This window comes from Sander vitreus, chromosome 15 (genome assembly GCF_031162955.1).
Source record: "Sander vitreus isolate 19-12246 chromosome 15, sanVit1, whole genome shotgun sequence".
NCBI classification, from domain to species: Eukaryota; Metazoa; Chordata; class Actinopteri; order Perciformes; family Percidae; genus Sander; species Sander vitreus.
The window spans coordinates 5,177,839-5,249,927 of NC_135869.1; the positions used below are offsets into that span (position 1 = coordinate 5,177,839).

Consider the following 72,089-nt stretch of genomic DNA (forward strand, 5'->3'; position numbering starts at 1 on the left):
ATGTTGTTGCTCAAAGAGGAGGCTATAGTGGATTTTGATTGATTGATTCATTATTGGTTTGGGATATTTTTTATGGAATTTGTTGACGATGAGAAAAAAGTAGAAAATCATCAGAACTATCCAGCCATTAACCTTTATAACAATTCTCAGCACCTGCAGAAGGATTGTTTATTGAGTTACTATGTTGTATCACTGAGAGATAAATGTGTCATCACCTGATCATTAGGCTAATCAAGCAGTTCCTTTAAAGTCTGCCCCGAGTTTTCGCATATTGGAGCGCAGGGTGGAGTCGCCTGGTTGCCAACAGACTATTTTAATAATGTTAGGCCGAAAAAGGGTTTGTCATAGTGTTTGTTTGTATTAACGCCTGCATAGCTCTGTGTGTGAATGCAGAATGTGTATTCTATAGTTGTTTTAAACCTGAAGAGTGGGACACTCCTGTCATTGAGAGGCTGTTGCTGCACACGCCCTTCACCTGCCACAATAGTGGTGAAATAGCTACGAGAAACTTCCGCTTTATTGAAGGAATGCAAATGAAGTGCATTGTCTGTGAAGGCTCGGCAAATGTGAACATTTGCGACTTTGCAGATACGTTCATGGAAATGTTTTCCTAATGGTGAAAAAGGAAAACAACTCTGTGTGGCTGTTATTGGCTGTTGCAAATTGGTGGTACGAAAACATAGTTTCTCTGAGACAGGGTGGACCATGAATATCCACCACAAATGCCATTGCTTCATTAAAGGTCCAGTGTCCAGTGTGTTTAGTTGTTCATTATCAAAATCTGTGTTGCCCCTTCACAAACTTGTCCTTTTTTCATGAATATTTACCACCACCATCAATTCCAAGTATTCCTTTTGGCTTGACATTTTACATTTACTTTTGCATGAACTGGGGTAGACGCTCCATATTCATGCTCCATCTTGAACTACGTTAGCCGGTAAGGGACATACAGGACATACTGCTCCGCCTTTCGCGTTTTCGCTGTCACATGATAAACTCACAGGGTGCTGCTAATGCTGCTAATGGGTATCGTAGCTTCCCGGCCCCGGCAAGTTTGAAGAAGGAAACATGGAGGACCACACGTATTCAAAATCCAAATTTCAGGAACAGGAGTCTTCTTCTTCGCCCAGAAAAAGAAAAAGGATATTGAAAAGAGCAAGAGACCGGCTTTTTGAAGCGTGAAGGCTACCGTAGCTGTAATACGTACTTTGAACTGCGTGGTGCGAGAGAGTTGATTGCGATATATATGATCTCAACGCTAGATGGGAGAAATTCCTACACATTGGACCTTTAAATGATAAATGAATAAAAATATGTATAATTTAAGTAACAAGAATGCATTTTACTATTATCTTCTACTGATTATCAAATGACGACATCTGCACTGACTGCATCAGTGCATTTTCATTCTGCTGCTTTCTCTGTTTAGTCTGTGATAAAGAGTCGACTGTGTCTGTTTGCCACACCTGAGCTGCGATGTGATTCTGGAATGACATCCACACCCTGTGCAAATTGTTGTTTGTGTGCTTCCTCAAATGCGTGGTATTGACCCCGCAAACAGGCTGGTTTGACATAGTACCGTTGGATCATACAATGGTTTAATTTGGTCACTTGGTAGTCTCAATGGGCCTAATCTCCTCAACCCTGCGAGGTCACCCTCTGGGTCCATTATGACTTTTCGAGTCAAGATCGCACAGTTTCCAATGACATCAATATCACGTCAAGCTGAAGTACTGGAAAAAATCTTCTTTTGGTAGCCTGTATGGGTTGTTTAATATTTTTCTTTAACTTTAAAGCCACTCAAGGCGGTTGGTTAAAGGGAGAGTCAGAGTTCAAAAATGCAAGGTAAGGCCGAGCAATATAACTAGAACACACATATTGCAGGATCTCCAGGAGTAGCACCACCCTTGGCAACAATGTATCTAAATCTGCATGTGTCTGCATACTTGTCATACCAGCGGTGAACCCACCTCCTCCAGGTAATCAAACTCTGGTGACAGCCAGACACACCTTAAAGTCACCACGATCACACCCTCCTGGGGAATGTGGAGTACAAGCCTAACAAAGGCATGAATGCACTCCGTTTTCTCCGTGTCATACCTACAACACCTGTCCACATTTTCAGTGTGTCACTCACCTGGCCGGGTTGCTATGGACATAAAAGAACACCTACATGCTCACTTTCCTTTCCATGTTGGTTCACAACATGTATGTACATGTATGTGAGAGGTCAAATGTTCTACGTGAAAATAAAATCAATGAAACTATGTCAAAAACAAGCAATAGTATAGTGGCATGGGTAAACAGAACGGGGCAGAAAAAAGGTGCAGGCAGGCAGGTCCAGATAAAGGATTTAGGTAGAGGTTCCAGGATAAAGGGTTCAGGGTTCGCGTTAGAAAAAGACGAAGACGTGCCTTTATTTATCCCGCAAGGGGAAATTCACATTTTCTCCCCCCCCCCCCACATGTAGCCAGCGGCTGTCTGTACACATGTTTCCCATAAACATAAATATATTCAGATTTGATTACAGCAAAGACAACGTCGGCAGTATTGACGGCAAAATAGGCTACAGAATATTTCGTTCTGTATTGACAGGTGCAATATTTGAAAATCGATGATGACAATTAAGCATCTTTTCGTATTCTATTTTGCCTGGAAACGCTTCCAACACGCTTGCGTGTCGCGCTAAAAATAGGCGTCGGTCCTATTTCTAGCATGCACACGTTTTCAAGCCGCGCCTGACACACTCACCCCACGCAGCCAGTGTGCAGGAGGCCTTAGGGTTAGCTGGAAAGCAAGGACATAAAGCTAAGGTAAGGATTTTCCTATTTCTCTGATCGATCTCAATTTGTTAACGATAAATCCTCCAAGTACGCTAAAGTTAGCCATGGCGTTCCTCAAGGCTCAGTGCTTGGACCAATTCTTTTCTCCTTGTATATGCTTCCTCTAGGCAATATTATTAGGAAACACTCAATTAACTTTCACTGTTATGCGGATGACACCCAATTATACTTATCAATCAAGCCAGACGAAACCAGTCAGTTAGCCAAACTTCAAGTATGTATTAGAAATATCAAATCATGGATGACCTACAAAGTTATTGTGCTGGGCCCTAAACACCTCCGAACATCATTATCCCAAGATATAATTACTCTAGATGGCATTGCCATGGCCTCCAGCACTACTCTCAGAAATCTACATTGCCAAAATTAGGAACATCCTGTCTCAAAACGATGCTGAAAAACTAGTCCATGCATTTGTTACTTCCAAGCTGGACTATTGTAATTCCCTATTATCAGGATGCTCAAATAAAACTCTTAGGACACTCCAGCTGATCCAGAATGCTGCAGCGCGTGTTCTGACAGGAACTAAGGGGAGATCATATTTCTCCTGTGTTGGCTTCTCTGCTTTGGCTTCCTGTAAAATCCAGGATTTAATATAAAATCCTTCTCCTGACCTACAAAGCTCTAAATGGTCAAGCACCATCATATCTTGAAGAGCTCATAGTACCTTATTGTCCCACTAGAGCACTGCGCTCCCAGAATGCAGAGTTACTTGTGGTTCCTAGAGTCTCTAAAGGTAGCATTTAGCTATCAGGCTCCTCTCCTGTGGAACCAGCTCCCAGTCTGGGTTCGGGAGGCAGACACCGTCACCACCTTTAAGAGTAAACTTAAAACTCTCCTCTTCGATAAAGCTTATAGTTAGGGAGTGAGGAGTTGTAGAGGTGTGGAGGTGTGTAGCCACAGTCATGATGCACCGCCTCCCTATATCAGCTTCTCTTCATAGAAACTTACTATATTTAGGGTATGAGGAGTTGCAGCGTTCGCCTAGACCGGCGGGGCTGGGTGTGTAGCCACACTCATGGCGCACCCCCACCCTATCTCTGCTTCTCCCCATAAAAAGCTTACATATACTTAGGGAGTAATGAGTCGCAGCGTTAGCCTAGACCGGAGGGGGAAGGTGTGTAGCCACAATCACGGAACACAGCCTCCCTATCTCCCCTTCTCTGCAGCTCTTAGTTATGCGGTTATAGTTCTAGACTAGCAGGGTACCTCCTTGGACACACTGAGCTTCTCTCTCCTCTCTCTTTCCATCTGTGTGTATTCGTGTCACAGAAATGCTTGTTACTAACATAGCTCCGGGGAGCTTATTCCCCGGAGTCCTTATGTTCTTTTTCCGCCCAGCATCATCATCTTGGATCATGATGGCACCTACATCATGGTGGCAGCTGTCGCCGTGGTCCTGCCCTACGCCCTGCTGTGCCCTATTACACCCTGCTACGCCCTGCTGTGCCCTATTACACCCTGCTACGCACTGCAATGCCCGGCTTCGACTTGCTATGTCCGGCCAACGCCCTGCCACACCCTGTTATGCCCTGCTGTGCTCTACGACACCATGAACTATTATAACTATTACAATATCTTCATTGTGACTATTATTGCCATTGTTCATCATACCCCCAACCGGCACCGTCAGACACCGTCTACCAAGAGCCTGGGTCTGTCCGAGGTTTCTTCCTAAAAGGGAGTTTTTCCTCGCCACTGTCGCACTTACGCATTCATGCATGCTCTTGGGGAAATCACTGGAATTGTTGGGTCCTTGTAAATTATAGAGTGTGGTCTAGACCTACTCTATCTGTAAAGTGTCCTGAGATAATTCCTGTTATGATTTGACACTATAAATAAAATTGAAAATTGAATTGATATAAAGCAACATTTACAATCTGGCCTTTGCCTTTTGTCAAGTGTGTTCAAGGCTGATGTCAGTTGACAAAGAGCTACCAAAGTGTGCCTTCTATCTCCATATCGGAGCCCATGGTACTCAAAAAAGCGTTGCCTTTTCCTGTCAGGATGCGGTGTGGGGAAACTTTTTTTTCCCCTAACTTCTTCTATTTCTACAGGATATTTACTTTTACTTGTATTTCGACTCCTAATGCTACATCTACCTCTACTTCTAATGTTGCATCAAGATAAAACCAGTAGAATGCTGTCAGACCAGTTCAACAGTCCAGCCAAACATTCCAGTCATGGTGCAGTACCTAGATCAGCTTTCAGGACTACACCCTGTAAGAATGCTTTACCTTTTATCACAGAGACAGACCACCTCTGTTACATTAGCATTACCTGGAGAACCAAGGCAACTTTAAAGACAAAAAATCCCCATTAATTAAAAAGGTCACTCCAAAAATTTGAATTGAAGCTCAATTTACTTATTTATTTAGTTATGAGGAGTACTACTCAGCCTGTGAAAACTATTGTGTTATGTATTCTGTGGTGTTGAGAAAATAACCCTGATGATCTAGCATTAATGGTTCTAAAGAGGTTATCACATAGCCTGACAAGCCAGACCCACATCAAGATGTTGGGTCTGGGAACACACCATTGGCAGGGCTCAATCCGAGGGGCGGGATAAACGGTTGTCTTTCAAATTCCCTCTGCACGTTATAGGATAGCTCTACAACCAGGCAGAGCAACGAAGAAGGTAGCGGAGCTAGTTGATGGATTCAACTTTTGCCGTATCCGGTCGGCAAAACTCCGAACACATCTTCCTTTTTTAAGAATGACTTCAGTGCCGTTCTTTGTTCTTTTCTCAAAGAAAAGCTTAACTCCAAGTTTTCCGGAGTCGCAGTCAAAGTTGATTCGAAAGACCCCTGTTCGCCAGCAGCAGCAGCCATAAGCCCGCCCACTGATTCTATATACATGTGATTGGCCCGGGCCAGAGTTTGGTTTTTCCAGCTGAGAGTTGCTAGACCCCCTGGCTGCAAATTACATTTGCTGCCGCTAGGGTGCGTCTAGATTTCTAGGCTGGTTTTCACAGCCACTGACGTATTGATTTTTGACAATCATCATTAATACTATAATAGCATATAATAGTGTTTTCACTGGTTAAATGTCTTTGTCCTGATCCTAAAGAAGGCAATGTGCCAAATGTTGATATGTAGAACTTGTAGAGCTTGTTTATAAAAAAAAAAATAACCCTTTTTAATCCACCACCAACTGTAGTTTCAGGTTGCATTTTGAGCTGCAGGTATGTTTGCAGTGCGGGTTTGGCACGAGGTCAAGCAGTGAATGGTGTGTACCCTTCATGGATCCATCACATCCATTGACTCTCACCCTTGTATCAGTAGAGGAATGCAGTGATGATTGGTCAGCGGTGGCCCTGCAAGATATCACTGTCAGCTTCTGATGACATGACATGAGATAAGTTCAGCTTGGTTCGATATAGGCCTTAAAGGGGAATTTCTGTATTTTTCAACCTGGACCCTGTTTTTCCCATGCATTTGTGTGTAAGTGACTAATGTGAACATCAATCTTAGTCAGTGTCCTCGTTTAGAATCCTGGTGGATCTGAGGTTATAACAGTCTCTGCCTTGCCATTTTACAACTGGGTCAGTATAGAGAGCCCAGGTCAGACCTTCACTAATGTGGACACCAAGGTACTTGATATTAAGGGGGGGGGGCGTAGTTCCTTCCCTGCTTCTTTCCAAAGTCCTCTATGATCTCTTTAGTTCTGCTAATATTCCTGAGTAGGTTGATGTCCTGACACCAGCGAGTCAGGTCCTCTACTTCTTTAAGGTAGGCCCTTTCATTGTTGTCTGTGATCAAGTACATTAGCTAATAGCCTTAAAGGCCACCTCCAAGTGCAGTGAACTGCTTACTGTTGGCAGTGTCACTGCTTTTGAATTTGGCCTTTAGGGCCATTTTGTTCGGCCTAAACATAGCACTGACTGTCATGGCTAATGTTGAGTTTATTTTGATGTTCATTATGGTTGTTGTCGATAATGATTGATTTATAAAATAAAACCTGTAGCTATAACACTGTTATCATCTTTGCTCTTCCTCATCCCTACAACCCCACCTTTTATGAGAGAAGCTATAATATAATTTGCTAAACGTTTAGGTCACTATATTTACAATTAACATTGGCAACTGATAAGTGACAGCTTGTAAGAATGTGCTTTTACTCTAAAGGAAATTTGGTCTGATTTATTTTATATAACAAATGATTACCACTACACAAGCATCAGTTTTAACAAATTAAAGTCAAATCTGGCTTTCATGAAAACTCGGGGAGGGGGGGTTCCCCCCTAAAAACATGCTGTGTATTGTAAATAAAGTAATAATATATAATTCAAATAATTGCTAGTTAGTAAAACAATACAAACAGGGATAAAATTGCATTTTAAGTTTTAAAACATCTTAAGCCCCCCCCCTTCCTTGCCTCACAGTGGTTTGGTCCACTGACTGCTACACACACAAGTACGTTTGGCGGGAGCAGCATTCTGCATATATTCTGGCATTCCCCTGGGTGCTCTCAGGGTCACCTATAATGGGTGATGATGGTGCATGTACAAACAAAAAAACAACAGCTAAGACTCAGTAACACACACATATCCATATACTCAGAACATACACACAAAGAATATAGCACGAAGCCCTACAGTACACCAGTATATTCACCAATATATTTATTGCACATTCCCCTCCAATAAAAAGCTATAACGTTGAATAGATAGTTTGATCGATGATGGAACAAAAGAGTATCAGGTAGCTCATACCTGGTTGAAAAAGAAAATAAAACTTACAACTTGGTAACCTTTACCTCCTTTGTGAAGGACGTGTTAACACTTTAACACTTGCAGTACTGTTCCTATTTGACACCGGAAAGAAAGGTTTGCATCAGAAAGCCATGGAGGGGAAGGGGTGTCATGGGAATATATAGAACTAGGGCTGGGCGATATGGAGAAAATCAAATATCACAATATTTTTGACCAAATATCTCGATATCGATGTTGTAATGTTGACTATTGGTGCTTTCACAAAATATTTACACAATGAGATTTTAGAAAATAATAATCAGTAATGTGGATATAATGTCTAAGTGGGTAAAGGCAAATAATAGAACAGTTACAACAGTCTGGTAAGTTCAGAAAATGACATCACTTTACTGTAATGCCGCCTTTAAAACCCGGAAAAGACACTTGTGCTATATTACGATATCCAAAATCTAAGACGATATCTAGTCTCATATCGCGATATCAATATAATATTGATATATTGCCCAGCTCTATATAGAACTCAAATTATACTGTTGATTATCAAAACTAGATATGGGAACATGGAAACACACACAAACCATTGCTTGGGATTACACCCATGGCTGGCTGATAACAACCTTTCCTGCCATGGCTGAGAGGTCATGGCCAGCAGACCAGATGGTGCATTCCACCAGAGGGATGGGAGGAAGTATTCTGTATAACACATGGCTTGTTCAGACTGTCAATAGCCCTCTAGCAAAACAACCCAAGGAGCTGCAGATGTGGGATGTGTTGCTACAGGTTATGAGAAGATTAAACACAAACCTGGAAATTAAGTTTAAAGGATTATCAGACATGAAGACAGTGCACAGCGGTCTATAGTCTTTTAAAGCAGGATTTTATGATTTGCTGAAAGAGTTGAGCCAGAGTCTATGTTACTGCTTGATAAATCTCTTTTTTTTAGCCAGAGCTAAATGATCATCAGGTGCTTTTACATTTTGATCCTAGAGTACAGGAGATCCACAGGTCATAGTGTGAGATGTTGACCCTTTTATTCTGCTTCTCAAGGCTTTGTTGCAGGGATGCAGTATATAATTAGCATAGGAGTTGAAAGTTTAGACATTTTTACTTTTTGCGAATTAGGGCAAACTTAAATTGGAAGTCACTGGCGATTCACAAGTTCGAAAGAAGAATTAGAGATGCCGTAGAGGGCCAGAAGCATTAAAGGGACCTAGGGGTTAATAACACATTGTCACTACCCGATGTCGTGTGCAGATGTGAGTTGCGCGTGCGTCACTTTGCGACTACACGCAGATCTGTTTTTCTGTTAGCCACAGAATAATGAGATAGGTACATTACATAGCAGTCATTTCTTATTTCGCGTAAGGCATCACATTTTCACGGCATGATCCCTGATGTCAGTTCTAGATTAGAGGCTAAAGCAGCCTACAAGAACCTGCTAGCGAGAGACTTCTGTAATGTCAATACAATAAAAATGGACCTACGTAACGAAGTTCGTTCACTGCTGGCTACAAGTTAGCAATCAAACACAACAAAGGCTGTCACTTGAATGGCGTTTTGAGCTAACGTTAGCAATCAAACAAAGATAGCTAAAAAGACCGAGTCGACCGTTCTCTGGGATATGTTTTCATGCTAATCGAATGTGTCTCTAGCTTGAAAACAAGCTAGCGCAAACCGCTGATAGCTTATAAAGCTAGTCGTCGGGACACGGGTAAAGTAAAAAGAAATCGCTATTTCTACACCACTAACAATACTCAAAATATCACCACACTTCAACGGTAGCATAATGAGGGCCCCTACATGTAAACTGAAGCATTGAGAACTTTGTAAGTGTACAGACAGTTTATTAAAAAGATAGTTTATACAGACAGTAGCGTTCACGTATATAAGCAGGCACCATCTTGGGAATACAGTCATGATCAGTCGAACAACGAACGCCGCGTTTGAGCTATATGTTACTGGTCACTGGTTGCACGGCGTTCGTCGTTCGACTGGTCATGACTGTTTTCCCAAGATGGCGCCTGCTTCTATATGTGAACGCTACTGTCTTTATAATCTTTTTAATCATTAAAACACATTTCAACTTGTCATCTGATACCCGACCCCCCCACTGTTATTGTGAAAATGGTGTGGTCGAGTTGTCAGATGTGCAGTACACAAGGCTGTTGTCATGAACCATTCGTACACATAGCTATGAAAAGTAATGCACTGTAATTCATATGTATTCCATGTATTTTTTTGCTGTATGCACCACATTGACTGCTGCTGTATAAGATCGCTGTGGACCGTCTAGGGAGAAGGTCGGGGTGGATGGGTCAGTCATAAAACACAGAGCTATCAAGTCAGGGAGCAGAGTACAAAGACTTTTAACCAGCAAACGCGTGTTCGTTCCTCGGGAGTGTTTTCATCCAAACCACAGTCTTTTTACTAAACTTAACTTGTTTTGGTGCCTAAACTTAACTGTTGTCGCCGCAGGACGCTCCCTTTTTGTCTGCTAAACTCAACTGCCATGGCCCCTGAAAGGACCGTCATCTCACGGTGCCCTGTAGCCGGCTCACAGTCACCTTTTGTGGGCTAACTGCCGCTGATACGGGCGACAGCTCACAGAGCTCTGTAGCTGGCGTCATGTGACGTTTGTGTCGTCTAATTTTGTAGGATATCATATGAATTGGTGTGCGTACATTTTTGTACGATATCGTAGGAACCCGTTCACAAGAATGCGTTGAGTACAAACATGTACTGCTAATGTAAAGATGTAACTGCAACCAAAAATCAGGAGTTCTTAAAAAAAGAAAAGCCAGGGAACAGGGAGAAGAAGAAAATGAGAGGACCAAAGAGGCAATGTAAACATTTCTGGCCAAAGAAAAGTGTGAAGAAGCACCAGGAATGACAGGCGAAGCTGAACATGGCAGAGGTGAGGACCTAGGCAGAGTAGTAAATAAATGTTTTGAAGCTAGAGTGAAGATACTGGTAGTATATGACACTATAGGACCTAATGGTAACTTCCCACTACAGGACTGTGACTGAAAATGTATCCCCGACAAAAGCGCCATAGCGGGGGGAAATCGGCGTTGGCTCAGTGCTTGTGTGATGTGTGAACTGTTCAAAATCGCGAGATGAGAGGCTCGGTGGTGCCTGGCAGACGCATTCCAGTTATCTAGCAGGCTAAATATCTGGAGCTGTCAGGACTCTGATGGGGAGCTACAGCCAATGAGAGTGCAAGGTAAGCACAGGCTGAGGCGAAACCTGGGGAAGGGGTTGCATGTACTTTACTGTGTGTGTTGTATTTTAACACAGACCAGAGTTGGTGTTACATGTAGAGAAAACCAAGTGAGCTAGAGGTCGCCCCAATGCTTGCTAATGTTTAAAAGTGTTGACTTACCCGCTGTAACAAACAATAAGCTGGGCCGGCGTTGCGTGGGTAACTGGCAAAAAAATCCTTTTTTATCTTTTTTGACTTATAGGAGGTAAATATTTGAAGTCTGCAGCTCAGGATACAGATCTTTAAATCTTGATCTACGAGGAATGAACACTTGCATGTCTTTGATTGGTCAATGCAGTGTATTGCCAGATGACATTGGCTTATGTCAAGAGTTGAACAACTTTTTTGACAGAACAGCTCTACAAAAGAAAAGAAAAGAATGAGGGGCTGTGTTTTATTACTTAGCGCTAATGTCAGTCTGAACACAACATTATACTGGGATGGTGCGTTCAAAGAAAGAAACTAAAAAGCATTAAGACCAGAACATCCAGATTTCAAAACAGCACAGGTATCCTGAAGCTATCTGCGCCCTTAACACTACAAACTGCACTGCGGGGCACTCGGCAGGTTCAATAATTATGCAATAGGGCAGTTTTTTTTTTCCTTCATGTACTTAAAGCACTTTATCTAATCGGTCGTTTGATGTTGCTGCAAATTTCCCTTCAGGTGCTTGTGTTTTATCTATCTATGTTCTCATGTGTTGGATTCTATTTTCCCATTTGTGATTATGTGGTCTATGAGTGAGTAGCTGTACTATTTTTTCTTTGCCTGTCTTTGTTTGAGTGAGTCATGTTGAAATGGCAATAAAGTAAAGAATCTTGATTCAAACTAAGAATGTCACTGCGTTACAAGACAGCGATGGGCTGTGTTGGTGTTCTGGGAAAGTGATGAAATACAATCCAGAAAGGTCAGTCTGGTAATGGTTGTTTTATTGATGTTAAGATGTTTGTTTGGCTTGGTTTGAATTGACAAAATAAGGGTTGAACACGGGTCAGATAACAGATAACCCTGGTCTGACCCCGGTCATTGGAGTGAAAGAGGTAGGGCATGCCCTGATGATGTCATCAAGGTTAACTCAGGCTTGGGCAGATGGTTGGTTCCAGTTAAACGGGGAAGTCAGAAGTGCCCATTTCCCAGTCGGATGTCAACTGGAACACCCCCTGAAGTTTGGCCAGCGGGAGAAACACTACTGCGCATATCACAGAAGAAGACCCGGAAGTTTAGAAACTTTTTTGGCGTGTGCACCAAGAGGGTAAGTCTCTCTCCACAACGCGTACCTCCTGTGGTGCCATTTTGATGCTAACAAGCCATCAACCCCTGTTAGCATTCCAAATACTGCCATTCATTTTGATGTCACTTTGACAACGAATAACTTTACATCTGAAGCATTTTAAGGCTTTATTTGTCCATTGTTTATTTCTAAAGTAACACGACAATGTATAAAAGACTCCATTACCTTGTATCTCACGTTATGGCTCCGTAGAAGACGTTTTTGTAAAAATAGGCTAACGATTGTGTCATAACCATGCTACTTACTGTCGCATAGTAGAGGAATTACCGTACAGTACAGGAGAAGCTCGCAGGCAGTTTGGACTTACATTCACTGTTTGAGTTTAATTACTAATGTTAACTAGCATTTTAGTTAGCAATAATTAGCCTGTGTCCATGTTATCTCCTTACATATACCTACGCTCTCCGTCTCTGCAAGATTGGGAATGATTGAGATTTCTCTTGGCACAGCTACCAGAAGACTTCCAACTTTCAGACAGGTTGCTCACGTCACATTTACGTCTTCGAGCTCAGTTGGAGGCTGCGCAGTAACGCTCAGCCATCACTGGAAAAGTGCTTCTAAAGGCCTTCACTGGTCTCCGTCCAGAGCAATGGGATCTGTTGGTCCATTTCTTTTACTGTCTATGGTATGCACCAGTCAAGCAACTCCATTGAACTGAATAGGCGCTATTTTGGAATCCAGTATCCATTTATTATAATACATCCATGGTCCTGACCTCCGACTTCTGAGGTAAATGGAACGCAGCAGAAAGACACTGTTGAGTTGCATTATGGGAAATGTAGGATCCAGTGTTTTTGGAGCTTGACCCATAAAAGTGACTTACATAAAGTTGAGGTATTTCAGCCTCAGCTGCTTCAATTTTTCAAGATTTGTTTTTTAATCTTGTGAGTCCACCCACTTTATGGAAGTGCAAAACACATCTTTTTCTCTCAATTAAGTTCCATTTTCAGTTGTGAAAAAGGTTTGTATGGGCACATCATTGGTTTGAAAGTTAAAAGTATATGAAAATCAAAATGAATCAAAGTTAACTGGACCATGTCTTGCATTTCCAGACCTTCCTCCACAGCGCTAACGAGGAAGGTGTGGCTAGTCCACAAAGCATTCCTGGATGGGAGAAAAACATGCTCTGGTTCATTGGCATTTCTTTAAACCAATCACAATCGTCTTGGGCAGATGGAGCCACGGTGCCTCTGCAAAATAGCCTCTGGAAGGAACTTGTTTTGGTGGAACATGCGTACGTTCAAAAGTTGTTTTAGTCGTGCAACAGAAAACTCAGATTGGACAGATAGTCTAGCTAGCTGTCTGGATTTACCCTGCAGAGATCTGGAGAGATCAGAGACCCTGCAGTCCCAGAAGTGGAATGTCGTATATATAGACTAACTAAATGATCAAAGGCTGATCATAGGCCACAATAGTAGCACAATGACAGTATTAAGTCTCAGTGCACCGGAGCTGAGTCGTCAAGTCTTTGTTGATGTGTAATCTATTTAGATGTCCCCTAGTTCACTTAGGCAATAGTTCACCTGTCACACACCTTACAATGACTGAAACACACACACACACACACACACACACACACACACACACACACACACACACACACACACACACACACACACACACACACACACACACACACACACACACATGCAGACAACACTAGTAGGAGGACACAATGGAGTCTGACTGGTTCAGCTAGTCCAGTCCTTGCTGCCACACCCCCCAACTACATTAGAACTCACACACATACACACATACACACACACACACACACACACACACACACACACACGCCCCACACACACACACACACACACACACACACACACACACACACACACACACACACACACACACACACACACACACACACACACACACACACACACACACACACACACACACCTAATGGATTTCATAGGTAATTAAATAATATATGCAATCATGTCATACTTCTCTCCTACTCTGTAATGATACCTCCATTAAAGCTGTTACACTACAACACATTAACTGTACACAATACCGTGTAGTCACGCCCTGTTCTACATAGTTTTGTTTTGTACACACATCTGTTTGGTTTTTCTGTGCCATAAAAATGTGCAATACACTTTGTGACAGCAGTTACTGTTCTTTCTTTTTTTTTTTAAATCTTTTTCAGGACATGTTATTTAGTATTTAGTTCATAGGCTTACTTCTCATACGCAGTGGTTATTTTCATACTGTACATATTTGCATTAAGCGATATTAGCCTAGCTTACATATGTGTGTGTGGGTTTGGCTGTGAATAGCTGGGAGGCTAGCTGAGGGGCGGGGCCTGGCTGGCTGGCTGACAGGCTCCACAGGTTGGGTGTGAAAACTAATAGTGAATGGTCCAGGTTATAACTGCAGTGGTGCTACAGTGTGTTTGGGATTGGAAGCTCTGACATTGAGAAGGCTGTGTGGACATATCTGACACACACACACACACACACACACACACACACACACACACACACAGCGGGAGCAGCGGAACGAGCACAGGACTCACACACAGCCGAGATACACCTGTCCTGCTGGGACTGTTTTCTTGTCGGAAGCCGCTGACAGGTGACTTGTCAACATGTTCAAGAAAAAGTCCAAGTCCACCGCTATAACGCAACCAAAAACAAGGTAAGTACGAGGCTGCTTTTTCAACTAGCTATGGCGCCTTCTGGACACAATTTAGCTGTGTTTTGAAAACTACGGAACTGGTTTGTTGTACTTTATAGCTTATAAGCTCAAGTCAATGTAACGTTATCTTTAGACCTACTGCCAAACGTCATTAAAAAAAAAACTATTAAACTATTTAAAGTCACCTTGCTTTGCGCTAAAGTCACCCATCGTTACCTGTACTAACTTTATCTAATCCTTCAGTCTGTCTTCATTATGGGAGTAACATTCTGTAATAGGCCTAAATAAGACTTGCGTAAATATAATAAATGTATCGTTAATTACACACCTGCCGAATTAAACATCACATCGCATTCAATCACAGAATACCTCAGGTTTTGTATATATACCATTGTTTATTTAGAGTGCAGATGTCGTCATTGTTATTTATTACATTTTTTCAACGGAGTATGGTCAGGACCATATGCTGAACATGGACTAACTTGCTTCATACAAACTGATAAAGGTTGACTGTTTGCCAAGTAGAAGATGTCCTTTTCTGGTGCACGACTTATTGTCCTTTGAAACCCGTTATCTCAGTGAGCTGGTGTCCTTGTCCTGGTGGTCCCCAGTATGCTCTGCATGTAAAAATTCGAGCTGGTACATTGGATTGCATAATGTGTGCTTTAACTCCAGTGAGGGTGTGGTTGATTAGGTCGTGCAGTAAAGTTGTAGTAACTGGTTAGATAAGTATTCCGCTGTCCTCCAGGAAGACAATGTGTGAGGAATTGCTTGCAGCCTCTCCCATCATATACTGCACCAAGCCCAGTCCCTATCACGGTTACTCTTTGTCACTGTGTTTGAGTAGTGAAGGTGAAATCCGTCTAGTTTTCCACCCATGGAAATTATGAAAGTGAATATTCAGGCTGGGTCATTATCTCTATAGGCTGCTCATTTTCATCTCAACCAAATGTCCCACTTTGAACGGGCTCTCCGGAGGGAGGAATGCCTTTAAAGACAGTAGAGAGCATATAATGCTCCCTGTCACTCACTCACTCAGCTATAGGTCTATTAGGGGGACCAGGGGCCTCAAAAATAACACCCTCTGGTGTCGAGTACCAAAAGATTGACTAATCTGTTTTTCAGTAATTCTCCAGGGTAAGCTGTGTTCCTCCCACTGTCATATAGAGATAGAGATAGAGATACTTTATTTATCCAGAAGGAAATTAAGGCGTCCAATAGCTTGTACACATCATACATACACATCAGGCACACAGACATATGACATCCACGCACACATATATACTACAAAAACACAAAGGAAGATATCAATAGTGTGCCCTTACAGTAAAGATTGTATTAGATTGTAGCATGTTTAAATGAGCGGTGTGGAAAAAATGCAGAAAGGTGCAATGATATCATAGTGCAAAAGGATTGCTCTTATCTTCCGCCATAGGACTCCTATACTGTGCTATGAACTGGCATCTCATTTATTTAAACAATCAGAAACACTTACATAATCAGAAGCGTTTACACGACAAAGACAAATTCCTTGTGTACAAGGTTCAGGAATTTGTCTTGGGGTTTTGGTGCATAGTAATAAATACAGTGCAAAAGTCAAGAGGCATAACATAAAATAGAAAAAAATAGAAGAAATACATAACAATATATGCGGGAGGCACTTGCTAATTATCAGTTATCAGTTAATAAAGTCCATACCAAAGCTTTGATTGATTAGCATTTTGTAGCTATTGTTTTTTTACTCATCAGGCAGTAAGACAACGAGGATGCCATAGTTAAGATAAGTCATTATTGTAATCACTGCTGAACAACTTCTGTACTGTGATAATCAATAACAGGGGGTGGTGGAATCCTAAACATGCAGCTCCACCCTCTTTATTCTCATGCTGCTCTTCCTGTTCAGTTTTGAGTTGGTGCACGAGCACCGTGATCTCAGATAGGCCGATCTGGCAAGCTGTCAGTGAGCTGGGGATTAGTGCGTACATCGGCACCCAAAACAATAATAGGGTGAAATGCTAGTTTAGGCCTGTTACAAGGTTTCTCTTCATAGGAAGTCGGGTAAGAGAAAGTACAAGACAGGCAGCAAGGAGGCACTGTATGTTTTGGACGATATTTCATTTCCTCTCCTTAGACATGGATGCAACAGGCCTACTGCGGCACAGGCTCAGGGACCAATCAGCCAGGGGGGCCCTCTGGGCCACATAGAGATGTCATATGACCACAAAGAAATGTAAAACAACCACAAAGAGACGCAAAACAAACACAAAGAGACGCGAAACAAACACAAAGTGATGCAAAACAACCACAAAGACATGCAAATAGATTCCCAAAGAGGTGCAAAACAACTAGATAGAGAGGCAAAATCACTACAAAAATACCTAAAAACACAGTGAGACATAAAACTACCACAATATGCGGCCCAGGGGCCCATTGTCTCATAATCGGCTCATGTATGTGGACTTGGATTGAGAGCAGGACTCATGTTATGCTGTGACGCTCACTGACAGCAGCAGCCTCCCACACCCTGGATGACTTGCTGGAGCTTTCTGGTACTAATTTCACCCTCTCCCTGTGGAACATCTGAGTTGTGTTTCTCAAACTAACGCTCCAGTGCCAGTTCCTTCCCAGAATCAACATGACCACGCTCAAAACATTGAATTAGAGCCAGTGAGCCGCCCTGGAAACGATCGACAACATGTTTGGAGAACAGAAAACACAATAGAGCAGGTAGAATTATTGTAGCGTTGTTTTCAGACGCTTGAATTATAATTAAAAAGCAGTATTCTGGGAATCAAGAAAACTGTTTGTAGTTATGTAATATAAGGCTGTTTACTTTAAACACAGTCAGTGGGGCTGCTAAACACTTAGAAGACAAGGCAGGGTTGGATCTCATCTGTTGTGAATTTTATAACAAAAATATCTACTTTGAAAACCCTGACTTTTCCTACTCATGCTCTGTACAAACCAGTGGTTTTAAACTTTTAAAAATGCAAGGAAATAGTATTGGGAACTGTGTTTATGCCTTACATTTAATAACCAGCTGATGTTCCCTTTGTCAATATGTATTGAGGTTTGAAGTAGCAATCCAAAAACATGTAATTTAGGAGACATGAGGTCTGTTGGTTTGAAGGTTTGAGTGAGAGAAGTGAAGTGTATGTGTTTGTTATCATGAGCTTGTGTTCTAACGTGACAGAAACCCCCTCAGGGTGTGTGCTCCATTTGGATGGGCCTCGACAGACAAACTGCCAGCTTCTTCTGCGGAACTCTACAGTATATACCAGTTCAAACCTGTTCTGATAGTATTTCTTTTGAAAATCAGCATGGGATTTGACATTAAAGTCAGTGTGTCCAGTGTGCATTTAGAAGATGTTGTGTAACTTCTGTACAAATGGCGAATGGGTGTGTGTGTGTGTGTGTGTGTGTGTGTGTGTGTGTGTGTGTGTGTGTGTGTGTGTGTGTGTGCGTGAGGCAATGGATGGTGGGTTTGAATTGACAGACATGAAGGTTTTTTTTGCTCTGTGTTTGTCACAGGCACACAGACACACACACACACACACACACACACACACACACACACACACACACACACACACACCGAAGACTGACTAGGACTGTATTTGATTATGTTGTAGTTCATCTGTAACATTACTGTCCTTACTAGTATCAGTGTAAAACGTGGTTACAGTGTAAACTTGTCAGTGCTCTCTGGTGGACAAACTATGAAGTGGAGAAACTGTTTCTGAATCCCCTCAAACATATTTTTTTATATTTCCAACTTGCAATCTCTTGTTACGTATCAGTCGACGTAAATGTAGACACTTTATATTTTTGTTCAAATCAGCCAATGGGGGTGAGATCTCCAACTATCTAGAGAGAGGAAAATTTTTTAGAAAAAAACTCCAAAAAAAAAAATCAAAAAAGGCGACAAAAACTTGGAAAACAACAACAAAAACTTCAGAAAAGCCCAGAATAGATTATTAGGGGGGGTTGTAACAATTCTGGCACAGGTGTGTCCGTATTATGATGAAAAGCTATGAGTCATATTCATGGTATGGAGATCTCATAGGCAATAAAGTTGTGAATAGAAGTAGTCTAATTAGGGCTCATCAAGTCATTAATAGCTAAAAAAAACTAGCTCATAGCTGTACGGGGGTGTGTTCGTTTATGATTTACAGTAGTACAGTATCAGTGTACACTGGGACAGACTCAGGTTTGTCATTGTGAACAAATCCAAACCACGTACGGTGTTATTCTTTTTTTCTGAAACAGATCTAATGTGCAGAGTATGTAGATAGTTTTAGAAGAAGAAGACGACATACTTTTAATGATCCCCGAAGGGAAATGACATGTTTACACTCCGTTGTTACATTACACACAGACAGTGGTGGAAGAAGTATTCAGATCCTTTACTGCATTGAGAATGTTACTTCAGTAAAAGTCTGCAAGTATCATCAGGAAAATGTAGTTAAAGTATTAAAAGTAAAGAACTCTCCTCCCGTTGTAGAAAGTGTAAAGGATCCAAACAGTTGTGAGTTTAATGGTCTAATCATTTCAGCTGGACTTGTAGGCCGTTATATTGTTGGCTAGTTTCATTTAGAATAAAATATCAGATTTTATAAACTACATGTGTTTTGTGTGCAGACATCTTAATGTGTAAAGTAACTAGTAACTAAAGCTGTCAGATGAATGTAGTGGAGTAAAAAAGTACAATATTTCTCTCTGAAATGTAGTGGAGTAGAAGTAGAAAGTGGCATGAAAAGAAAAGACTCAAGTAAAGTACAAGTACCTCAACATTTGATCTGCACACAGATCAGTAAAGGCATTTTAGCCCACCTGCAGCAAGGTCTAACATTTGCAAAGTACAGTATTTCAGTTTGGCTTGTCCATGCAACATCTTTCAAACTACTGTCCAGATCGCCATGCAGTTAGCTAGGAATATTACAGTAAGGATGCCCTGACCCCAACCCTGATCAGAGTCTTTTAACGTCAGGTATCTGATCTGATACTTACTGTATATTTACATAAACATTGATTAAATATGTATCTGACACATTGCAGACTGATCTCATGAAGTGGCTTATGTATGACACGCCAATTCGTACGCCATTATAAAGACGCATACTTGATTTTTAGCGTGTTTATCAACGCCGTTTGGCCTCCATTGACTAATATTACTTGTTTTCTTCCACCAAAAATCCAAAAACGTAATGATTTAATTCACAATGATATTAAACGGAGAACATCCTCACACTTGAGAAGCTGGGACCAGACAGTGTTTTGCATTTTTTGCTCACATTTTCTTTTTTTAGGCTTATGGAGGCTTTAAAGAATTTGCTACATTAGGTATTCAGTGTTAATGCTGACATTTTGATTGACACGTTCACTTCATTTCAATCAGGAGAGACTTCATTTAAGAGTGAAATAAGTTCAATGAACATAGTGCATGATAGGTTGATATGTTAGAGTCTTTGGCGATTATTATAAGGGGTGTAGAGGCTGTGGATATATAGAAAAATCCCCCTGATGGAGTCTAGACGCTGGTGGAGGTGATGAATGGATAAAGTAAGCCTAAAGATCTAGATGAATGTGATGTGAAGCGGGGCTTCTGATGGAGGAACCCTGGGCGCTGGGAATGATGAAAACTGGAGGTGAATGGGGTGGAGGAGGGTTGCATCGCTTCGGACAGAGCAACAGGTGCCTCTGCAAAATAGCCTCGGGAAGGAACTTGTGTTGGTGGAACATGCGTACGTTCAAAAGCAGTTTTAGTCGTGCGACAGAAATCTCAGATTGGACAGATAGTCTACAGCTAGCTGTCTGGATTTACCCTGCAGAGATCTGAGGAACAGTTAACCATAGGGCTCATACATCCACCGAATCGAATCCGCCGAAAAGAGTGACATCCGGAGGAATTTCCGGCAGCGCCGGAGCAATCCCAGAAGTGGAACGTTGTGGATATAGACTGATACAGTAATGGTTTCTCTGACACAGTGGCCCAATCCCAAAGTCCGGACTCACAGACTCACAGACTTTGGTGCGCGTTCTCGCGAAATTCGTAAGGGCTTAGGGTTGTCCCAATGTTGAATTTCAAAGGCCGTGAGGGTTTGAGTACACACTTACCGAGCCCTTTCCGTGAGTCTGCATTACATTACAAAGGTAAAAAACAACACGACCACGGAACACAGACCAACCAGCTTGTAAAACAATAGTTTGAAAACATGTGGTATCAGGCAGTCGTCTCCTGTGCCTTGGCCGTGTGGAAAGCTATAAACTTAAAGTGAAAATTCCCAAACCGGCAAGTGTCAGCAACATCTTTGTTATTAAACGTCACCAAGGTAACATGTGATCTGTTGAAGTGCTGTCCCAATCCCATGTATACCTATCTGAGCTCATGTGGCCTCACACACTCACTCACTTAGCACCTGAGATCAATTAAGCCTGTGAGTCTTTAGTCCTTAGTCCTCAGGGCTCACTTTGGGATTGGGCCAGTGACATAAATGTCTCTGATGATAATCACGGTGGGAGACAGTGGATTCATTCCTGTGTTTGTCTTCCAGCGCTCCGTCCACAGAGCTGAGCACTCTGATCGACAAGCTGCAGAAGAATGCTGACAAAGTGGAGAAGAACTGCTACGACATCGAGCAGAACCTCAACAAGGTACAGTCTGACAACAAAGTCTCCCAAAGGCCTCACACATTACTCACTGACATTTAAAGGCCCTGGACACCCATACAAGTGTTTTCATTTAACCTGGGATGAGGTCGTCTGTGTGGGTGTGTAAAGACTGAGTCTCACGACAAACTACATCTTTATCATTTTTATTGGTAGAAAAGATTTGTGACGTGATAAATTCCCATCTGAGCTCCAACCCACCTTCAACCTGAGCAGACATCCAATCAGCCAAAAATAACTGGAATAACCTGTGTGGGTGTTTTTACTATTGTGTCATGCAATAAACAAAAGCCCAGCCCTAACAGGCTTACAAGACACCATTTTTTGTTTACAACCAAGGACCAGATACCAGAGTAGCAACATATATTACATATATTAAACAAATTAACCTTCTTGTCGTATTTCCCCATGCTTTAGAGATAAGGATCGCCAAGTTATATACATTCAGTTTTAACAACCACTCCATTTTGCCGTCACCAGTACACCTAAACAATTCTGGATTTTGAACAGACATTTCCTTTTAAGATGGATGTTCTTACTGTAAGTCATCATAATAAGGACAATACAAAAGAAAATGGAACACACCTGATTGACTTTCTTCCATCCGATGTGTTTTTGTGCAGGATGTGAGTAAGATCAATGAGGGGAAGCAGCCACTGTATCAGGATGACACCAACAAGAGAATCATCAACTCTCTGGAGCTGCTCAAAAGCTTGGATGAGGACGCCATCAACGCCAAGCGCCTCCAGCATCCGCAGGCTGAGATGATAGAAAAAGAGTGAGTAGATTAGATTTATTACATTAGATTAGATAGAATGTATTAATCCCAACAACTATTCAAAAATAAAGATAAAAGAATACAAAGGAAAGAATGTACAAACGTATATACATGCGGCGAATAAAAATGTATAACCTACTTCAATTTTGTATTTATAAAGATGTAGTAAGTAAAACCCCGTTCAGAAAGAAGTATCGTAATTCTTCTGTGTGTGTGTGTGTGTGTGTGTGTGTGCGTGTGCGTGCGTGTGCGTATGTTTATTCAGCATGAAACAGCTACGTGAGAAACTGATGAAGCTGAAAGACGACCATGACCGTATCTACCACCTGGTCCGCACTGAGGGGCGGCCCAGCATCAACTGGGGCAACATCGTAGATGAGAAGCTGGTAGGAAGCATACTGTACCTTACACTCACATAGGGGGCCACTGTCACTGTGGACCAGGGGTGATTCCAGGATTTTTTTAGTGGAGTGGCACAGGGGGGGCCCAAGGGATTTTATCAGAATACAGCCTAGAAAATCTGCTTAGAATTATAGAAAATATCGGATAGGATGGAACAACACAATCTAATGTTGCTAAATAAAACACATCACATTCATTATTAATTTCACTTGTTTTTATTTTCAACAAATAGTGTATCCAAATACAATACACATTTTCTATTAAGGCAAAAATGTGGATAGTCATCATGGAAACATGAATTGGTCATGTGACAAGGGCCGGGAAGATTTTTTTTCACAGAACTGTATAGCGTTTAGCATTCTTACATGCAGCAATCCACTCTTCGTTTGAAATTTCCTCTTGTAGATCACCCTCGCAGGAAATCAAATTTGTCAGATTGACAGCACTCTAGCCCAGTGATGATCTTCCATAAAGATCACACTCATTAGTTGTTGATGCTGGTTGATATCTGCCTTATCTAGAACCGTATAATGCAAAGTCAATCATCTCATGTGTTTTCTTTTAATGTATCAGTTTTTTTTTTGCAAACTTCATGCAACTTCAAGATACACACTATCTCATACATCCACAGCCTTGTACAGACGTTGAGACCATTTTAAGTCAGTGCTAAAACCTCGGGGATTTGAAAATAAGACTATGTCTTAAGTTTCCAACCGAGCCGTCCCAATGTAACTGTAGTTTAAAAAACATATTAAAAAAACATACAAAAATAATTCCCAGAGACTTAGGCACGATGGGTGGTGGTTAACTTCACTAGTAGCCAGACCAACTTAAGCCCAAAGTTGTTAACATGTGGTGGAGTGTGGACTAACGTGTCGTTTTGTCTCTCTGCCCAGGACAACCTGAAGAATAAGGGCTTTGGCCAGGACCTGCCATCTGTGGAGAACGAGGTGGAGGAACACAACATCTTCCACAGCGAGGTGGAGGCTCTGGCTCCTCACATCTCATCTAGTGGAGACAAGGTACAAACACAAAACCATGAGAACAACTGAGAGATGACAGGATTTATTTTGATAATTCATGGTGACCCAAACTTTGTTTTACGATTTGAGACGATACAATACGGCACGATACAATACGGTACAATACGATACGATACAATACGGTACGATACGATACAATACAGTACGATACGGTACGATACAATACGGTACAGTACGATAAAATACTATACGATACAATACAGTACAATACGATACAATACGGTACGGTACGGTACGATACAATATGGTACGATACGCTACAATACGGTACAATAAGGTATGATACGCTACAATACGATACAATACAGTACGATATGCTACAATACGGTACAATACGGTACAATACGGTACGATACGGTACGATACGATACAATACGGTACTATACCATACGATACAATACGGTACGATACAATACAGTACGATACGATACAATACAGTACGATACGTACAATATGACTTCATTGCCAGTTTACACTGAAATTCATTTTGCATTCCTGAGCAGCACCGCTCAAAAAGAAGAAAAAAAAGAAAAATACACACAGCGTTAGTTAACAATTACACATATAGTACAAATATTATATTTATAAAATATTTATTAGTCACAAAAATGTCAAAATAACGTAATGCTAACTAAATAGCATTGGCAACACATGAGTAAAACAACCACAAAACAAACACTGAACCTACTTTGTAGTTGCTTTTGGTTGTTTTTTTACATCGTTTATATTGAAAATAAATTGCACAATTGCTTCTATGATTCAAAGTACTTAATCAGAATTTGTTATAGTAGTGTGCAATATGTTATTCACATGACGCTCGTCTTGTTAGTGATGTCCTCACTCTCCCTGTTTTCATTGTTTCTTCAGGAATACGTCAGTAGTCTCCTGCCGAAGTACAACAAACTACTGGTAAATAACTACCACACACACACACACACACACACACACACACACACACTTTTTAATTATAATTATATAATTTGCTGTATTATGACTACAAATGAGACCAATACGCAACTTATATTGCAGCCAATCTAGGCACTAGTCCTATAATGCCAATAAGGAAATCGGGGAATTGTTTCAGACGATGTTTCCACACTGACATCTGACTGTTTTTTTTATGTCACGATATACCTATAGGTCTTAAATTTCATTCATTATGGTCTTAAAAAGTCTTAAATTTGACAGAAACCCTGACACACACACATTCACTCTCTGAGCACACCGGTGTGTGGTTTGTGTGTGTGTGTATAGATAATAAATGGGTCATTGTGCACCTGTGTGTGCACCTGGTCCATCTCTTATCATCAGCCTGCCTTCAGCCCTTTAGGGAGTTTTTTGTCTGCAAACAACACTTCATTGCAAGTTTACCCTATCATAATGAGCACACACCTAATATGTCTTCACCTGTCAGTATCATTTTTTGAACTTTTGAATAAAATCTGCATTACATTCGTTTAAAATTTTATATTTTAAACGAATGGACTTATTTTCTATATTTTCTATATTTTTTCTCCTTGTCATCATCATTGTGTGGACCCAAACTAACATAGATATACAGTATAAGTATATATATAAGTATTGTGTGCGTTTCCAAAGTCTGATATTTGGATATGTTCCTTCATTACATGAACACATAAACACACACTGTAGTTTATTTTGACTCAATCCCCATTAACGCTGTGTGGTTGTGGTTGTAACTCTAAGTTTTTCCTTCCCTGGCTTAGGCCAGTTCCAGCGCTCGTCAGCGCAACCTGCTGAGCCTGCGGGACTACATGCAGCGCTGCACCAATGAGCTGTACTGGATGGACCAGCAGGCCGAGGAGAGGGTCAACTATGACTGGAGCGACACCAACCTGGACTACCCTGCTCGCCAGAGGCAGTATGAGGTAGCTGAGGGATAGAAACAGAGCGCATCGCGTTGTACTTGAAAGTCACGCCCACCGGAGGGGAAAACAACTCTCCGCTCTCCATTGACTTGTGAAGGTTTCCTCCTCGTCAACAGAGAATGCCTAAAAACTGTTGTGTGGTGATATTCACTACTAACAGGGTAAATAACCCACGACCAAGTTTTTGTAAGCTGCCAACCCGAAAAACTGAGCTTTTATGAAAACAAAAGTGGAGTAAATGGAGAGACACTAAGCTAACGTTATGTCGGACGTTACGTTTGCAGCAAATATTTTAATGTCAGTTTTAGCCTAACTATCTTTAAGATAACACACGCAACGTTGGACATAATGTTAGCTTAGTGTCTCTCCATTCTCCCTGCTGATTCCTCACGTGTGTTTCCACTTTTGTCTTCATTAAAGCTCAGTTTTACCGGGTCGGCAGCTTAAAATCTTAAGTAAGGGTTTTTTACATTGTTGGTAGTGAAATTTAAGCAGCCTTTAGGCATCTTTCTGTTGTTTGCTAGCAGACGAAATTGACAAGGAGGCGACTTCACGCAATAGGCTACAAACCATTGGAGAGCGGATAGTTCTTTTCCCCTCTGGTGGGAGCGGGACTTAAATGTGCTTCAGTGCTTGAGCATCAGTGCATACAAGGATGTATACTAACAAATAACTAACAATAAGGTCCACAGTTTACTCAGCACATCTGTCTTGCCCCAACAGAACTTCATCAGTAAATGTCTGGAGTCCAAGGAGGCCACCATCACCAAAGTGAATGACGATGGAGAGAAGCTGATTGCTTCTGAGCATCCAGGGAAGAATGTAATAGAGGTACAGACATCTACTAAATTGATATGAATTCTTAATGTTTTAATGTATTTTCCTTGCTGCATGTGTACATGGGCTTCCAAATCCATACTGAATCCCTTGGGGTTCCCCAAGGATTCATTCTAGAGCCTATTCTTTTCTCCCCATACATGCCTTCTCTTGGACTAATTAGTCATAAAGACAACATGTTCTTTCACTGCTATGCTGATTAGACTTGAAAAAGGCTGAATGTCATCTCAAGCTGAAGAAAACCAAAACTGAGATTATTTTTGGCCCCCAAAGACATTCCATTTGGTGGTTAGATCCAGCTTCCTCCAGATGCAGATTTCCACTTGCGCCATGATCTTGTGAAAGGTCATCAATACCTTTCTTGTCATCAAAACGACTGACATTCCTTATTTGTTGGTAGTCAGTCTTCTAAAATTGTGAGACTAACGATTTCCAAGGATATTACCTCAGATGTCCATCACAAATGAACGTCCATTCATATGCTTAGAAATCATAGAAAAAAGATCCTCTTGATAACTCCAGAAGTTGCGAGAATCGTCATGTTTTGAAGTTTTCTTTAGTATCAAAGTAGTGGATCTAGCTCTTGCCGTCGTTGCCCCTAGAGTGTGAACAGCTCTTCTTAATATTGGACAACTGAAATCTTTACCTCCATTTTTTCTTTCGTACCGACATAACCAGTTTGTTCCCCATATCTGTGCTGCATGTTCATACACGGTTGATTTTTAACCTTGCCTTGGAAATTGTACAGCGCTTTGTTGATATAAAATGACTTCAATGTATTTTTACTGATCAAATGCTCACACACATTGTTGTTTGTCAGGCTCATATGGAGGCAGTCCACGCTGACTGGAAGGAGTACCTGAACCTGCTCATCTGTGAGGAAAACCACCTCAAACACATGGACGAGTACCACAAGGTTAGACACAGAGGACAGATAAGCACCACACACACACACACACACACACACACACACACACACACACACACACACACACACACACACACATGCTGTATAAACAGATAAAGCTCACAATTTTCTGTGTGGTGTGTGTATCTCTGTGTGTGTCCAGTACTACAAGGAAGTACGTGACACTCAGGACCTGATGAAGCGGATGGACACGGAGCTCAACCAGAAGTACAACCCCGAGTTCAAAGATGTGTATCAGATGGAGGGTCTGATCAGGGATCTTGATGTGAGTATTTCTTTACAACTCACCGTACCACGGACTCCTTCTATAACACTGGAAAATCAGTTTCAGTTCAGTTTAATCATGCTGCTGTGTGTGTGTTTTTGTCTATGTGTGTAGGACCAAGCCAAGGCCATGGACCACTTTGATGAACGGGTCAAGGCTCTCCAGAAGCGCAGTCTGCAGGTTTCGCCTCTGAAGTACCGCCGGGAAAACGCCCCAAAGCTGCTGCCCATTGAGGCTCTGTGCGAGTTCGACACAGACGACGTATGTAGTGGATTGTTGCTGAAAGCATTTCATTTGTCGCTCATTCCTAAATGTGAAGAACCCAAACCCTTTACTTACTTACTAATCTTGTCTTTAATGCTTCCCGGAGGGTGAGAAAGCTTCTGAAATAGTGTTCAGGCCATCATAGGACACTAATAGGGTGTTGCACCAACAAGGATTTTTTTAAACTAAGATTAGGTTAAGTCATAGTTTAGTTAGTGTGGTTTACCGGATGTACAGTGCGGGTATAAAGCCTGGGATCGATGTCAGGCATTCTCATCCCTATCTGCTATCTTTGTCATCTATTTTGCAAGGGCACCGTCGCTATTGTCCTTGCTATTTGCCTTCTACATAATTGTCTTTCTGTGCTGCAGTGACACCATTTCAACTCAAAACCATTTATCTTTATTTTATGTCATTCTTTCTCTGTCACTGACTATCAGTGCTCTATTCCAGGATGCTATAAGAGTGCATGACTAAGCACTCTTCCTTTGCTTTGATTTTTCTAAATACTAGGCCTGTAACTTGTTGGTTTTGTGGTATAATGTATTTAAATCCCTTCAGAAGAGAGCCCAGGCTAAGACTCTGCGTATGTTATTTAATACCCCTGAGGATCAGAACACAGGGGATCTGCACTTCAGAGCCTAAGGAGCTCTTCAGCTTAGGTGTAGCAAAGCTCATCATGTGTCGGTTGTCTTGACCTCACTGATTTTCCATTATTGGCCATCATGTGCAGTTCAAAATGCATAAGGTTATGATGGAAACATCCACCTTCTAGAACCCAGCAATCCCTTTTTTGGGGGCCATTTTCTTTTGAATTAATCCTACTCGTATTCAATAGCACTGCAATGTCCTTGGTGTAGGACGCAAATCCATTTTGTCAGGTTTGGAAGGCTTTGTTTGTTTGGAGAGGCACGTAATCAAAACATCACATGGAAAGAATGACGTTGAGTACATGCAGGGCGGGCAATCTTTTTACTTATGGCAGATGACAGTTTATCGTAGCATTACCACCCTCTACTGTATGGAGCCTGGAGTGTGCCACAACAGGAATTATAGACTATATAGACTATAGACTACTAAATATATAGACTTAGTCCCAAGTTCAAGTTTATGTATATAGTATATAGACTTTTGAAAAAGGTAATCTTGAAGTCAAAAAATCTTTCAATTAAATAGAAATGAATAGTGTTTAATAATATATTACATTATTTCACAAATTATTTGTTAATTCATTTATTTTACTCAATTTATTAACGTGATTGTTTATTTCATAATGTCTTATTAATGTATTGAACACTTTGTGGATCCATATTGAGACAACCTCTTTTAGGGTGTTTCATTTCAATTTCAAATAAAATGGAATTGCAACATTTATGTTAAAAAAGGCTTTCAGATTTGCTTTTCCAATAACTTATTGACCCGATAACATCCCACCCATCATTTGTTGCCACCGAAACATTTAACCGAGTCCAAGTCCTGAACAGAGCAAGCGGCAACTTCCGGGCCTGAAAAGTGAAGCCAATGCTTAAGCTCCTCATAGCTGCATTGTATCTAATCTCCAGCAGGAGGGGACTCCACTGGCTCCAAAAAGAAGTCTGTTTCTATTAAACTTAGACTTCTTCAATAAAGCATCTAAATTTCATTTAGTAAATGATGGTTTCATTTAATTTAAAATAGAGGATAAAGCAGGGGATGCTTTAGGACCTGTCAGTCGGGACATAGTCTTAGCAATGCTAACCATGCTAACACTGTGGACATTAAAATAGACCTCAACTTGTTTTTTGCTGTTGTCCGTGTGTTTTCATCTTAATCTTTGACCCTCTCACTGTGTGTTTTTACTTCAGCAAAGTTAATTGGAACATTTTTGGTCGCCTAAAATGTCTTTTTCATTGTTCTGCCATCCAAGCTAGCTAGCTAGCTACCGCTAGCGTTAGCTGGTAACTTGAGGAAAAGTCTGAATGGCTCCAGTACCCGGAGGGCCGTGTTTACCCGCCAGTAAAACTCCGCTGGATGACTCGCGTCAGAAGGGTTGAAAATCAGCGACTTTCCCTCTTTAGCGTTTAGCTTAGCTAAGCACCATTCAAACCAAACACAACACTGGCTTAGACGTGTCATCCTCCCCAGCTCCGCCCTTTTGTCCAAATATGGTCACTCCTGGCTCCAAAATACCAAGATGGCGATGAGCAAAAATGCAAACTCCTGGCTTCAAAATGATGCTACGTCCATTATTTTTTACATGTCTATGGAACAGAGCAGCAAGAGCTCTGATTGGCCAGACTCCTGATAACACAAAATAGTTAGCCAGAGCCCAACAAAATAACCCAAAGTAACATTTGAAAGCTGCTTTAAATTAATTCTGATATTCATATTAAAATTCAAATAATAATCTGTCAACCACATTTTAACAGGGTTTCCGCGGGGTCTTAAAAAGTCGTCTAAAATTTCAAAATCTAAATTTTAGGCCTTAAAAAGTCTTAAATTGTGTCGTAGGTCTTAAATAACTTTAAACAGGTCTTAATTTCCCTACCTCTATTGCTCATTAAAATGTTCTTTTTTAATTCCGTGGTGTTGTAGTTCTTTCTGTCACTAGTCCAATTATAATTTGCTGTATTATGACTACATGAGACCAATATGCAACTTATATTGCAACCAATCTAGACACCAGTCCTATAATGCCAATGGGGAAATCAGGGAATTGTTTCAGACGATGTTTCCGCACTCTACCATCTAACTTTTTTTTTTTTATGTTGCTATAGGTGTTAAACTTCATTCATAATGGTCTTAGAAAGGTCTTAAAAAGGTCTTAAATTTGACTTGGTGAAACCTGCAGAAACCCTGTTTTAATGAAAGCTGTGTGTTTGCTGTATGTTGAGAATGTGATTGTTTAGGATGAGACCAGCTTTGTGTTCCAGTAACAGATGACCGATTGTAATTTTTGGATGTGAACAGGGGCAGATTTTGCGCGGGGAGCGGTACACTCTACTCCGGAACAATGGGACCAAATGGGACGTGAAGGATGCAGCTGGACATAAATTCACTGCACCAGCCGTCTGCTTTATGATCCCCCCCACTGATCCCGAGGCAGTGGCTGTCTCTGACGAGTGAGTGTATACTGTATGAATACCAATCTTGTATGAAGTACTTGAAAGCAATACTTAAGTAAAAGTACAAGTACTTACCAGAAAATGACCTTTTAGAATATTACCTGAGTAAAAGTCGTAACGTATCTGATATTTACTGCACTTAAGAATCAAAAGTCAAAAGTCAAAACTTTGATCATGAACTGTATTGTGGCTTCCTTATAGTAAAGCATAGAAGTCAGGGTTTCCACACCTTCTTAAACATCAACTTCAAAGTCTAACATCAACAAATACGAAAACAGAAACAGAATTTTCATTTTTTTTGTGAGGAAGAATCTTTCACTCCAACATACGAAAACATTTTTTGCAAAAAAGGAGAAGAAATGTAGTGGAGAAAAAGTAAAAGTTTCCAGAAATAAAGTACGAAGTAAAGTACAGATATGTGAAAATTCTACTGAAGTACAGTAACTTTATTACATTACAACACTGATGAATGCATACAGTACAACATTCACTGGATGACAAACTACATTATATTTCATTTCAGTGCAGCTTTAACAGTTCTTTTACATGTTGTGCTTGCAGCCTGGCCAGCCAGCAGAAAACTGTCAAGCAGAAGCTGGCCACCAGCAGTTCCACTCTGCAGAAACACTTCGGGGAGCTGAAGAAGCAGAGTGGAAGTGGCACAGCTACAGGTACACAACATATCCAATTCTGAATATATCAGATTTTATAAACTACATGTGTTTTGTGTGCAGAAATCTTAATGTGTAAAGTAACTAGTAACTAAAACTGTCAGATGAATGTAGTGGAGTTAAAAGTACAATATTTCTCTCTGAAATGTAGCGGAGTAGAAGTAGAAAGTGGCATGAAAAGAAAAAGACTCAAGTAAAGTACAAGTACCTCAACATTATATTGCGTCCTCAGACAAGCAGGAGCAGCAGTGTCGCCAGCTGATGGCCGGTCTGGACAAAGTGGTCAGTGACCTGGACAAACAGGAGAAGGGCATTTATGCTCGAGTGCGCCCGCCACTAGAGCAGAACAGGCCGCTGCAGGACAGCGCTGACCGCCTGCAGGATATGAGGGTAATGAGATGGTCCCATAACATTTTTTCTTCCCGATACAGATTCTGATACCTGAACTTGAGTACTGATCCGATACCAGTGTGTCTATAGTATATATATGGGGGGGTGGGCCAATAATCAAAACCGGCTGGGTTAATGAAGTCTTTAAATTAGTTTAAAAGAGTTTAAACGCTGTGGCAATCAAATATTTGTTGTTAAGATGTGCATAATTCTTTTAAAAAAAACATTCTGAAACACGTGCAATGTTTTCAATCTGCAGAAAGTTTTGAACAATACAGCAGATTGAACAATTAATAATAATATTAATATTTACATAAATAAAGACATTTCCATGCAGAAAAGGCACAAATTGTTGCAGAAAAATTCACCAGAATGCAGGAAATGAAGCGTTGGGGACGACCCACACACCCCGGTTATAATCTGTCCCGCCAAATGTTGAAACAAATGTTTTCCCTAGATAGGTGTAGATCGCAAACACAATGAACGCCATAGAACTTTCTTTCACTATCCAGTTTGAAAGTCAGTCAGTACGGAAAAAACATAAATAATGTACTTTCAAGTAGATTTTCTTCTGGGCTAAATTTTTAACATTCAAAAATATTCATGTAAGACAGTGGTTCACGTTTATGTTGTGTTTAAACCCCCTACCACTAGATGGCTATGCTGAGACCCACCACTAGCGTCCTTGCCTAACAGTGCCTAGCAGTGCCTGACTTTTTGCTAGAAGCTAACAACGTAGCTACGGCTGAACTTTGGCCTACTTTAGCATATAAACATTAGCTCACTAAGAACCTGGGAACCACAATCCCAAACTGGCAGTTTGATTTTCTGTGTACTGAATTGTTTAGCTAAAGTAAACTTCTTTGACTTTTATGAACATCATGTCTTTTTTTAAATATTAGTTTTTCTAAAATTATACTTTAGGTAAAAACCCAATATATCGCCTTACTCACAGTATTGAAATATACTGCAATATATTGAATCGTGACCCATGTATCGTGATACGTATCGTATCGCCAGATTCTTGCCAATACACAGACCTAAACTTAAGTACTTTCTGATACCAGCATTTTAGGCAGTATCGGAGGCTTTTCAGATCCTGGTGTCGGTATCTGAACATCTCTAGTAATGACTTCCACTTCATTCTGTTGTTGGTCTCAAATGCTGTTATGCTCAAAAGCTTAGAGAGAGTATTCATGCATTTTACAACTCACCAACCGAGATGTTTCCCTTCAGGACATTGCTGCTGCTGTCAGTAAGATTGAGCCGGAGAAGTCCTCTAAAGTGCAGGAATCAAAGAGCTTCTTGGTGTCCAATCCGAGTTGTGTCAGCGCTCCTCAGCTTAACAGCAAGGTGGACGAAGCCAACAAGAAGTACACCAAGATCGAGCAGCTTCTGCAGTGCTCTCAGGAGAAGTATGGGGCTTCATATGTACCTCAGTGTCGCATCTGTTGTGCTAGTTGTGATTGTTGTGAGCAGTGGTGGACTGTAACCAAGTATATTTACTCAAGTACTGTACTACAGTACATATATTTGGTAGGGGAGAGCCGGGACGATTGAAACGCGGGACGGATGAAACATTCCAGTTTTCTCCGAGTGTAATGATGATAGACAGACTTCCTTAGGTCAAAACATAGAGCATGTTAACCTCCTTCTATCAGCTAAATATCTTCCTGTTATTTCCTTTTATCACAGAGTTACAGGCGATGAACGAGTTTTGATGGTCCAAAGTAAACTTCATTAGCGGTTACATTTTTTCGATTATTAATGAGTGTTTTTCATTTAAAGGTTCAACTACATGCTTATTCAGTAGACCATTTATTGTTCTCCACAATCCCAGTGCCCTAACCCACGTACAAACCTAGTGAAACGACATTTTCCACAATAGAAACATGATATAAATGGGAAAACTTACTGTTCTAGCTATAAAAATGGCAGAATCATCCACAGTGCATGATATTTCAATAACCGCTTCATGATGACGGCGATTAGTTGTTAACAGACATTCACGAAGACGTACAGCCCAGCAACAATCTATCTAAAATAACACCTTTTGGGAGTACCATTCATGATATGTAGTAAAATATTGAAGTTGTGGGAAGTTTAAATGGCTTAAACTGTATGTTTCATCCGTCCCCCCATGCTGTTTCAATTGTCCCGGCCAGGAGGGACGAATGAAACATTACGCACGTCCCACTTTTGCTGTAATAATTCCTGAACGGTTTTATTCAAAGCTGAAAAAATGCAACTGTATTTGACAGATGACAGGTGTAGGTTGCTAGTGACAAAATATTAGCTTTCAGTGCGATATGATCGCTTTGTAAATTACGTTTAATTAACTGTCCCGGCTCTCCCGCTACTTGTACTTTACTTGAGTCTTTTTCTTTTCATGCCAGTTTCTACTTCTACTCTGCTACATTTCAGAGAGAAATATTGTACTTTTTACTCCACTACATTCATCTGACAACTTTAGTTACTTCACAAATTAAGATTTTTGCTCACAAAACACATGAAATAATATACAATTATTTAAAATACAATGTTTTTATGGCCTACAAGTCCAGCTGACATGATTAGACCATTAAACACACAACTGTGTGGATCCTTTGCACTTTCTACAATGGGAGGAGAGTTCTTTACTTTTAATACTTTAATTACATTTTTCTGATGAGACTTTTAACATAGTAACATTTTGAATGCAGGACTTTAACTTGTAACAGAGTATTTTGACAGTGCTGTGTTAGTACTTTTACTGAAATAAAGGATCTGAATACTTCTTCCACCGCTGGTTGTGAGAGCAGTGCTCCTTAAGTTTCTATTTCTGCTTTAAAATCTGCTTTAAATGTGTTCAAACAAAGTGTGTAGTTAATAATTAAAAAATGTGTTGAATTATATGCATTTCTACTCACCTAATAATTGCACTTACCTTCTTTTAGACTGAAGAATTCCAACCAGCTGGAGACTTCCCTTCAGAATGGAAAAACGTTACTGTCCACCTATGAGAACAAGCTGGCCAGGGAGGAGGTTGCTCCAGCTGACATCACTTCACTGGAGAAAACACAGCGGGAACTGGCAGTAAGAAGGCTCTTTTATGCTTTGGCACACATTACAATGTTATCCCACTCTGACTGAAAAAAAGGGCATACTGGTAAATGGGACATTAAAGATACACCATGGAGTTTTTGATCACTAGTAGTGCTATGGAGCACGGAATTGATCAGCAGATCCCCATTTTGTTTGTATCGTGTGCGTGCACACGAGGACACACATGCACGCACGTGAGGGCGGCCCCATACACATTCCTGCAGAAGGTTTCGTGCTGTTACAATGAACATTTGTTGGCAGTGACGGGCCAAGAAACTTAGCAATGTGCCAACAAAAGGCAAGGAGGGAAGAAAATTCCAAAAAATCAGCTTTGAAAATATTTTATGTGGAAGATGTTTCTGTCTAACACGTTCATCCAACTATGTCCCTTATGTATACAAGTAAAAAGATGGTGCCTTTATCACCAAATATACAGTATAAGATTAGTGGAACTATTGCACCAATCAAAAATGTAGCGAGTGCTGGATACATTCTCATTGTAAGAAAGCCTCCACAAACTTATTTTGTCATTGACTTGCATTATGCATTAATTAATGCACTGCATTATTTTTTCATGAAGAACATATAACTGTGTACATTTAGTTAATCTGCCTTGCTTCCTTGGTAGGATATGTCATCAGACCTGAGGTCCAAGAGGCCAGTTATCGCTGACATGGAGCAGAACCTGCGTTTGGCCAAAAGCAGCTGTGACACCATGGCCACCAAATTCCAAGAGCACTGCCCCGACATCGAGAGGCAAGAGGCAGACGTCCAGAAGCTCAACAAGCGTTACAACAACCTCACCAGGCAGACCGACACCAGGTGAGAGGGTCTGCAAAAAGGAGGGGAAGTTCACTAAGATTCAAGAGGTTTATTGTCATGTGCACAGTAAAGACAACTTACACCATGCAATGAAAAGCTTGCTTTGCCAGTCTTCCTTATGGCCCTGACGCACCAACCCGATAATCGGCCATCGGACAGTCTGGCGAGGTCAGCAACTCGAGTCTGTTCGGTGTGTTCCGTGCCGTCGTCCGTCGGAGGAGCTGTCGGCCTTCATTTTGGCCGACCTGACTTGCTGGGTCAGAGGGCGGGCAGTCGGACTCACTCCACCAATCTGATTGGTGGAGTGCTAACCCAGAAATAACGAGCGGGATGAGTGACGAATGCCTCTCGAAATCTGACGAAAATCTTTTAAACTGACCTTTGTCGATCTGAAATGAAGACAGATTCAGCAACTGCATGGCCTATTTCTCGCTTAAAATGTTTTCAGAAACACGTTTCGGTGAACTATTTTCGTAAAAGACGAGATTGTGTTTCGAACAAGCCGCCATTACTATCGGCTGGAGAAGCCAAATCCACGTGACACGTCGTCGTTTCCGGTTTTCATTTCTTTGTATTACGTCTCGCGCACGCGCAGAACGTGCGCTCAAGTCGGCGTCGCTTCGGTGTGTTCTGAGGCAGTTTTTGGACCTCGGGGAGCCGTCGGGTTGGTGTGTCAGGGGCTTAACACAACGAAGAAAAAAGTAAGGTTAGGGTTAGGGTTAGGTCTGTGCATCGATAATCATTGGAAGAAATTCTGAGCATCACATCACAAAAACACATATATAAACTATACATTCGATCTGTATAATGATTTCTTTTGCTGTGTGTTGCAGGTCTCAAAGCTTGCAGAGAGCCAAGATGGCGTACAAAACTTACCAAAATGATTATGACAATCTGAACAGCTGGTTGTCTCGTGTCCCAAACTACGAGCCCCGTGAAACGGATGACATAAGACAAGTGGAGACCAAGCTGAAGAATCAGAGGGTGAGAGTGACGAGCAACGGGGCCATTCATACACATACTGTATATGCATATTACCTGGCGAGGAGAACTGTTCTGTCAGTGGTGCTGTAGAAAAAAAAAAACACTTACAACAACTTCTCTGTTTTCTGCAGAACTTGCTCTCTGATATTGCAAGAAAGGAGTCTGACTTAAACAACGTGTCCAAAAATGCCCAGCTTTACCAACAAGCTGTCAAAGTAAGACATTCTGCATTGATTTTTCACCACCACATCCCTAGCTTTAATTTGCAGAAACACAATAAGGTGAAGGTTTGATTCATGGTTAACTGATTCTTCTTTGCAGGACTACGAGAATGAAACGGAGAAGTTTAGATCTATCCTTGACCTCGAGGATGGACTTGTACCTCAGACATACAAGAGGAACAGACTGGAATCCCCTGCACTGACAGTCAAGGCAGAGGTAAGATAAGATAAGCCTTTACTGTCTCCAATAGGAGAAATTCATCTTAGCTACTCGAGAGAAGAAAAAAAAATGGCCATGCATCCCACATGAACACAAAAAAACACATACAACATGCATAAAACATAAGCATACATTATCTCATCCAAATGACGTGAGAAAGACGTGAGGCACAGCAGCCAAGCTTAAAGGTGCTGTAGGTAGGATTGGGAAGATCCGGGATTTAGCCAAAACATTTGAACATCGACAACTTCTCAGTCCCTCTCCCCTTTCTGCTAAAGCCCAAAACGAAGCCCCTCCCCCCACAAGGGAGAATGCATGAGCAGTGATTGACACGCAGTTAGACACCCCCCCTTGGCCCTGATTGGTGCATCTGAACAGGGAGCGGTGGATTTTTGCAAATCGCACTACAGGCTGTAGGTGGTGCCAGAGGAGCCGGATTTTATTTTTAATGACCTGCTTCATGTAGTTCTACTGGAACATAGGGTCAGTTTCAGCAAATATGACAGAAAGTTAGTTTTATAAGTCTTACCTACTGCACCTTTAATGACAATTCACTCTCAATTCAGTCAGAACACCTTTTGTAGGTGACTTTAGTTAAATGAGCAAGAACTTTAAAGTAAAAAAAAAGACATACAACCTGTCCCTCTCTACTTCATCCGTGCCTTCCATAACCTCTCCCTCCAAATGAGGCTCAAGAATGTACACGTGCCTAAGTTATAAGTAAAACTGTGCTATCTGTTTCTCCGCATAGATTAGCTAACACACATTTAATGGGGTACTTTAAATGTAGTATTGCACTTCCAAAATGTTGTGTATTGTTTGTGAGAGATATATTAAAAAGGAATAATGAAAGCTTCAGAGTAGTAGTGTAATTCATGCCACAGGAAAAATAAACTGGCCTTTTTAAAAAAAATAAGTTTATTCAAGTCTGGGGGTTTATTGGGTTTCCTGTCACCTCCTCTGTGTACATAATTGCTTTTATCTGCAGTTTTATATTGATAGGCAAGAGGTGCTCCCACTTGCTCCGTAATCTGTAAAAGCCACACATTTTTATTTTATAAGGCAAAAAACAGACATATTCATGTTTACTCAAAAGGCTGAGCTAGTACTGGGAATAGATATAATCAATATTTTCCTCAGCCACTATTTTTCACATCATCAAACTGGATGTAGCAACTGAGGTAATGACTCAGTGGTGTCCAGCCCGGGGGTAGGGACCCCATAGGGATCGCAGAATAAATCTGAGGGTTCACAAAAGGATTAACAGAGCTGAAGATGAAAGTATATTACTACACAAAGTCTGTTTCATTTTCCAGACTTTTCTTTCATCTTTTGCTTTTTTTTTACGAATCACCGGATAGTTTTCCCCTCTTCATTCTTCTAAAAACGACGCAATTGCAAGAATTGTTACATGATGAATTTAAAGGGTCATGAGCCAAAAAGGTTTTGAACCACTGAAGTGACTTAAGGATTTACATTATGTGCTTTTCATATCATGTTATTTCACCGTTTACAGGAATCTGCTATTGAGGCTAAGTTTACTGAGGTGAATGCTGTCAACAAGCAAAAGCTTCAGAATCTGGAGTTCGCCCAAAGTCTCCTCAACCAGGTGAAATATTTGACATGATGATAATAAAAATTACTAATAATAATAGGATTAGAAACAACAACAAATAATAATGATGTTCTCTCTATAGCAACCTGAGACCACTATGATCCAGTCTAAAAATGTCCAGTCAGTCCATGCTGCTGCCCCAGGAGAAGAGCCTTGGAGAATCAAGAAGCAGCTGGAAGATGAGATCCAGAGGAGGGAGCAGATAGAGAGAGAAATTAAGACTATCCAGACGGACATCTACGTCCTTGAAGGACAGAAGCCCCAGGACACAATTGTCAAGAAGGAGCTGATCAAAAAGGTTGCTGACCCCCAGCTGGATGAGGAAGTCCATAAGGTCCAGCAGAAACTCTCAGAGGAGCGCCGCTCTACCCTTGTCCTGGAGAATGATCTTGAGGTACTAAAGTTGAAGCTGCGTAGCTTTGAGACAGAGATGAAAGAAGGGGCACAGCAATACACAGTCAAGGAGGTCCTGCGCATAGAAAGAGATCGTGGCCAGGAGGAGGAGATGCGCAAGCTTAGAGAGGAATTGGATGAGCTAAGAAGGCACAAGTTGATGAAAGACAATGAGCTGATTCAGATACAGAAGCAGGTGACACTCCTAGCTGAGGAGAAGAACAAGGAACAGGAGGTGATCACGGAAGAGGAGGTGATCAAAGTCCAGAATTGTCCCCAACTTGAAACAGAGTACAGAGTGCTCCTTGACAGGAAGCAGAAGGCAGTGGACAGCAGGAAGCAGCTGGAGGATGAACTGCAATTTCTTCAGGAGAAGCTCCGAAGGATGGAGAAGGAGAAAGCAATGGCAGAGGAGAAGATTTCCATCAAAGAGGTGCTGAAAGTCGAGAAAGATGTTGCCTTTGAAAGGGAGGTAGAAAACCTCAGAAGGCAGTACGAAGACGAGAAGACCAAACGAAGATCATTACAGCGAGAAAAGGCTGACCTCCAGAGGAAAATTACCAGCCTAGAGGAAGAGAAGTCCAGGGTTGTTATTCAGGAGAAGGTGCGGGAGATCGTCCGCCCTGACCCCAAGGCTGAGAATGAGGTGGCCAATCTCCGGCTGGAACTTGTAGAGCAACAGAGGCGCTTTAGAGATGCAGAGCTCCAGCTTAGATCCCTGCAGGAGGAACATACCATACTGAGGAACAGAGGACCTCAAGTGGAGATCAAAGAGATCATCAAAGAAGTCATCAAATACAAGACAGATCCACAAACAGAAAGAGAACTGGAGAGACTTCGCAATGAAATCGTAGATAAAACCCACCAGACTGAGAAATCTGAGATGGAAATCCACCAGCTTCGTGATGAAATTCAAAGATGGAAGGACACCAAACCCCAAGTGCAGACTAAAGAGGTGGTCAATGAAGTGCTTCAGTACAGAGAAGACCCCAGGACTAAGGAGGAAATTGAGACTCTCAAAAGGAAACTGGCTGATGAACAGAAGAAACGCCTTGACCTTGAGAGTGAACGGTCAGCCCACGAAGAGAAGATCCGACTAAGGAAAATGGATCTGTCTCAGATCCGCGAGAAGGTTGTTCAGCAAGAAGTGGTCAAGGTGGAACAAGATCCTCTCCTCAGATCAGAGTGCGACAGCTTCATACAAAACATCAGCAGTGAGCAGAAACAAAAGGAGAGCCTTAAATCGGAACTCTCCCAACTGCAGAGACATAAGGCTGACCTGGATCTGCAACTGGAAGAACTGGAGCGTGAGCGCCGGGCGAGGCGCGATGCAGAATTGGAGATCCAAAGGCTTCGGGTCAGACTTAATGAGCTGGAGATTCTCGACAAAGAGAACCGTGAGAAGGTGACTGTCAAACAGAAGGTGGTCCTGCAGCAGGATCCCCAACAGGAGAAGGAACACTCCCTCCTCAGACTACAGCTTGATGAAGAGAAGCACAAACGCACTCTGCTCGAGAAAGAGTTGAATATTCTCATCCAGCAGCAGCTCACCCTGGAGAAAATAGATGTGAAGGAAAGAGTTGTCCGCACTGAGAAAGTCCAAGTCGAAAGGGACCCAGAGGCTGAGATTGAGATTGAGAACCTAAGAATGACTCTTGAAGAGGAGAAAAGGAGAAGGAGAGAGCTTGACCAGGAGATCGCCACCCTCACTTCCAGGTTTTCTGACTTGGAGTTCTCAAACACAAAATCTTTTAAAGAACTGGACTACATCCGTGATGAAAGTAGCCGTCTGCAACAAGAAAACCAAAGGCTGCAGAATGAGATTCGCAAGCTTCGGTCCGAGATCGAGATCACCAGCAAAGAGACTCGGCTTATCACTGAGTCCGCACCAAGGGAGGATGGAAAGAACCTGGAGTTGAGGCTTGATTCACTGCAGAGGGAACTCTCAGAGCTCAGAGGCATAACCACCCAGAAGGATGAGGAGATTGAGAGGCTTCAGAAGAACCTCTTGGCAGTGAGAATGAAGAAGGAACAGAGGGAGAGTCATCTCCGTCGGTCTATTGTGGTCATCGACCCAGATTCAGGCAAAGAGATGCGACCCGAGGAGGCCTACAAACTGGGGCTGATTGACTGGAAGATGTTCGTCAACCTGCAGAGCCAGGAGTGTGACTGGGAGGAGATCACGGTCAAGGGCCCCAAAGGAGAATCCTCGGTTCTTCATGACAGAAAATCAGGCAAAAAGTTCTCCATCGATGATGCGTTGCGTCTTGAGCACATTACAAAACACCAGCTTCAGCAGTACATAAACAAAGAAATTTCCATTCAGGAGTTTGGTGTTATGGTGTCGGGCAAGAAGTGAATGCCATCACGCTAATAAAGCGCATTTAGGATTTGTTTCTAGAAGATTTTTTTTTTCTGTTTCATCTCTGTTGTTTAACAATCTGCTTGTGTTTTATTGTACTTCCATTCTGACTTTAATACTATGGTGACTTGGCATTACTTTATCCATGATTCTTAAATGCACTATGTATTTATTTGCTTATGCATATTCAATTCTTTGGTACTGGCATAAATATATGGATTGTTATTACTACTATTGCAGCCAACTAATGAGCATTTTATGTGGTAGGACGAGTTTGCTCAGCTCAGCTTTAATTACTTGGGTTCTAGGGTAGAGAACATACAGTATCTTTGCATATCTTTATTGGATATTGACATTGAAATTCACATGGATACTAAATGTTTCATTTATTTGTGTTTTGTTTTTTTACCAGGTTTACTTTAACTGATGTGTGCACTCTAAGCTTCAATAAAAGTCAAATCAAACTTGAAAAATTGTATGGATTTTTTTTGTGTACTCCTTTTATGTATATATTTTCATGGTATTACTGAGGAAAATTAACATTTAATTCTGGAGATTTATTTTGACGATGGACATCCGATGCAAAGCATTGAATATCTTAAAAAGAACACATTGATAAAATCAGAACAACTTTAAGACTTTGTGATGACCCTGCACCTATAGAGCTACTGTAGTCTCACTATTTGCAGGAAATGCTAATAATAGTAATAAGAGACTTTATTTATACAGCATTTTTAAAAACATTACAAAGTGCTAATGGGAAATGTAAAAAATTAGTAGGCTTTATTATAATTGCAACGTCCTGCTGTTTGATTCCAGCCAGTGACCCTTGGTTGTGTGTCATTTACCCTCACCTCTCTATTCTGACTTCTTGTCACCTCTCTACTGAAAAGCCCCAAAAAAACAAGGGAAAGAAAATGGCCAAAACAACACGATTACAACATAAGTGTACTGTATATGCTTAATATGTTTGTTTGGTTATTTGTTTATGTAGCCTTTGCACCATTCACCAAGGCAAATTTCACATAAGTGTAACTTATTGTGGCAATTAACATTTTTCTGATTCTAAGTTAGAGGTTCTTTTCTTACATATTAATATACTGCCTTTGTATTATCACACCAAGGCCTGAATGTGTTAGTGTTGTGACTTATTAAACCTGCCACTCAAGAAAATAAAATTAAAAAAAACGACATCAGGGGATCCATAGAGATTCCACTAAGCAAAGATACAGTCAAAACATTCATCAGGACATATGCACAAACGACATGGCAGGAGTATTAGGACATTAGTGAAAACAGGAAGGCATTTTTGCAATATACAAAGACATGTTGGTGATGGGAGGAAGGTGGGCTTTAAACGTAGGGAAGAAAATAGCATTACTCGTCTCAGAATTGGTCATACAGGTCTTAATTATTCATTACATAAAATAGGAAAAAAATGTAACTGGAAGAGGCACATACTGTAACCAGCCAGAAACATGGTGAACACATACTAATTCATTGCAAGAAATACCATACCCAGAGAGAGCACCTTTTCCAGACACTTCGTAAGGCAAACCACCACACGTTTTCACTGTCAGGGCTTTTGGGGAAAACAGCAGGCAAGGTATATCCCAATATTATTAAATTTCTCAGAGAAATTGATTTTTAGTTTTTTTTTTTTTTTATAAATCTCTCGTTCACACTCCAGTCCAGTTGGTGGCGGTTATTGCCAACCGCCAATAAACCATAAAGAGGAAGAAGAAGAGCATCGTAAAGACAACAAGGCTCTGAGGCTACCGAAATAGAAATGGGTCCTATTTTAAATTAAAGCCATAGACTGTATACAGTCTATGATTAAACCTCGTTAAATATTGAGTTCAAATATAATATGGACGACAAAATATAACTATAAAAACTCATTCATTTGTGAGCGCATGTAGAATTACCACAGCAAATGTTTTTTTTTTTTTTTTATTTTGGTTTAAAGTTATACTAATTTATTTTTCTTTTGAAGTTCAGTTCTTGAAATATCTTCACTGTTTACATATATTTTATGTTCAGGCTTGTTAGAAACTAGTTTTCAACGTAATAATAAACACAGCAGCGGATGTTGCACAGAGAGGAAGGGCTTGCCCTCGCACGTGATCAGTGGGTGTGTGTTGTCTTCTCCCCTCATTCAGTGCGACGTTTTATTAAAGTTGTAAGATGGCGACGGTGCATCTGAGGATCGGGGATCTAGTGTGGTGAGATAACCTTTAAACATTGTCCAACTCCTCTGCTTCTGCTAAATGGTCTTGCATTTCATAACGTAGTGTTAATTGAGGTAGTGTGACGTTAATGTTTCATGTCGGCGTTATCCAGAAGTAATTAATGGAAGTGTTCCCTTCTTATTTTAGTTGATGGTCAACCCAAACAAATTGCTAGCCAAGCTGACTCAGCCAGCAGCCGTCGTTAGCAGATAGCTAGCGGACAAGCTTCAGAAAAGGTTTAGATCGAAACGAAGTACTTTTTCTCAGATACAAACCAGTCTGTTATCATTTTAATTCTTGCGCCGAGGGGGGGGGGGGGGGGTTGTTATCTGTAAATCTTCGCCAAATACCTTTTTTATTTTCAATGTTGTTGAAATGTTGTGGTCTGTGAAAAGCTTTGCTACCACCGTAGCTTAAGCGGATATCTAACGCTAGCTACCGTTAACTGTAAACTGTAGGGAACGTTAGCTTCACGTTTGCTCGTCTTCCGTGTTAACTGGTGAACTTCTTTCTCCCAAGACAACTTTCGTTTATCAAAATAGATGTATTCCTTCTCTTTAGTCTGAATTTCAGTCAGTTTAACCCAGATAACGTTAGCTAGTTGACTTAGCGTTAACGCTACTCGTGTCGACAATAACGTGAAACTGTTGGTCTCATGTTGGCTTGTCGCACCAGTTTGTGTTTTTAATGGTGGTATTATCAGCATTGCATACACAAGAAACTGGACTGGGGCTAACGTTAGTTGCCTTGTATATTGGCAGCACGCATGACGAAATATTAATGTTGTGGCACATTGTTTCTTAAGACTCTATTAAATCGACAAATAACGTTACTCCAGCAATTCAGACAGCGACTAACGTTAGGCAATTTGTTTTCTCCCGTTACGTCTTTAAGGGCGTTATCACATATAGTCCCTTTTTGAAACGAACCAAACTCTAGTGAACCAACCTTTTTGTCCACACTGTAGTTCCTCTGGAGATGAACTGCTTTGGATTATGGGCAGTGGCACATTTTGGAAATCCTGGCAGGGCCATCCGATATTCATACAAAAAAATGTGATGATGCAATCCGAACATACCATAGATATAAATTATATTATATTAAACCATACTGGTACGACCAATGAACCGTGCGCGAGTTAGTGAGAGAGAGGAGATGCTGCCATTGCTGTAACCTGTGGACTACCAATACCAAAGTGATGACAAAATTGGACCTGAGGAAGCATCAGATTCACGGAGTGTGTTGTAATGTGTCTTTACTAGCAAGAAAGACGTGCATCAGGGCTAAATGTATCTCTTCTTTCAGGGGGAAGCTTGGTCGTTACCCGCCATGGCCAGGGAAGGTAAGGAGTGCACACGTGCTAATTGCTGGTTTGAGGCAAAATAGATTCAAACAGTTGCATGGCAAATGTAATGCTACTGTTGGACTACTAATTGTTATTTACATTTCAGGTAGTAAGCCCTCCCAAGGACTTGAAAAAGCCCAGGGGCAAAAAATGCCACTTTGTGAAATTCTTTGGAACTGAAGACCAGTAAGTATGCATAATGAAAGGTACCTGTTCTGACCGACTGTCCTTGCGTTTCCTTCTCCATCAAATGTCGTGTTTGTGTGTACCTGTTCTGACCGACTGTCCTTGCGTTTCCTTCTCCATCAAATGTCGTGTTTGTGTGTACCTGTCCAGTGCCTGGATCAAAGTAGAACAGCTGAAGCCCTACCATGCCCACAAAGAGGAGATGATTAAGATAAACAAAGGAAAACGCTTCCAACAGGCAGTCGATGCAGTGGAAGACTTCCTAAAGAAAGCAAAGGGTAAAGAACAGGTGAGAGCTTCTATAACGCACAATCCAACATTTGAGATGTACCTAGCACTTCTAGATGGTTTGTGTTTTTCCCTCTTCCAAAAAATAGAGACGCGTCGATGGGCTTGCCGCAGTAGTCTTTCTGGTATTTCAAAGTGTTCGACATATACCGATTACATTATTTGCCCAGCCTCCCCACCGACCATTTAATTTATTTTCATGTCTAATTTTTTGCGAAATACTAAGCATGTTATCAATACTTAGTCTGACCATGGACGCTCTAATTGTGAACTCAGAAATGTCTGCTCCGTACACCAGCAGAGTCGCAGCACAGAGTAGCAGGAGTCATGCAGTAAGAAGATGATGCCAGAGGATTTTGTGTCAAAGCAAAAGCCTATTTTTATTTTGCCTATTTGCTAAAAGGGAACCTGATGATGTTAATGAGGCGACCTGTAAACTCTGGCGGCCGCCTCGCAGCCGGAACACGGGGCAGCTGCGCCACAGACCAACCGGCCAGATATAAAAGTCAGCACTCTGCTGATATTGAGCGTCTTGTAAAAAATGTCCAGTTACGCCAGTGTTAACGCAAGTTTATTAACCAGTGGGAGAAAAAAAAAAAAGTCTCCTTGTGTCGATATTATTTATCACATTTGTTTTGCTAGTCAAATTTACACACGTGCCGCCTGATTTTACGACATGCACACAGCAGCATAGGCGGCAAAGTCGCACAGGCGCACATCACCACACTCACGCACAACATGCACGTCGTGCACACAGTGGCAGCTGCAGCACACAGTACCGCCACGTTCGCACACATTGTGTCATTGGTGTGTAAAATCGTCATTGCGAGTCAAAAAGATGTACATTTTTAATACCCTCAAGTCCAAAATAAGCTCTGGAGGAACACCTTAAACATTTACTTAATGGCTAACTGGCTATTGTAGCAGACACAAACACACACACACAGTGTTGCCAACATGGCGACTTTCTAGCTAGGTTTAGTGACTTTTCAGACCCTATTAGTGACTTAATAAAAAAAAAAAAAAAAAGGAAAAAAAGACCAATCAAGGAAAAGGGGAGAAAAAAATAGTCAGATATATTGATTCATTCCCATGCATGCTGCTCAGAGTAATCCCAGTGCCTGGCTCGTCTGCTGGGTCACTCTGTCTGTCCAGTCAGTAGGTGTTGGGCTGGCAGGACTCCCTCTTGAAATGCTCCCGGGTGTCGCGTATAGTCTCGGCAAATGTTTATTCAGGTGGACACGTGGTCTCTGTTGAGGCCATCTGCCCACCAGTATGAGTGCATTCAACCTCTTTTGGTGATCTGCTTTCCCTTTTGCTCGGTGTACATGTAACCTGCTTATTTCAGACCCAGCCTACGTTTAAGACCGCTGAGAAATGTGTTGACGTGCCAAAAAAAAAAAAACAATAGTAGCACAACATGACAATCTTGTGTTTTTAACAGAACTTGGATGGCAAAGGAGACTCGAAAGGAAAGAAGACACCCAATAAGCCGCTGAAAATACTGGAGGAGGATGATGAGGATCTCAGTGCCCTGAAGGACCCCTCCGAGAAGGTCAGTGGGACACTGACAAGTTAAAACACTGTCCTGTTAAGTAGTTTTACTCAAAATGTAAGCTATTTAGGGAAGACAAAACACAGCGAAATGGGGACCAGAAAAAGTGAAGAAAGAGATGGAGGCATTACAAACGATTACTTTGTCATGAACCCCCCCCCCTTCTTCCCTTCTTTGTGCATTGAGCCATGCACACATCTTTTCATTGTTTGTAGGGAATGTCAACTTGAGAATGAGATCTTTAATTCAGTTCACCTTCAAAAACCTGGCATTCGCTCTAAAGCAATCTGATGAAATTGTCCGCATCAAACCTGTACTTTACAATTTAAAGTGATCACACCCCTGCTAAATTAAAGCTTTAGTGCGTAACTTTTTAATATTAGTGAACGTCCGTTCCATTCAAGCCATTGCCAAATGAGTTGCTACAAAGCTAATTAAGACTATCAGCTCCACACAACTCTCTCTGGATTTCTCAGTATGACTATGTTCAGAAGATTGTGGCGTGTAATTACCTTGGTCACGGAAGGCTTGTATCATGTGGGCGCACCGACAGTGTTGTTGTCATTACTTAGAATTCCTCATGGGGGCGACAGAAACTACGCACTATAGCTTTAAAGTATTGCGGTGTCATAATGGCCATAACAGGTTAAAACTTTCACTTGCTGAATCTAATATACAAGGTGAAGACTGTGTGGCTTACACTATGGATAATAGTCTGGTAGATACCGGGCGCCAATATGACACATTTTAACATGGATTTGAACATGCGGCGTTAACGTGAACAGAAAATTGCGTTGCCTGTATCTTTTCACGGCAAAACGTGCGCGTGTGGAAAGCGATCGCGCAACAGCTGAAATGTTGTGTTGCACACAAACGTAGTGTTTAAACTGTACGGAGACTACCAAATAAAAGTATTGACTTCTTTTGAATTAAGATTTTCCGGTTTTGTAAGTTTTTTTGATTTGTTTTGTATACGGTTCGGCAATAGACTCAATCTGGTTGCCAAGGGCACCCTGCCATGTGGGCAACGTGTATGTGAGATAGTCTGGCGGGGATTGTTACGGAGAGGGAGGCTCTCCCCGTGTGTGTGTTTAGAAAAATACCATGTGCTGCAGACACAGTGAAGCGCATGCTGTTCCACGCAAAGATGCGGTAAAGTACCTGTTTTAATGCAACGCAATTGAATTCAAAGCTAATTGAGTTAGCCTGAAGAAACCAGGGGGTCTCCCGGCTCCGTTTCGGGGCCGCGAAGCTGGAAACGCAACACTAATCGTGCGTGGGCTCTGCACGCCCAGCGAACCACCAATCGCAATCACTTTATCAAGCAACTAAAGCAGGCCCGACTTTTAGGGGAAGCAGCGTGCATGCTTCATTGACGTTAGCCTGGATCGATAGTATTATATGAATACAGTGGTGTTACGCTAGTCAACCAGTGTATTTAACTACCTAATTTCCCCCTTCCAAAATCACTTCAGAAGAGTAGTATGTCCCTGGTCCCCTCTAGGGGTTCGCATCATTGTCACCTTTTTCACCCCCGATGAGTTTTGCAGTCCTGGTATATTCGATGTCTGGTTTCACATAACCCAGCTGTCATGAAGTCCGTTAATTAACTTCACTTCGTAAACCTACGTTTCCACCTCCGTATTCTGACGCCTTCCAGCAGGACGTGTCAAGCTGTGGAGCTAAGGTTGTAACAGTACCACTCGTTGGACATCGGTTCACCCGAATAACAACAAACATATTAGCTCCCTTACCTCTAGTGGTAGCTGTACATGCAGATCAGTTTGGCTGTATTTGTCCAGGTTTTGAGATAACCTCTCCGTCTGAGATCTCACTCTCCATCCAAATACGGTGGAGGTGAAGGAAATTTGATTTGGTGGTCCTCAACACTGTCGGTCCATACAGTATATGACAGAAAAACACCCCCCCCACTACGGCAGACCTGGACCTCTACAAATGCACCCCTTTTTGATTTAGAAGGTCAATATGTGTCTCTCTCCTCCTCAAGGACTTAACTGACTCTGACCCCGAGCCGTCCACTATTGAGAGGCTGGGGGCTGGACCTGGCTCAGGATTCAAGTGGGAAAGCAGTGTAGGTGAACCCCCCCCTCCCCTTTCCAACAAGCCTGCCTTGCTGTTCTTCTACCTGACTTTAAGCTTTGGCTTTATTCACCAGCAACTGCAGACCTTTCCCTTCTGACCTGTTTCTTACACACACACACACACACGTGCAAAAGGACACCGTATTTTTGTAAGTAGTGTGTCAGTTAGTAGAGAGCTCTCACCACTAGCTGCTGCTACCCTCAGACTTTTTCATGGTCTGCTGATTTATAAACCGAATCGGCCCATTTCCTGGTTTCAGGTGTCATCCTCTGCATTTCCTCTTCAATACTGCAACCTATCGATTTAAACATTTGCCTGTTGGAAAAGTAATCATCTTTTGCTGTTTTTTGTTTTCAGGCCAAATCCGTGTAGGGCTGTAATGTACCGGATAGAGGGACTTATCGTTAACTGTCACCTGTTAGGGCAGTCACCCAAAAAAACCTGGTGGAAACAGGGTTTTTGTGTCAGTGGTAAAACTGTTAATGGCGCACCTCCTAGTTCTTTTGAATAGCAAACTGTTCCTTTTGTCCTGTGTTGCTGCGACAATACTAAAAGTCAAACAATGTGGCTAACGCGCCGTTGTGTTGTTTAACCTAAATGGTTTGTGCAGCAGTTGAACATATGCAGGGTTCTCACTGGTTATAGAGTTTCTGCTGTATTGCGGCCTTTTAAGAGAATTAACCAAATTTCTCTGGGAAACTCGGAACATTCAGGCTTTCATCGCTAACTCTCCAGGGCAAAATCCACCTTTTTTTTTAGGCCATGGATTGAAATGCTCCCAAATTTCTTACCGGCATCCATGGTATGTACAAGGACCATGAGAGGCCCTGTGTGAGCATGGTGTGTTGTAGACTAGATGGTTTCTGCACTCTACATTCTGCCTGGTCAGTACATGCAGTATGTAAAGAGACCACTTACAATGAACTCTTCTTCTGTTGCAGCCTGTGAAGGACGACCCACATTTCCATCACTTCTTACTCAGCCAGTCTGAGAAGGTAAGAGGAAGCTTGCCTTCTTTTTTTTCTTTTTTTCCTGGGGTAGTTATAGTTTTGGGTTTCAAATTGTCTGATCTTGCTTTGAAGCCCAATCTGAGACTCAAGCATTGTGTTCTCCTCTGAATGCGTCCGCTTGGCTTTGATTTTGATCAATAGTGATAAAAGATTTTCACCCCTCTCTGGACACACCCAAGCTGAGTTTCCCTTTTTGTGTTCCAAAATCTTAATTTTGGCCAAATTTTGAGTTTTAATTTTCACTGTAAATACGTAACGGTTCCCATATGGGTTTCATTAACAACTAGTTATCGGTATCGGCCTTGAAAAAACCGTATCGGTCGATCCCTGGTAGTAGGCCTGCACGATAAATCGTTATAAAATCACAATCTCGATTCACCCCTGGTCGCGATTTAATTTTGAAATGACTTCAATTAATTTATTGAAAGCATTTGACATGTTTTAATTATGTTAAGACATGTTCAAGGAGTTCCATATTTAGTTCAATGTGTTATATGTCACTATTTTTGGTAGGCTGCTGTACCAGTATGGCCAGTATGTACTTTATTTTCTTTATTCATTGAAGCCTCTGTGTTTACAGGCTGTTGGTGATGCGTAATGTGCTATAGGTGCCAAAAAAAAATCTAGGTTTGGTACTGCCAATTAGTTTTGTTTTGTCATGGTTCATGTGTGCACTAAACATTACACTTTGTGAGAAAAAGATCGTGGCAGAGAATCGTGATATCAATTCTAAGCTTAAAAAAATCATAATTCATGTTTTTCCCCGACTCGTGCAGGCCTAGCCTGGTAGAGAATATCTTGGTCACCTCTGTCTGTTTTGTTTCCTCACTGCCCACAGCCAGCCTCATCAATGGAACCCATTAGCAAGCGCCTGAAGATCATTGAAGAGGTAAACTAACTAGTGAGTTTTAGTAAGACTGACAAGTCAGAAATGTTCTGAGTTTACTTTAATATCAGTTTTAACTTCTACAGTTTTGATTTTAACCGTAGTGTTTTCCATAACAAAACGTCCCGAATACTTTTGGTTTACTTAATGCATAGCAAAGCTAGGTAAGGTTTCATTCCCTTCAGTGTGAAACTGACAGTGCTGGTTTTGGGTTGTGCAGGACACGGGGTCGACCTCCATCCAAGCAGCCGACAGCACAGCCATCAATGGCAGCATCACACCCACAGACAAAAGGTATTTACACATCCTCACCGCAGCGTTGTCGAAATCACTTATTACGTTTAACCTAGGATAACTGTTACTGATTTTATTACAACAACAAGCATTGGGTTTCTTGGGTTTTTGGGTGAGACCAATATGGATGCTAATTTGGCTTGCTCGTGTTTTGTTCTTTTTGGACTTTGCCCTTCAGGATAGGGTTCCTGGGTCTGGGGCTGATGGGTAGCGGTATAGTTTCCAACCTGTTGAAAATGGGTCATGTTGTCACAGTGTGGAACCGCACAGCAGAAAAGGTACTGTAATGAAACACAGAGTCACTGTCACACAGGCAACTGCAGCCTCCACTTTAAGATCCTTACCGATGTTGTGTCTCATTAACGCCAGGGCCCTGTTGCTGTGTTTGACTGGTGATAAATATATTTCATTTATAACTTCTGATCATCTGCTGCTGCTCATATTTGACCATCTGCATGTTATAAATAGGATGGTGTCTTACACCTCACATTAGGACTGGGCGGTCTGGCCAAAAATTTAAATCATGGCATAATTTGAAGCATGGGAATGGTGTGTGTATATATTATGGTATATTATTATATTTTTATTATAAGATTTCAATAAATACTTCTAAAGGGGTAGACCACTGGTATGGCAACTGCATGACAGCGATTACTGTACTCTTAATACTGTTAAGAAATATTTCATATATTATATATATTTTATGTCGAACTGATTTTAAAAAAAAATGTTGGTTTCCAAAAAATGAGGCATTGCTCAATTCTGCAATAAATATGTCACCAATCTGCATTACATCAACTGAGGTTGGCAACCCTGATGTGATTCATGATTAAAAAAAAGATTGGGTGCATATCCTGTGTTGGCATGCTGCTGATAATTCAGAAAGTGACGTGTGCCTCTGTGTTCCAGTGTGACCTGTTCATCCAGGAAGGGGCCAGGTTAGGCCGGACTCCTGCAGAGGTGGCTTCCACGTGTGATATCACTTTCTCCTGTGTCTCTGACCCAAAGGCTGCCAGGGATGTGAGTGCCATCTCAACTACAGTAAATGGCTTCCTGTGGAAGTGTGACATCGCTAGCTTATGGGTTTAAAAAAAAACAAGCAAAAAACAAACCGTCTGTGTTTGTTGCTCCCCAGTTGGTGTTGGGACCCAGTGGAGTGCTGCAGGGAATCAGGCCAGGCAAATGCTACATAGAGATGTCTACTGTAGACCCAGAGACCATCACAGAACTGTCACAGGTATGCACCAACATAGCCCACCCACACACCAAAGTAGCCACAATCTCACTTTTTCCCTAGGTTTGTGAAAGACTTGGGTGCACGCATTTAGTGGGGGGGGTTTAGGAGTCCTCCCTCAAGAAAATGTTACCAACCTGTTACCTTTTTTCAATACATTTTTATTTTATTTTTTTCACAATTTCACATCATTTAGACCATTATTACCACATCTGTGTCTAAAACGTTGTTAAAGCTAGAGCAGATAATACATATATAAATAATAAAACTGCGGGACCAACTACAATAATTTGATCTGAGAAAAATAATTTAGTTAGTTTTGATGCTTTGATTTTACATTAATTCTGCTTAGGTGCTGCCCAAAACGGCTTGGGTGCCTTTTATAATGCTAGGGATTACCCTGCACTATCCCAACCCCTCAACGTGATTGTTGCTATTCTTCTCCATCTGAAATACAAACTGTCGGGAGTTATTATTGGATTAGTGCTAGCATTGCTGTGTTAAATGATTGAATGTTTGAATGTCAGGTGATCACATCGCGGGGCGGACGTTTCCTGGAGGCTCCGGTGGCGGGAAGCCAGCAGCTCTCCAACGACGGCATGCTGGTCATCCTGGCTGCTGGCGACAGAACGGTCTACGAGGACTGCAGCAGCTGCTTCCAGGCCATGGGCAAGACCTCCTTCTTCCTGGGTATGTAGGGTGTTCTGAGAGTCGGCTCACCGTTCAGTATGACACACCTTCTGGGTCCACTGTTGGAGGAAGTTACTGCTAAGAAAAAGCCTGGCAGATAACATTCTGTAAAACAGTGATTTAAACAAATGAGACAACATTTAGAGGTGCTGGTAGGTAAAGTGTGTTAACATGGACAGTGCCAGGCTAAAGCGCGATTTATGCTTCTGTTTCAGAATGCTTGAGCAGCCAGATGGGGTCAAATGGCCACATTATGTTTACATTCATGGGTAGGGCTTTAACTGCAAGTTATCGTATCTGTAGTCTTGCTTTGCCCGACCCTCCTCCAAAGCGCGCTGGAGGAGAGCCTGGCTACTCCACATAGCATTCGGGGATGGGATTGCTCTGGTTTATTTCTTTAAACCAATCACAATCGTCTTGGGCCGGACGGAGTCACGGCGCCTCTGCTAAATAGCCACAGGAAGGAACTTGTTTTGGTGGAACATGTGTACGTTCAAAAGTAGTTTTAGTCGTGCAACAGAAAACTCCGATTGGACAGATAGTCTAGCTAGCTGACTGGATTTACCCTGCAGAGATCTGAGGAGCAGTTAACCATAGTCCTCACAAATCCACCAGAGTTTAGAGCGCCAACACAAAGGAAGCCCAAGGCAACGGATATCCGGCCTAAATGAGTGAAATCCGGTCGGCAACGGAGCAATCCTGGATTGGTGGTCGTGGATACAGACTAATTTGTGGCTACCCAACATGATAAATGGCCGATTTCAGTCCAACAGAAATTTAGGCACAGGCACACTGAGGATGATTGTCATTTCAGTGTGGAGACTGTTGTATATTTCCACTTTTATAGATGTTTACTGTGTGTGTTATCAGGTGAAGCGGGTAATGCAGCGAGGATGATGCTGATCCTCAACATGGTGCAGGGCAGCTTCATGGCCACCATTGCAGAGGGGCTAACCCTGGCCCAGGCCACCGGCCAATCACAGCAGACCTTCCTGGACATCCTGTGCCAGGGCCAGATGGCAAGCACCTTTGTGGACCAGAAATGCCAAAGTAAGTCCACACAAAGGAAGTTTTAAGTCGTTTGTTTACCGACTTACCTGAACCTTGCTTACTGGTTGTCTTTTGTCAACTGTATTTATTAGTTCATTTTCTTTCAATCTTACATGGTAAAGTTTTGGGGTTGTGGCTATAGAAAAGTGGTTACATGAACACTGAAAATTTCAAGCAAAAATATGTGTCAAATTTACAGTAGGCTAATGAAAACCTTTCCTCCTTCTGCGTCCAGATATTTTACAGGGCAACTTTAAGCCAGACTACTATTTGAAACACATTCAGAAGGACCTGAGGCTAGCCATCTCCATGGGCGACATGGCCAACCATCCAACCCCAATGGCGGCTGCTGCCAATGAGGTACAATTTAGAAATGGTGTTACTTTATACTGAAAAGGGTTTACACCAATAAACTGCACTGGTGACCAGAAAACTCCTCTAGGTACATTCTACATGTTTCCCAAGAAATGCAATGGATTCATTAGTCTACATGATGGCTTCAGAGATTAAGTTAAGCAAAATGAAGCACTGGGCGAAAGATATGAAGTAATGTTACCTGAGCCGCTATATCTGCTGATATTTCAGCAACGCAGAACATCCCAACTGTATTCTTCTTGCAGAGGAACATGAAAATAGAATGAACGGAGCACTGTTGTTTTTGAAAATGGTGTACAATGTGTGTTTAGTTCATATGCGGTGTTCCATATCGGTCACCTTCCTAAAATAATGGCCTACGTCATTTTTTGACAAAAATGACATAGGCCATTAATTTAGGAAGGTGACGATATGCATTTCACTGGATTTAAAGTGCGTCACTTTATTTTCAAGTGTAAAAAGTAATATTTCCATTCCGAACTGGCCTCCTATAGGCTACTGTATTTTAAAAAGAAGTCTAGTGCTGGTTAAGCTTATGCTTCACTTTGTGTTGATGGCCATAGTCTATAATGTAGCCATTTAAAAAAAAAAAAAAAAAATTTGGTTTGCACTAATTATAAACCCTATTCACTACACCCTTCACTATAAGTGTATGTTCCTTATGGTCTTAGCCAGAATTTTAGCATGTAAATATTGGCAATGACCCAAAACTGATACGAACGGAACCGTGAGTTTTGTGAACCGTTCCACTCTGTGTCCAGAAAACCTCTTGTTTACTGAACCTTTCTTCCATCTAGCACCTGCAGCAATGCTGACTCATTTGTAACAATGCATGAATAAATGCTAACCTAACAATAGGAGTGAGGCATGCGTAATCCAACTGAAACTCTTTTTATTTTGCTGTTCCTTCGCAGGTTTACAAGAGGGCTAAGGCACTGGACCAGTCAGACAATGACATATCTGCCGTCTACAGAGCCTACATTCACTAGAGCGAGGTGTGAGCTTTCCTCTGGACCACGCAGTCTTTAATCCCTTCTAGTTTTTCCCCTTGTCATGTAATGAGTTTTATTTTTAAATTCTCCTTCTTCTTTTTTTCTTTTTTTTTTATTTCATTTTTGCCATGGCGCCAGCCATGTTCGCTGCCCACAAGTCATGGGATTGTGATTCCTTTTGTTAGAGGCAACCTTTTAAGCATTGCACTGACTACTGGGGGAATATATGCTGTAAAGAGTGTTTCCGAGATTAGGTTGTACTACTGCAGTTTGCTGTAGGGGCAGTTTGTCTGGTTTCTGGAGTATGGTGGAAGTAAAGCAGGCCAAGGATGGGGGGGGGGGCAGGGGCACTCCAGTGCAGCTGTGAAGAGCAGGGTGTCCCACTCAAGCCAGAGAAAACGCTGTCAGGTTTTGTGGATACATAAACCCTAAAGAAGATTTTTGCAAATGATGTATATTTAATTGAGTGTGATCTTTGCTTTTCTTTTAAATGTCCAGAATTCCATGAGAGAAAACACCAAGAACATGCCACTGCATTGCCTTAATATTGTAACCCCTCAAGTCTTTCAATAATAGTATTTATTTATGTTTCTTTCTAGGTCTTCTTGGTGCAGGTTGGCCATGGCTTGTTTCTGTATTTGGGATGATTAATGCTTTTACGTTGGTGTTAATGATCTTTCTTTAACAGGTTAATGACAGAGCAACAGATGTGTTGAGGCCTTAAAATGCAGTAATAATTGATATTTCTCATCGAGACTTGAGATTTCCACTTTTGAAAACCCTTCGTTCTTGTGTTTGGAAGAGCTCTCATTCAAGCGTTTTTTTTTTTTCTTTTTTTAATATATTACTCTGAAACTAGAAGAATCCACTTTTTGAGTTGCATTTTAACTGATGTCATAATTAAGCCCCATGTCAATCGTGTTTTTAATCTGGTAGTTTGGAGGTAAAAAGTTGTGGCTGGGTATTAAAGGCCAATTTTAGACCATCATGGGACACAAGTACACGATTAAAAACAAAACAAAAAACAAGCTAATGAAATCATTTGAAGTGGGTTAGTGGTTGGAGAGTTTCTTTACTTTTGGAAGACTTGAAAAGTAAAGCCGTAGAATAAATCTATCATCTTCAGCTCCACAGTCGGTAGCTGATTTTAGTTGGAATGCAATTATTGATAAACTATTACATCAGTATAACCCCAACACACACACACACACACACACACACACACACACACACACACACACACACACACGCACGCACGCTCTCTCTTCAGCTAACCGGTTTTGGTAAATATGGAAATGTACAATCAATGTTACCGTAGACTCCATTTCATTATTTATTTCTTACGTCGGCCTCAAACAGATTTCAGATTTAATAAGGGGGTGGGTGGGTGGCTCACATGACGGGGCAATCTTGACTACGTAGTAGAGGTCTTCACTCTGTTCTTAGTAAACGGAGCTAATTCAGGTTTGGAACCTGACCGATAAATTGGCCATCTCAACTGCTATAAGCTCACGTCCTTCTACATGTCAGCTGATAACTAACAAGGAATGGCTGCACACAAATCGGATGCCAAAGACATGTTTGACGTCTATAGAAATAGTGTCTCCATTACATAGTTTTGTCTGTCAGAGCACTAAAAAGTTAGTTTTACGCCGCAAAATGTCCCGCTCGATACATATATTGAGCACAGTGCTATAGTAAACAAATGTAAAGAGGTGTTATTTAAAAAGTTCGAGGATCTTTTTTTCCAACTTTGTTTAAAATGAGGATATTTTTAACTTTCAAATGTTTGTGATCTGCCAAATAAACGTATCGGGTCGGGCTCTACAAATCGGTCTAATCAGGTCGGACAGGGTCCGGTTCTGTTACTGCCGGTGTCTGTGTGTCAATAGGTCTAATAACGGAGTGGAACCAAGCAGACTCGTATCAGTTCTATCATAATTGGAGTGCAGGAGTGGCATGTATTAACGCTCTTTTTCCAGCGTCTTTGCGGGTTTATTCTGAAACCGCCACATTCTGGATCAGGTCTAATTATCATTGCGTCCATACCAACTTTGGATTTGGTCCAGAATTTTGGACCTGTGAAGACCTCTACTACGCTCTGTAGTGTTACCCCCCCCCCCCCCCACACCCTTTACATAAGTATGCAGATGCAAATGACAATATAAAACAGAAACCTGGCACGGTTGTGCAAAGTCAACCAGGAGTGTTGTATAGACCTTTTTCACAGCAGGCATGTTGACATGTCCATAGTAGGAAAAGCACAGGTGTATTCAAAACCATTACTGATGGCTGCATTCCACTTAGGAGAGACCCTGGTATTGTGCGTGCTGACTCACTGAACTAGCTCACTGAGACACTTGATGGACTTGAGCCATCGTTAAGGTTATCAGTTTCAGCTGTGCTTTTCCTACTATGACCAGTCAAAATGTCTGCTGTGAAAAAGGTCCATACCTGAGGAGGGGAAACAGCTGAGTTCTTATATCTGATGGAACAATAGATGGCTTTAATCTGTTGGTAGTCTCACATTGCCAGACCTTCCTCCACAGCGCTGCGGAGGAAGGTCTGGCTAGTCCACACAGCATTCTGGGATGGGTAAACAACGTGCTCTGGTTTATTGGCATTTCTTTAAACCAATCACAATCGTCATGGGCGGTGCTAAGCGCCGGACGCAGCCACGGTTCCTCTGCAAAGTAGCCTCGGGAAGGAACTTGTTTTGGTGGAACATGTGTACGTTCAAAGGTTGTTTTAGTCGTGCAACAGAAAACTCAGATTGGACAGATAGTCAGGCTAGCTGTCTGGATTTACCCTGCAGAGATCTGAGGAGCAGTTAACTATAGTCCTCACAAATCCACCAGAGGTTAGAACGCCAACACAAAGAAAGAGGAACGGGACGGACATCCAGCAGAAGTGAGGGACATCCGGCGGAATTTCTGGCGGCACCAGAACAATCCCGGAAGTGGAACATCGTGGATATAGACTAATCTGTTGGTGACTGTTAAGAGCGCTCTTCTTTCCACCACTAAATAGTGATGCAACACAATGTGTGAAGTTATAGCTTAGGCTTATGTTAGCATAGTCGCAGAGCAAGTATTGGGTTGTATGCCTTCTTCATTTTCTGTCCAATTTGACCAATTTTTTTACAACTCTATAATGCAAGAAGGATGTGGGTATTGTTTTGGGCTCTTGTCACAAATGGTGTCAGCAAATAATTGCAGAAATGGGTAAATCAAGATGGCAAATATGACAGCAAGTCCATATCCTCACATGAGAGCACATTGGTAGCCGGCCCCATCTGGGATGTGACTGAGTGATTGTACATGCTGTAGCGACAGACCCTGCTGTTCCTCCACTATAACCCATACAGTATGACACAAAGACAAAGAAAGCAAGGGGAGTGGGCACCATCAGAACATTTTATTTGCTTCATTGCAGGAAAAAAAAAGCCCATTGTAAGGCCCTTCTTTTTTTTTTTTTATCAGTTTCAACTGTATATAAATGAGTTTCTCAAACGCAACACATTTGTTTAATAGAATTCAACATCCTATTTTGAAAGATTTTCTGTTTGCCAAACAGATGATAAAGGTGTTGGATTTTGGTGCCCCTTACACACTTTTGAAAAGAACAGTCTTTAGAATATGGATGCAAATAGCACAAGAGGTTGCATAGGGTTGCTTTTATATCTACAATAACCGGGATTAATGAAAACAACGAGCGACTGTCTAACATCTATTGTCTCTTAATACTGTAGGCTGTTGAGTTCAAGTGTAAATGGTTTATTATGTGGTTTATATAATCTGGCTTATCGCGTCCCGTTAAAGGAAGGAGGGTGTAGCTTTGGTTTTGGGGGATATTTATGATTTTGTGTACATGTGGAAGTATTGAAGACTTTTGTGCTGTTTAATAAATCCTCTACTGATTATTGACATGCATGCATGTTTTATTACTGATCCAGTGTTAGCAGCTGCATGGCAGCTCCGCCGCCATTGGTGTGTGAATAGGAATGAGGCAAATTGTAAATGTAGTCCATTAACCATCTCATTCAGTTAATATTATTTGGACTGTTAGTAATTCGCTTAGATCTCCATTTGACATTTAATACCTCTCAAATCCAACAATTGCTTTCTCAGTGCGTCTCAATATTTCTTTTACTTTCCTACAGGGTTTCCACAGAAGAAAAAAAAAGTCTAAAATTTAAAAATCAAAACTTTAGTCCTTAAAAATTCTTAAATCTGTTGAAATATTTCTATTATCTATTCTAGGTTTTAAATTTAAACAGGTCTTACTTTTCATACGTCCGTGTAACGCTACCTCTAATGCTCATTGAAAATTCAATTTTATTAGTATCAAATCATAACAAGAGTTATCTCAAGACACTTTACAGATAGAGTAGGTCTAGACCACACTCTATAATTTACAAGGACCCAACAATTCCAGTAATTCCCCACAAGAGCAAGCATTTAGTGCGACAGTGGCGAGGAAAAACTCCCTTTTAGGGAGAAACCTCGGACAGACCCAGGATCTTGGTGGGCGGTGTCTGACGGTGCCGGTTGGGGGTGTGATGAACAGTGGCAATAATAGTCACAATGAAGATAATGGAACTATGACTAGAAATAGTTGTAGTAGTTCATGGTGTAGCAGGGCGTTGCAGGGTTTAGCAGGACGTAGCAGGATGTAGTAGGGCACTGCAGAGCATAGCAGGGCGCAGAGCAGGACCATGGCGACAGCTGCAACCATGATTTAAATGTTAAATGTTTTTATTCCGTGGTGTTGTAGTTCTTTCTTTCAATAGTCCAAATATACAGCAAATGATCACTACTACGCCCAGATTATTATTCCTTTTATGTGTCGCTTTTATTCAATTTGAATACATTTATTTACTTTGCAAGTACTTCTGTGACTCTGCATTTCGTTGTACTTTAATGTCGTGACATAGGTCTTACATTTCGTTCATAAAGGTCTTAAAAAGGTCTTCAATTTGACTTGTTGAAAACCTGCAGAAACCTGTCACTAACGTGTGTTTGTGTGTGTATTTTCATGGCAATGGTGTGCAACAGTGTGGATCACTGATGTTTTTAACAACGATGGAGCTCTGTGGCCCAGAGGAAGAAGAGCTATCAGGCGTTGATACACACAGCAATACTTGGTAGTATTTAGTTCTTTTCGTGGGATTTGTTCTGCATGACAGTGACAGGGGAAGGCAATGTTTGTGAGACGCGGGGCGGAAGTTGTATGCCCCAATAAGGACTAGTGGGTGAGGCCAGGTTAATAGTGAATGTGTGACCAGCCTAATGCTGCATTCATGTGGTTCTCGTAAAGAGCAAAACATTCCAATCGGTATGTGGTTTGGTCGGAATTACTCTCGCAATGCCAGGCCTATCTCATAGGCCTTTCACCACAGCGCTGCGGAGTAAGATGTCAGAATGTATAACAAAATGCATCAGTCAGCATACATATATTTCTTTTTCTTAAAATGACAAGCAGCACGCGACTGATTTTATGAAGAGGAGAAAATAAACTAAACCATACACAGCTGAAAATATATTATGTGATGTTTATATGACCCCAGTCCCTTACGTTTTTACATGCCAGCATGCAGGTCGTGTCTTGATCCAAAGGGTCATTTTTATATCCTATTTGCTACTGTTTTGGGTCCTTGCGTTGTTTCCGACAGCACGTGAAGGCAACATATCCTCCGTCAATCAAGTAGGTAACGTTAGTGAGAGACCTTCATCCCAAGGAGAGCATAGTGTTTTAAGGTGTTTACCGAGTGTTTGCTTCTGTGTCCTGCAAAACATGCTCAACCCGCAGAGGTCTCTGTCCGAGCTGCCCAAGATGTCTGCTGCCAGTCAAGTGGAAAGAGCTGTGTTGGTAAGCTGTTCTGCCTCTGCGAGTAATGTTAGGCAGGGAGACAACACATTACTGTTTGGCTGTATGGCTAACTGCTTTTCTGGCTGACCCGTCGGTTAAGTAATACAACATTTACACCAGATATTGTAAAAGAATGTAGCTATAGCTAGCCTGGGCGTAAGTAGCGTATCTGCTTGTGTAGCTGCTGCTAGCCGAGAGGTACAGTAGCATCCGCGCGCTACAATGCAGGTGCTGTAGCCAGGGCTCGCTCCTGTCAGTCATTCTGTGATGATGTTGACAATGGGCCCAGACAAACTAAGCATGTATAATGACCTTAACACATTATCATGACTAACGTTAACTTACCAACTGAACTCAGTTTCTTCTCGAGATTTACAGTCCCTGTTTGACCTAAAGGGCCTATATTTGCACGTTTTATTTGCTGCAAATCACACGCAATAGTGTCATTTCAACGCAAACATACGAACAAATTCCAAGCTAAGTCTCTAAAATCTGGTGTATGTTCTCCTGTAATGACATTAAGCATTATGAAATGCCTCGGAAAATAGTCATAAGTTGACATGGGTTAACTTCAATAGTTAAAGGCTTTAATGATTTCAAAGTTAGGTTTCCCGTTTTAAATGCTCCTGGTGTTAACCAATGGAGTTAACGTGCTCAGTCAAATGAATATATAAGACCAAATTAAATAAATTATATGGATACAACACAGAAGAAAAATATCTTACCACGGGATTGTGAAATACTCGTATACATATTTAACCCGGCTAAAATATTATGAAATGTTATTACAACATACCACTTTTCACAAAAACAGAGTTTACCTCAGCAGTTTTTGTTTCAAAATGTCCTTTTCCAAAGTCTGTTTTTTTATTTCACAACAGGCGAGAGCCAGTTCTGTGATTGGTTGTCTGCTAATTCAGACCAAAGCAACAGCCAATCACATGGTCTGGATCTGCTCTGTTTGTCTAGAATTGACAGATAGGATAGGAAGAGAGGAAACCCTAAGGAAAAGCTGCATTATCAAATAAACAAATATACATGATGTGTAGTAATCTCTGTGATTGTGAAACAAATATACTAAACATTACACATGTCTGTATTTATTTATATTCATATCTATTTCATAATGTCAGCTATATTTCTGTAATATTGAACACTTTGGGTCTACACATTCACTGAATTTCAGTTCAAACTTTGATTAATTTGTTAACATATATATCATTGTCAAATTGTATTTCTAGTCCACCCCCTTTCAACACCTCTCAAACAGTTTGAACAAAAACAGGACCTTTGTTTATTGCTGTTGTGTTGTACAGCGTTATTTTTAGCTATATGTGCACCTAATAAACTGGGACCTGAGTGTCCATAGAACAGGGATCTCAGTCCAAGGAGTCAGTTGCAGTTCAATTGGGCCAGATGGAGGAAAATGAACGGATATTCATATACAAATTCCAATGAAGTTGGGACGTTGTGTAAATAAAAACAAAATACAATGATTTGCACATCCTGTTCAACCTATATTCAATTGAATACACTACAAAGACTTTATAAGACATTTATAAGTCTGATTTCCATTGTTTTCATTAGCTTTAGCCAGGTTAACCACTGTTAGCAATGGCAGTTTATAACAACGCATTACGCTGTTTTTGTGCATACAAACAACATAACATGTCCACAGATAGAAGATGGACAGCGCTGTGTGTACGACTGATTTAGTGAGACACAAATAAGACAGAAGTGCTGATGAGTGTATGTTACTACAGCTTTCACTGCTGTTGATGCACGGGGCAGCCATGTTGGATTTTGAGCTCGGGGTACTCGGTGGTGGTCCGAGTTCCGAGCTCGGAAATCCGAGGTCAGGGGGTGTGCTTACGACTTTGATCTCGGAAAATCCGACTTCCGTGGACAAATGGAATGCATTATCAGTCTAAAGTAGATTGTCCCGATCCTGATCACAATAATGGATCGGAGCCAATTATGGCATTTTCTAACTGATCAGGGAGCAGCATTCTCCCTGTTTACCTTACCCCGATCATGTACATCAGCTTGTAGTGATCGCCTCCTTTTAATCACACACGCCCTGCGCCACAGACATACTGCCAGACTGCCTGGATGCCGGCACTGTCAAACCAAGACTGGCGCGGCCACTCACCGGTGTGTTGCCATCCCTCTGCAGCAAGTAAAAAAAGTCCGTCTTCCTTAGTCTTCCGTTTTACAGAAGCAAATTACTCCAACTCTCCACACTTCTTCCGTGATTCCACCAGGAAACCACCACGCTTTTCAGGCCACCAGTCCCTGGAGCCGACATCGGTAAACACAAGAAGAAAATCAAAGATTGACTATCAAGCACAAGAGGCGTCACTAAGTTTAGTTTTCGTTGTCCAGCGGGGAACTTGAGACTGTTTGCTGGGATCTTAAAGAGAACTGTTTTGGTGTTGAGAGAAAAGACTCACTTGCTGCACTAAGTTAAATGTATTATGCTTAAAGGTCCCATGGCATGAAAATTTCACTTTGAGGTTTTTTAACATTAATATGAGTTCCCCCAGCCTGCCTATGGTCCCCCAGTGGCTAGAAATGGTGATAGGTGTAAACCGAGCCCTGGGTATCCTGCTCTGCCTTTGAGAAAATGAAAGCTCAGATGGGCTGATCTGGAATCTTCCCTTTATGATGTCATAAGGGGAAAGGTTACCTCCCCTTTCTCTGCTTTGCCCGCCCAGAGAATTTGGCCCGCCCATGAGAAAGAGAGAGACATCATGGCTTGAAAACACCCCCACCCTCCACCTTGCCCCCCCCTCCTCGTCAATAGCATTTAAAGCTACAGACACAGAAATGGCATCCTAAGTAAATATCATTGTGGGACTGGCTCTAGTGGCTGTTATTCTGCACCAAGGCTGAATTGGGAAAGAGACTTCAGATACAGTATTAGGGGACCACTAAGGCCTATATAAAAGAGACTTCAGATACAGTATTAGGGGACCACTAAAGCCTATATAAAAAGAGACTTCAGATACAGTATTGGGGGACCACTAAGGTCTATATAAAAGAGACTTCAGAAACAGTATTAGGGGACCACTAAGGTCTATATAAAAGAGACTTCAGATACAGTACTAGGGGACCACTAAGGCCTATATAAAAGAGACTTCAGATACAGTATTAGGGGACCACTAAGGTCTATATAAAAGAGACTTCAGATACAGTATTAGGGGACCACTAAGGTCTATATAAAAGAGACTTCAGATACAGGATTAGGGGACCACTAAGGTCTATATAAAAGAGACTTCAGATACAGTATTAGGGGACCACTGAGGCCTATATAAAAGCATCCAAAAAGCAGCATGTCATAGGACCTTTTAAACATTTTTTAGTTGCTTTGTTTACTTAATTTAGTTTTGTAAACAAAGAAACGGTGTGCAACTCTATTATCTGAGCAAATACACAAATCTGACCAGGATTCGGTATCGGCAGATGTTCAATATTAAAAACATTGGATCGGATCGGGGGTCAAAAAACATCTATTTTCCGATAGGGACATCCCTATCGGAAAGCCTTCCTGAGTGATAGAACAAACTAGAACCCCCTCAGAAAGTTCAGTCAGCTCTGAGCCCAGTTCTCCAGGTGGACTCTCAGGTACTTTTAGTCCTCAACTAAAGAGACAGAGAGTCAACTATGCATAGACAGCATAGGAAGGAAGAGCAGAAGTCACCCGCTGACATAATGGTTTTGATTAGACTAGATTAGATTCAACAGTGCAGGTACTAGACAACTCAGTTGGACATCTAACCAGAAGTGCAATAAGCAGTAAAGTAAATTGTAGAGTGATGTACAGTAATGTGTGTTTAACTGATTTTTTACAGTGTAGGGATTTATAAGTCAATGTCAAAAAGGAATAGAAACTGTAATGACTGGTTAGTCTAGTCTAAAAATATATAGTGCAGGTGTTGTCGTCGTTGCTCATTGTCCTGGATTTGTTTAGTTTAATGTTTCTTTTGACTTTTTGGTAGGAGGAGGAATTCAACTGGCTGCTTAAAGAAGAAGTGCATGCTGTCCTGAAGCAGCTCCAGGATGTCCTCAAGGTAAAAGTTAAGCTTTCATGTGCATATTAAAGGGCCATTCCACCAGTTCTACACATCAAGGGGTGTGTGTGTGTGTGTGTGTGTGTTTTAAAGGCAATGAGTCTGTGTTACGTTATTTGACAGAAATCTATGCCTTTACCTGTTCTTTTAATACAATTTGATAAAAATGTATATTATGCTTGAGTTAATAAACCCCAATTAAAGGGGTGATAGAATGATTATATAGGGTATTTCACACTGTTCCTTAAGGTCTCCAATGGTTCCATTCAATCCTATGGGTGGCTAAAGATCGCGGCTGGCTAGCTAGCTAGCTACATTTTCGGTATAACTATAATATATTTACAGTTTGAATTTCGTCACGCCACTTACATAACAGCTACCCTAAGGTCTTACGGTCTTACACGCTTGTGTCCGATTTCAATTGAATGCAGGGTTTCGTTAGCTGCTCATGTCCCTTCAATCCTATGGGTGAAGATCGCGGCTAGCTGCAGGCCCTGGAGCTCCGTCAGGGCCTCGGCATTTGGTAGTCTAGTAACCCAGAAACGGTGACTTTGCGCGGGGATGGAGCGCCGCGGGCTTCCGGTCGTGACGGAGATCCAGCTAGCTCACAGCGAGCCGGGGTCTATGAAGTAGGACACGCCGGGCGGCGAGGCAGCACCGGCCGCTGTCACGTAGCCTGCTGAGCTCCCGCTGAACTGCGACACACAGTCGGACAAAATTTGCAATTAGCCATCAATTTTCGTAAAACGGCCCATATTTGACCTCTACATAGTTGATTTCTCGCATAAAAAAAGTCTCAGAAGTGAATTTAGTAATTCAATAGCGGACCTCTGGAGATCTGCATGACCTAGCTAGAGTCAGAAGACTAAGCTGACCTCAGGTCAGTGGTGTAGCCTATGCAAATGTTGGGGCGTGACAAAGACTAGGAGTTGAGGAGTTGACGTCAACTTTTAGCTTTGTTGAGATTCGCCTGTTTTCAGCAGCAGTTTCAAATTGTGAGATTTGCAGAGGAAAGAGGCGTCAATGGGATGTTGAGCTTCTATGTATGTCCTATTTACCCTCCAAACTGTGGTTTTTCAACAATGACAAGGTAAAATCGGTTTTGCATTCTATCACCCCTTTAACAAAACTGGTTAAAAAAATAAATATATATTTAAATAAATCCCCATGGGCCTCATTTATAAACATGGCGTACGCGCTAAGGAGGCGTACGCCGCTCTCTTCGCAAGAATTGGGATTTATAAAAAGCAAACTTGACTGGAACATCCTCCTCGGACACTAACCCCGGCATACGACCAGAAACGGGGGGGGGGGGGAAATGAGAAACGGCGACACCGACGGCTGATGGATGAAACACGTGAAACTGAGACCACTGTGTAAAATAAATCACAATATTGCCTCTCATTAATAATATGAAGAAATCACAAAGCCATTCTTACATTTAATATCCTACACAAATCGCTGTTTGTTTGATCGATCTGCGGTGAAAAACAGACAAAATAAAACAAGATACTATCGTATATTCAAATAAAGATATATTTGCAAAAATCTGTAATTATATTGGCATGTTATGGAATTTATTCTCATAAATAATATGATAAACGGGACAAATAATATTTACACTGATGCTGTTTTCGATGCCTCCGTCTGGCGGAGCACATCGTTATAATATGGTCTTCATGTACAGTATCATAGTGTTTTATGCGGTGTTTATTTGCATGGCTTTAGATCGTTTTATTTTAGTTTTTTTGTTTACTGTAGGCCTGAAGCATGTTTTTTGCTCCACCAACTGAGCTATCCGGGCTCCCCTGAAGCATGTTTTAACCATTGTGAAAGATGCAATAGAAATAAAGTTTTACTAATTACATGCTCTTTGCGCAGAACTACAGTATTTGATTAATAGATTAATTCCGGCACCTTTAGCTCTTTAGATACAATCATATTGATGGGTAGAAAAAGGCATGTCATGGCTGGTTTTGCAATGTTGGGAGATGTGGCAAATGGGGGGTGGGGAAAGGGGAGGATGTTGAGCTTCCTGACTGCCTGGGGAATGAAGCTGTTTGCCACTCTGGTGGAACAGGCTTGGATGCTCCGGTACCTTCTCCCAGATGGCAGGAGGCTGAAGAGGCGGTGTAAGGCGGGGGGGCGGGCTGGGGTCACCCACAAAGCTGGTTGAGGCGGGTTTGGTAAATGTCCAGGAGTGAGGAAAGTGGGACACCAATGATCCGCCTTGCATCCTTCACTATGCGATTAAGATTTGATTGTAATAGTAAGTCTGCTCTGCCATCAACAGGAGGCATCGAGACGTTTCTCCGCGCCGACGCCGGGCCTGGAGACTCAGCTCAAACAGGAAAACTTCATTCTCGGCAGCTCAACGTAATACTCCACCTCCGACCATTTTGTTCGAAACTGGGGCTGCACGATACGAGGACAATTTTCGATGTGCGATAATGTTGTTGAAAGTCGTGATAACGCCATTACTTGCGATAAGTAAACGGGTATTAAAGTGTACTCAGTTCTGCTGCTCTCAGTATTCTGCTAAAATACGTCAAATGGCTTGTTGGATTTAAAACAAATGAAAGGAAATCATTTCCAAAAACAATACTAATTGAACATTGAATTGAATATACAATTGGCAGCACTGAAAAAAGTGACAGTTACATTTTAAAGTGCAGTTTTTTATGTCTTCCTGTGGAGGAAGTGGCTGTCAGATGCTCGGTGATAGCTGGTTTGAAATCGCAACATCAACTGGCGCAATACATACATCACAAAAGACACTCTGAGTTGTTTTTTTGTGTTAGTTGAAAGAAAATATCAGCAGAAAACTGCACTTTAAAATGTAACTGTCATTCTTTTTTAGTGGTTCCTTTTATATCCAATTCAATGTTTAATTTGTTCAATAAAAGACAGTTGGAAATGATTTCCTTTTATTTGTTTTAAATCCAACAAGCGATGTGTTGCATTTAAGCAGAATACTGAGAGCAGCACAACTGAGTACACTGTAATATCAGTTTATTTATCGCGAGTTATATCGTTATCGCCATATTCAACAACGTTATTGCATATCCCATGTTTCCCCTCCTATACAGTTGTGCAGCCCTAGTTTGAAATATGCTGAGACACTGAATGAATGGTTAGTCATTTCCTTCATGTTGTAATCTTTCATATCAGGTTCCCTCCTTAACACACTGTAAAGCCTTCCCTTGCCCTTACCTGTTTCCTATTGTTCCATTTGGTGATGTTTGAATTAACAAAATGCATGTGTTGTTTTGCAGCATGGATCAAGTGAAGGGGGTGCTGACTCTGCAGGGAGAGGCTCTGACTCAGGCTGTGAGTTTGGCTAGTTTTCATTGAGGCTAAATTCCCTTCGTGAAAATGAAAAGTTAATTTAAAGGTCCTCTGACATGCTGCTTTTTGGATGCTTTTATATAGGCCTTAGTGGTCCCCTAATACTGTATCTGAAGTCTCTTTTATATAGACCTTAGTGGTCCCCTAATACTGTATCTGAAGTCTCTTTTATATAGACCTTAGTGGTCCCCCTAATACTGTATCTGAAGTCTCTTTTATATAGACCTTAGTGGAACCCTAATACTGTATCTGAAGTCTCTTTTATATAGACCTTAGTGGTCCCCTAATACTGTATCTGAAGTCTCTTTTATATAGACCTTAGTGGAACCCTAATACTGTATCTGAAGTCTCTTTTATATAGACCTTAGTGGTCCCCTAATACTGTATCTGAAGTCTCTTTTATATAGACCTTAGTGGTCCCCTAATACTGTATCTGAAGTCTCTTTTATATAGACCTTAGTGGAACCCTAATACTGTATCTGAAGTCTCTTTTATATAGACCTTAGTGGAACCCTAATACTGTATCTGAAGTCTCTTTTATATAGACCTTAGTGGTCCCCTAATACTGTATCTGAAGTCTCTTTTATATAGACCTTAGTGGTCCCCTAATACTGTATCTGAAGTCTCTTTCCCGAAATTCTGCCTTGGTGCAGAATTACAGCCCTTTATGAGCCAGTCCCACAATGAGCTTTACTTAGGATGTTCCATTTCTGTGTCTGTAGCTTTAAATGCTATTGACGAGGAGAGGGGGGGTGGCCTTGACCAACTGCCACTTTGCTTGATGTCTCTCTCTTTCTCATGGGCGGGCAAAGCAGAGAAAGGTGAGGTAACCTTTCCCCTTATGACGTCATAAGGAGCAGATTCCAGATCGGCCCATCTGAGCTTTCATTTTCTCAAAGGCAGAGCAGGATACCCAGGGCTCGGTTTACACCTATCGCCATTTCTAGCCACTGGGGGACCATAGGCAGGCTGGGGGAACTCATATTAATGTTGAAAAACCTCATAAAGTGAAATTTTCATGCCATTGGACCTTTTAAGCTAAATGCGTCCCTTGTTAATGTGTTTTGCGTTTTCTTAACAGGACATAAACCTGAAGGTTGCAAAGAGCAGCCAAGTGTTGCACTTCCAGTTCAGAGAGGACAAGCTGTGGAAACTGCAGCAGGTACAGTATCTTACAGTGTTTTCCCTTTTTAGTGTGTGGAAGACTTGAGGCTGATTTATACTTCTGTGTCGAATTGACGGCGTACCCCCGCAGACCCCTCAGTGTCGCAGCTAACCCCCCTCCGAGCACTCCGCCGTAGCTCGACGTGTACCTCCAAAAATTTGTAACTTCTCGCATCGAGGCGAAGTTACAAGGACTGTGATTGGTCAACTCGTCCTGTGTGTTGATAGTCGGTGTTTCAAGCAGCCTACTGTGGGGAGTAGCAACATGCTAGTTCACTGACATAACCTTTGCAAATAAACGCAGATATATTTTGGTTACGACAACGGGGTTATCCGTTTGTAAAGTGTCTATATGTCAGTAACGTTTTGAAATTAGCACTTCACCAGCAAGCAGTACTTTGTGGGCAGTTGTGCTAAAGTTTGCTTGCTAACATAACATAAACTGGCACTCGACAGTCTATGGGGTTTCGCCATTCTGAGTACCGTTTCGTGGTACTCGACTGATACACAAGTTCAGGTATCAGTATCGGGAAGCAAAAAATGTTGTGGGAACATCTGTACTATAAAGTCTGGTAACTCTCCGCTCTTTGCCTGGGTAAGAGTATGGTTAGAGAATGGTGTCACCTGCAGAGGGCTCAGCCTGCTACCTACTGCAGGGCCTATTGATAGGTCAAAACCGAATACTAATAATACCATGTACAGTGGGGAGAACAAGTATTTGATACACTGCCAATTTTGCAGTTTTTCCTACTTAAAAAGCATGTAGAGGTCTGTAATTTGTATCATAGGTACACTTCAACTGTGAGAGACGGAATCTAAAACAAAAATCCAGAAAATCACATTGTATGATTTTTAAATAATTAATTTGCATGTTATTGCATGACACAAGTATTTGATCACCTACCAACCAGTACGAATTCCGGCTCTCACAGACCTGTTAGTTTTTCTTTAAGAAGCCCTCCTGTTCTCCACTCATTACCTCTATTAACTGCACCTGTTTGAACTTGTTACCTGTATAAAAGACACCTGTCCACACACTCAATCAAACAGACTCCATCCTCTCCACAATGGCCAAGACCAGAGAGCTGTGTAAGGACATCAGGGATAAAATTGTAGACCTGCACAAGGCTGGGATGGGCTACAGGACAATAGGCAAGCAGCTTGGTGAGAAGGCAACAACTGTTGGCGCAATTATTAGAAAATGGAAGAAGTTCAAGATGACGGTCAATCTCCCTCGGTCTGGGGCTCCATGCAAGATCTCACCTCGTGGGGCATCAATGATCATGAGGAAGGTCAGGGATCAGCCCAGAACTACACGGCAGGACCTGGTCAATGACCTGGTCAATGACCTGAAGAGAGCTGGGACCACAGTCTCAAAGAAAACCATTAGTAACACACTACGCCATCATGGATTAAAATTCTGCAGCGCACGCAAGGTCCCCCTGCTCAAGCCAGCGCATGTCCAGGCCCGTCTGAAGTTTGCCAGTGACCATCTAGATGATCCGGAGGAGGAATGGGAGAAGGTCATGTGGTCTGATGAGACAAAAATTGAGCTTTTTGGTCTAAACTCCACTCACTGTGTTTGTAGGAAGAAGAAGGATGAGGTAACCCCAAGAACACCATCCCAACCGTGAAGCATGGAGGTGGAAACATCATTCTTTGGGGATGCTTTTCTGCAAAGAGGACAGGTTGAC

General features: G+C 41.6%; 3 protein-coding genes across 4 annotated transcripts in view; all 3 read left to right on the top strand.

The window, feature by feature from the left end:
* The first annotated feature begins 14,477 nt into the window (after positions 1-14,477).
* Positions 14,478-42,173, top strand: ppl (periplakin). The gene is made up of 22 exons (XM_078269580.1): positions 14,478-14,759; positions 21,314-21,413; positions 22,052-22,206; positions 22,472-22,592; positions 23,505-23,630; positions 24,519-24,560; positions 25,379-25,540; positions 26,264-26,371; positions 27,198-27,293; positions 27,448-27,570; positions 27,685-27,831; positions 30,784-30,935; positions 31,500-31,609; positions 31,842-31,999; positions 33,236-33,414; positions 34,936-35,074; positions 35,712-35,905; positions 36,739-36,889; positions 37,021-37,104; positions 37,211-37,327; positions 38,847-38,939; positions 39,028-42,173. The coding sequence occupies exons 1-22, from the start codon at positions 14,710-14,712 to the stop codon at positions 41,695-41,697; spliced, it is 5,277 nt and encodes a 1,758-aa protein (XP_078125706.1). The 5' UTR covers positions 14,478-14,709; the 3' UTR covers positions 41,698-42,173.
* Positions 42,174-43,854: 1,681 nt separating this feature from the next.
* Positions 43,855-56,377, top strand: glyr1 (glyoxylate reductase 1 homolog (Arabidopsis)). 2 transcript variants are annotated; one of them, XM_078269894.1, is made up of 16 exons: positions 43,855-43,925; positions 45,237-45,273; positions 45,383-45,462; positions 45,613-45,751; positions 47,195-47,305; positions 49,314-49,397; positions 50,350-50,403; positions 51,257-51,307; positions 51,525-51,598; positions 51,777-51,876; positions 52,508-52,618; positions 52,734-52,835; positions 53,360-53,522; positions 54,393-54,572; positions 54,808-54,932; positions 55,862-56,377. In XM_078269894.1, exons 1-16 carry the CDS (start codon positions 43,888-43,890, stop codon positions 55,934-55,936), a joined length of 1,524 nt encoding a protein of 507 aa, XP_078126020.1. In that variant the 5' UTR covers positions 43,855-43,887; the 3' UTR covers positions 55,937-56,377. The 2 variants fall into 2 exon arrangements, with proteins under 2 accessions (XP_078126020.1, XP_078126021.1); XM_078269895.1 differs by lacking the exon at positions 49,314-49,397.
* Positions 56,378-61,617: 5,240 nt separating this feature from the next.
* The window catches only part of rogdi (rogdi atypical leucine zipper), a 22,817-nt gene continuing 12,345 nt past the window's right edge, over positions 61,618-72,089 (top strand). The window contains exons 1-5 of the mRNA XM_078269896.1: positions 61,618-61,810; positions 65,812-65,883; positions 68,177-68,259; positions 69,159-69,213; positions 70,313-70,393. Of these exons, the coding sequence (XP_078126022.1) occupies positions 61,736-61,810; positions 65,812-65,883; positions 68,177-68,259; positions 69,159-69,213; positions 70,313-70,393 (366 nt within the window). The 5' untranslated portion in view covers positions 61,618-61,735. The remainder of the gene's footprint in view (positions 61,811-65,811; positions 65,884-68,176; positions 68,260-69,158; positions 69,214-70,312; positions 70,394-72,089) is intronic.

What these genes read in the sequence shown, in the direction of transcription:
- ppl (XM_078269580.1), top strand. Translation starts at nt 14,710, where the DNA reads ATGTTCAAGAAAAAGTCCAAGTCCACCGCTATAACGCAACCAAAAACA. An exon ending in GCGAGTTCGACACAGACGAC is followed by an intron (nt 27,832 to 30,783) that starts GTATGTAGTGGA and finishes GGATGTGAACAG; the next exon opens with GGGCAGATTTTGCGCGGGGA. An exon ending in CCAAGCTGAAGAATCAGAGG is followed by an intron (nt 36,890 to 37,020) that starts GTGAGAGTGACG and finishes TGTTTTCTGCAG; the next exon opens with AACTTGCTCTCTGATATTGC.
- glyr1 (XM_078269894.1), top strand. Translation starts at nt 43,888, where the DNA reads ATGGCGACGGTGCATCTGAGGATCGGGGATCTAGTGTG. An exon ending in AGGATCGGGGATCTAGTGTG is followed by an intron (nt 43,926 to 45,236) that starts GTGAGATAACCT and finishes CTCTTCTTTCAG; the next exon opens with GGGGAAGCTTGGTCGTTACC. An exon ending in ATCACACCCACAGACAAAAG is followed by an intron (nt 51,599 to 51,776) that starts GTATTTACACAT and finishes TTTGCCCTTCAG; the next exon opens with GATAGGGTTCCTGGGTCTGG.